Source organism: Staurois parvus, unplaced genomic scaffold (assembly GCF_062004578.1).
Source record: "Staurois parvus isolate SC_StPar_1 unplaced genomic scaffold, SC_StPar_1.0 ptg000893l, whole genome shotgun sequence".
NCBI lineage: Eukaryota > Metazoa > Chordata > Amphibia > Anura > Ranidae > Staurois > Staurois parvus.
The window spans coordinates 814,012-886,100 of NW_028318689.1; the positions used below are offsets into that span (position 1 = coordinate 814,012).

At 43.5% G+C, this 72,089-nt stretch overlaps 1 protein-coding gene across 1 annotated transcript; it reads left to right on the forward strand.

The window, feature by feature from the left end:
• The first annotated feature begins 27,115 nt into the window (after window positions 1-27,115).
• LOC149442383 (vomeronasal type-2 receptor 26-like) lies at window positions 27,116-53,907 on the forward strand. Its single transcript, XM_089656174.1, has 3 exons — window positions 27,116-27,322; window positions 49,502-49,625; window positions 52,952-53,907. The coding sequence occupies exons 1-3, from the start codon at window positions 27,116-27,118 to the stop codon at window positions 53,857-53,859; spliced, it is 1,239 nt and encodes a 412-aa protein (XP_089512300.1). The 3' UTR covers window positions 53,860-53,907.
• Window positions 53,908-72,089: the final 18,182 nt, after the last annotated feature.

Below are 72,089 nucleotides of genomic sequence, written 5' to 3' on the forward strand. Positions count from 1 at the left end.
GTTATTATCCCCCCAGTAATAATTGTATCCCCTCTATAATAAAATGTTATTATCCCCCCAGTAATAATTGTATCCCCTCTATAATAAAATGTTATTATCCCCCCAGTAATAATTGTATCCCCTCTATAATAAAATGTTATTATCCCCCCAGAAATAGTTGTATCCCCTCTATTATAAAATGATATTATCCCCCCAGTAATAATTGTATCCCCTCTATAATAAAATGTTATTATCCCCCCAGTAATAATTGTATCCCCTCTATTATAAAATGTTATTATCCCCCCAGTAATAATTGTATCCCCTCTATAATAAAATGTTATTATCCCCCCAGTAATAATTGTATCCCCTCTATAATAAAATGTTATTATCCCCCCAGTAATAATTGTATCCCCTCTATAATAAAATGTTATTATCCCCCCAGTAATAGTTGTATCCCCTCTATTATAAAATGTTATTATCCCCCCAGTAATAATTGTATCCCCCTATAATAAAATGTTATTATCCCCCCAGTAATAATTGTATCCCCCTATAATAAAATGTTATTATCCCCCCAGTAATAATTGTATCCCCTCTATAATAAAATGTTATTATCCCCCCAGTAATAATTGTATCCCCTCTATAATAAAATGTTATTATCCCCCAGTAATAATTGTATCCCCCTATAATAAAATCTTATTATCCCCCCAGTAATAATTGTATCCCCTCTATAATAAAATGATATTATCCCCCCAGTAATAATTGTATCCCCTCTATAATAAAATGTTATTATCCCCCCAGTAATAATTGTATCCCCCCTATAATAACATCTTATTATCCCCCCAGTAATAATTGTATCCCTCTATAATAAAATGTTATTATCCCCCCAGTAATAATTGTATCCCCCTATAATAAAATGTTATTATCCCCCCAGTAATAATTGTATCCCCTCTATAATAAAATCTTATTATCCCCCCAGTAATAATTGTATCCCCTCTATAATAAAATGTTATTATCCCCCCAGTAATAATTGTATCCCCCTATAATAAAATGTTATTATCCCCCCAGTAATAATTGTATCCCCCTATAATAAAATGTTATTATCCCCCCAGTAATAATTGTATCCCCTCTATAATAAAATGTTATTATCCCCCCAGTAATAATTGTATCCTCCTATAATAAAATGTTATTATCCCCCCAGTAATAGTTGTATCCCCCTATAATAAAATGTTATTATCCCCCCAGTAATAATTGTATCCTCCTATAATAAAATGTTATTATCCCCCCAGTAATAATTGTATCCCCCCTATAATAAAATGTTATTATCCCCCCAGTAATAATTGTATCCCCTCTATTATAAAATGTTATTATCCCCTCAGTAATAATTGTATCCCCTCTATTATAAAATGTTATTATCCCCCCAGTAATAATTGTATCCCCTCTATAATAAAATGTTATTATCCCCCCAGTAATAATTGTATCCCCCCTATAATAACATCTTATTATCCCCCCAGTAATAATTGTATCCCCTCTATAATAAAATCTTATTATCCCCCCAGTAATAATTGTATCCCCCTATAATAAAATGTTATTATCCCCCCAGTAATAATTGTATCCCCCCTATGATAACATCTTATTATCCCCCCAGTAATAATTGTATCCCCTCTATAATAAAATCTTATTATCCCCCCAGTAATAATTGTATCCTCTCTATTATAAAATGTTATTACCCCCCCAGTAATAATTGTATCCCCTCTATAATAAAATGTTATTAACCCCCCAGTAATAATTGTATCCTCCTATAATAAAATGTTATTAACCCCCCAGTAATAATTGTATCCTGCTATAATAAAATGTTATTATCCCCCCAGTAATAATTGTATCCCCCTATAATAAAATGTTCTTATCCCCCCAGTAATAATTGTATCCCCTCTATAATAAAATGTTATTATCCCCCCAGTAATAATTGTATCCCCTCTATAATAAAATGTTATTATCCCCCCAGTAATAATTGTATCCCCTCTATAATAAAATGTTATTATCCCCCCAATAATAATTGTACCCCCTCTATAATAAAATCTTATTATCCCCCCAGTAATAATTGTATCCCCTCTATAATAAAATCTTATTATCCCCCCCAGTAATAATTGTATCCTCTCTATTATAAAATGTTATTACCCCCCCCAGTAATAATTGTATCCCCTCTATAATAAAATGTTATTATCCCCCCAGTAATAATTGTATCCTCCTATAATAAAATGTTATTAACCCCCCAGTAATAATTTTATCCTGCTATAATAAAATGTTATTATCCCCCCAGTAATAATTGTATCCCCTCTATTATAAAATGTTATTATCCCCCCAGTAATAATTGTATCCCCTCTATAATAAAATGTTATTATCCCCCCAGTAATAATTGTATCCCCTCTATAATAAAATGTTATTATCCCCCCAATAATAATTGTACCCCCTCTATAATAAAATCTTATTATCCCCCCAGTAAGAATTGTATCCCCTCTATAATAAAATCTTATTATCCCCCCAGTAATAATTGTATCCCCTCTATAATAAAATGTTATTATCCCCCCAGTAATAATTGTATCCTCCTATAATAAAATGTTATTAACCCCCCAGTAATAATTTTATCCTGCTATAATAAAATCTTATTATCCCCCCAGTAATAATTGTATCCCCTCTATAATAAAATCTTATTATCCCCCCAGTAATAATTGTATCCCCTCTATAATAAAATGTTATTATCCCCCCAGTAATAATTGTATCCCCCTATAATAAAATCTTATTATCCCCCCAGTAATAATTGTATCCCCTCTATAATAAAATCTTATTATCCCCCCAGTAATAATTGTATCCCCTCTATAATAAAATGTTATTATCCCCCCAGTAATAATTGTATCCCCTCTATAATAAAATGTTATTATCCCCCCAGTAATAATTGTATCCCCTCTATAATAAAATGTTATTATCCCCCCAGTAATAATTGTATCCCCCCTATAATAAAATGTTATTATCCCCCCAGTAATAATTGTATCCCCTCTATAATAAAATGTTATTATCCCCCCAGTAATAAATGTATCCCCTCTATAATAAAATGTTATTATCCCCCCAGTAATAATTGTATCCCCTCTATAATAAAATCTTATTATCCCCCCAGTAATAATTGTATCCCCTCTATAATAAAATCTTATTATCCCCCCAGTAATAATTGTATCCTCCTATAATAAAATGTTATTATCCCCCCAGTAATAATTGTATCCCCCTATAATAAAATCTTATTATCCCCCCAGTAATAGTTGTATCCCCTCTATAATAAAATGTTATTATCCCCCCAGTAATAATTGTATCCCCTCTATAATAAAATGATATTATCCCCCCAGTAATAATTGTATCCCCTCTATTATAAAATGTTATTATCCCCCCAGTAATAATTGTATCCCCCCTATAATAACATCTTATTATCCCCCCAGTAATAATTGTATCCCTCTATAATAAAATGTTATTATCCCCCCAGTAATAATTGTATCCCCTCTATAAAAAAATCTTATTATCCCCCCAGTAATAATTGTATCCCCTCTATTATAAAATGTTATTATCCCCCCAGTAATAATTGCATCCCCCTATAATAAAATGTTATTATCCCCCCCAGTAATAATTGTATCCCCTCTATAATAAAATGTTATTATCCCCCCAGTAATAATTGTATCCCCTCTATAATAAAATGTTATTATCCCCCCAATAATAATTGTATCCTCTCTATAATAAAATGTTATTATCCCCCCAGTAATATTTGTATCCCCCCTATAATAAAATGTTATTATCCCCCCAGTAATAATTGTATCCCCTCTATAATAAAATCTTAATATCCCCCCAGTAATAATTGTATCCCCTCTATAATAAAATGTTATTATCCCCCCAGTAATAATTGTATCCCCTCTATAATAAAATGTTATTATCCCCCCAGTAATAATTGTATCCCCTCTATAATAAAATGTTATTATCCCCCCAGTAATAATTGTATCCTCCTATAATAAAATGTTATTATCCCCCCAGTAATAATTGTATCCCCTCTATTATAAAATCTTATTATCCCCCCAGTAATAATTGTATCCCCTCTATTATAAAATGTTATTATCCCCCCCAGTAATAATTGTATCCCCTCTATAATAAAATGTTATTATCCCCCCAGTAATAATTGTATCCCCTCTATAATAAAATGTTATTATCCCCCCAGTAATAATTGTATCCCTTTATAATAAAATGTTATTATCCCCCCAGTAATAATTGTATCCCCCTATAATAAAATGTTATTATCCCCCCAGTAATAATTGTATCCCTCTATTATAAAATGTTATTATCCCCCCAGTAATAATTGTATCCCCTCTATAATAAAATCTTATTATCCCCCCAGTAATAATTGTATCCCCTCTATAATAAAATGTTATTATCCCCCCAGTAATAATTGTATCCCCCTATAATAACATCTTATTATCCCCTCAGTAATAATTGTATCCTGCTATAATAAAATGGTATTATCCCCCCAGTAATAATTGTATCCCCTCTATAATAAAATCTTATTATCCCCCCAGTAATAATTGTATCCCCTCTATAATAAAATGTTATTATCCCCCCAGTAATAATTGTATCCTCCTATAATAAAATGTTATTATCCCCCCAGTAATAATTGTATCCTCCTATAATAAAATGTTATTATCCCCCCAGTAATAATTGTATCCCCTCTATAATAAAATGATATTATCCCCCCAGTAATAATTGTATCCCCTCTATTATAAAATGTTATCCCCCCAGTAATAATTGTATCCCCTCTATAATAAAATGTTATTATCCCCCCCAGTAATAATTGTATCCCCTCTATAATAAAATCTTATTATCCCCCCAGTAATAATTGTATCCCCTCTATAATAAAATGTTATTATCCCCCCAGTAATAATTGTATCCCCTCTATAATAAAATCTTATTATCCCCCCAGTAATAATTGTATCCTCCTATAATAAAATGTTATTATCCCCCCAGTAATAATTGTATCCCCTCTATAATAAAATGTTATTATCCCCCCAGTAATAGTTGTATCCCCCTATAATAAAATGTTATTATCCCCCCAGTAATAATTGTATCCTCCTATAATAAAATGTTATTATCCCCCCAGTAATAATTGTATCCCCCCTATAATAAAATGTTATTATCCCCCCAGTAATAATTGTATCCCCTCTATTATAAAATGTTATTATCCCCTCAGTAATAATTGTATCCCCTCTATTATAAAATGTTATTATCCCCCCAGTAATAATTGTATCCCCTCTATAATAAAATGTTATTATCCCCCCAGTAATAATTGTATCCCCCCTATAATAACATCTTATTATCCCCCCAGTAATAATTGTATCCCCCTATAATAAAATGTTATTATCCCCCCAGTAATAATTGTATCCCCTCTATAATAAAATCTTATTATCCCCCCAGTAATAATTGTATCCCTCTATAATAAAATGTTATTAACCCCCCAGTAATAATTGTATCCTCTCTATTATAAAATGTTATTACCCCCCCAGTTATAATTGTATCCCCTCTATAATAAAATGTTATTAACCCCCCAGTAATAATTGTATCCTCCTATAATAAAATGTTATTAACCCCCCAGTAATAATTGTATCCTGCTATAATAAAATGTTATTATCCCCCCAGTAATAATTGTATCCCCTCTATAATAAAATGTTATTAACCCCCCAGTAATAATTGTATCCTCCTATAATAAAATGTTATTAACCCCCCAGTAATAATTGTATCCTGCTATAATAAAATGTTATTATCCCCCCAGTAATAATTGTATCCCCTCTATAATAAAATGTTATTATCCCCCCAGTAATAATTGTATCCCCTCTATAATAAAATGTTATTATCCCCCCAGTAATAATTGTATCCTCCTATAATAAAATGTTATTAACCCCCCAGTAATAATTTTATCCTGCTATAATAAAATGGTATTATCCCCCCAGTAATAATTGTATCCCCTCTATTATAAAATGTTATTATCCCCCCAGTAATAATTGTATCCCCTCTATAATAAAATGTTATTATCCCCCCAGTAATAATTGTATCCCCTCTATAATAAAATCTTATTATCCCCCCAGTAATAATTGTATCCCCTCTATAATAAAATCTTATTATCCCCCCAGTAATAATTGTATCCTCTCTATTATAAAATGTTATTACCCCCCCCAGTAATAATTGTATCCCCTCTATAATAAAATGTTATTATCCCCCCAGTAATAATTGTATCCTCCTATAATAAAATGTTATTAACCCCCCAGTAATAATTTTATCCTGCTATAATAAAATGTTATTATCCCCCCAGTAATAATTGTATCCCCCTATAATAAAATCTTATTATCCCCCCAGTAATAATTGTATCCCCTCTATTATAAAATGTTATTATCCCCCCAGTAATAATTGTATCCCCTCTATAATAAAATGTTATTATCCCCCCAGTAATAATTGTATCCCCTCTATAATAAAATGTTATTATCCCCCCAATAATAATTGTACCCCCTCTATAATAAAATCTTATTATCCCCCCAGTAAGAATTGTATCCCCTCTATAATAAAATGTTATTATCCCCCCAGTAATAATTGTATCCTCCTATAATAAAATGTTATTAACCCCCCAGTAATAATTGTATCCTCTCTATTATAAAATGTTATTACCCCCCCCAGTAATAATTGTATCCCCTCTATAATAAAATGTTATTATCCCCCCAGTAATAATTGTATCCTCCTATAATAAAATGTTATTAACCCCCCAGTAATAATTTTATCCTGCTATAATAAAATGTTATTATCCCCCCCAGTAATAATTGTATCCCCTCTATTATAAAATGTTATTATCCCCCCAGTAATAATTGTATCCCCTCTATAATAAAATCTTATTATCCCCCCAGTAATAATTGTATCCCCTCTATAATAAAATGTTATTTTCCCCCCAATAATAATTGTATCCCCTCTATAATAAAATCTTATTATCCCCCCAGTAATAATAGTATCCCCTCTATAATAAAATGTTATTATCCCCCCAGTAATAATTGTATCCCCCTATAATAAAATGTTATTATCCCCCCAGTAATAATTGTATCCCCTCTATAATAAAATGTTATTATCCCCCCAAATAATAATTGTATCCCCCTATAATAAAATGTTATTATCCCCCCAAATAATAATTGTATCCCCTCTATAATAAAATGTTATTATCCCCCCAGTAATAATTGTATCCCCCTATAATAAAATCTTATTATCCCCCCAGTAATAATTGTATCCCTCTATAATAAAATCTTATTATCCCCCCAGTAATAATTGTATCCCTCTATAATAAAATGTTATTATCCCCCCAGTAATAATTGTATCCCCTCTATAATAAAATGTTATTACCCCCCCAGTAATAATTGTATCCCCCTATAATAAAATGTTATTATCCCCCCAGTAATAATTGTATCCCCCTATAATAAAATGTTATTATCCCCCCAGTAATAATTGTATCCCCTCTATAATAAAATGTTATTATCGCCCCAGTAATAATTGTATCCCCCCTATAATAAAATGTTATTATCCCCCCAGTAATAATTGTATCCCCCCTATAATAAAATCTTATTATCCCCCCAGTAATAATTGTATCCCCTCTATAATAAAATGTTATTATCCCCCCAGTAATAAATGTATCCCCTCTATAATAAAATGTTATTATCCCCCCAGTAATAATTGTATCCCCTCTATAATAAAATGTTATTATCCCCCCAGTAATAATTGTATGCCCTCTATAATAAAATGTTATTATCGCCCCAGTAATAATTGTATCCCCCCTATAATAAAATGTTATTATCCCCCCAGTAATAATTGTATCCCCCCTATAATAAAATCTTATTATCCCCCCAGTAATAATTGTATCCCCTCTATAATAAAATGTTATTATCCCCCCAGTAATAAATGTATCCCCTCTATAATAAAATGTTATTATCCCCCCAGTAATAATTGTATCCCCTCTATAATAAAATGTTATTATCCCCCCAGTAATAATTGTATCCTCCTATAATAAAATGTTATTATCCCCCCAGTAATAATTGTATCCCCCTATAATAAAATCTTATTATCCCCCCAGTAATAATTGTATCCTCCTATAATAAAATGTTATTATCCCCCCAGTAATAATTGTATCCCCCTATAATAAAATCTTATTATCCCCCCAGTAATAATTGTATCCCCTCTATAATAAAATGATATTATCCCCCCAGTAATAATTGTATCCCCTCTATTATAAAATGTTATTATCCCCCCAGTAATAATTGTATCCCCCCTATAATAACATCTTATTATCCCCCCAGTAATAATTGTATCCCCTCTATAATAAAATGTTATTATCCCCCCAGTAATAATTGTATCCCCTCTATAAAAAATATTATTATCCCCCCAGTAATAATTGTATCCTCTCTATTATAAAATGTTATTACCCCCCCAGTAATAATTGTATCCCCTCTATAATAAAATGTTATTAACCCCCCCAGTAATAATTGTATCCTCCTATAATAAAATGTTATTAACCCCCCAGTAATAATTGTATCCTGCTATAATAAAATGGTATTATCCCCCCAGTAATAATTGTATCCCTCTATAATAAAATGTTATTATCCCCCCAGTAATAATTGTATCCCCTCTATAAAAAATATTATTATCCCCCCAGTAATAATTGTATCCTCTCTATTATAAAATGTTATTACCCCCCCAGTAATAATTGTATCCCCTCTATAATAAAATGTTATTAACCCCCCCAGTAATAATTGTATCCTCCTATAATAAAATGTTATTAACCCCCCAGTAATAATTGTATCCTGCTATAATAAAATGGTATTATCCCCCCAGTAATAATTGTATCCCCTCTATAATAAAATGTTATTATCCCCCCAGTAATAGTTGTATCCCCCTATAATAAAATGTTCTTATCCCCCCAGTAATAATTGTATCCCCCTATAATAAAATGTTATTATCCCCCCAGTAATAATTGTATCCCCTCTATAATAAAATCTTATTATCCCCCCAGTAATAATTGTATCCCCTCTATAATAATATGTTATTATCCCCCCAGTAATAATTGTATCCTCCTATAATAAAATGTTATTATCCCCCCAGTAATAATTGTATCCCCCTATAATAAAATCTTATTATCCCCCCAGTAATAGTTGTATCCCCTCTATTATAAAATGTTATTATCCCCCCAGTAATAATTGTATCCCCTCTATAATAAAATGATATTATCCCCCCAGTAATAATTGTATCCCCTCTATAATAAAATCTTATTATCCCCCCAGTAATAATTGTATCCCCTCTATAATAAAATCTTATTATCCCCCCAGTAATAATTGTATCCCCTCTATAATAAAATGTTATTATCCCCCCAGTAATAATTGTATCCCCTCTATAATAAAATGTTATTATCCCCCCAGTAATAATTGTATCCCCCTATAATAAAATGTTATTATCCCCCCAGTAATAATTGTATCCCCTCTATAATAAAATCTTATTATCCCCCCAGTAATAATTGTATCCCCTGTATAATAAAATCTTATTATCCCCCCAGTAATAATTGTATCCCCTCTATAATAAAATGTTATTATCCCCCCAGTAATAATTGTATCCCCTCTATAATAAAATGTTATTATCCCCCCAGAAATAGTTGTATCCCCCTATAATAAAATGTTATTATCCCCCCAGTAATAGTTGTATCCCCTCTATTATAAAATGATATTATCCCCCCAGTAATAATTGTATCCCCTCTATAATAAAATGATATTATCCCCCCAGTAATAATTGTATCCCCCTATAATAAAATGTTATTATCCCCCCAGTAATAATTGTATCCCCTCTATAATAAAATCTTATTATCCCCCCAGTAATAATTGTATCCCCTCTATAATAAAATCTTATTACCCCCCCAGTAATAATTGTATCCTCTCTATTATAAAATGTTATTACCCCCCCAGTAATAATTGTATCCCCTCTATAATAAAATGTTATTAACCCCCCAGTAATAATTGTATCCTGCTATAATAAAATGTTATTATCCCCCCCCCCAGTAATAATTGTATCCCCCTATAATAAAATGTTCTTATCCCCCCAGTAATAATTGCATCCCCCTATAATAAAATGTTATTATCCCCCCCAGTAATAATTGTATCCCCTCTATAATAAAATGTTATTATCCCCCCAGTAATAATTGTATCCCCTCTATAATAAAATGTTATTATCCCCCCAATAATAATTGTACCCCCTCTATAATAAAATCTTATTATCCCCCCAGTAATAATTGTATCCCCTCTATAATAAAATGTTATTATCCCCCCAGTAATAATTGTATCCCCTCTATAATAAAATCTTATTATCCCCCCCCAGTAATAATTGTATCCTCCTATAATAAAATGTTCTTATACCCCCAGTAATAATTGTATCCCTCTATAATAAAATCTTATTATCCCCCCAGTAATAATTGTATCCCCTCTATAATAAAATGTTATTATCCCCCCAGTAATAATTGTATCCCCTCTATAATAAAATGTTATTATCCCCCCAGTAATATTTGTATCCCCCCTATAATAAAATGTTATTATCCCCCCAGTAATAATTGTATCCCCTCTATAATAAAATCTTAATATCCCCCCAGTAATAATTGTATCCCCTCTATTATAAAATGTTATTATCCCCCCAGTAATAATTGTATCCCCTCTATAATAAAATGTAATTATCCCCCCAGTAATAATTGTATCCCCCCGTATAATAAAATGTTATTATCCCCCCAGTAATAATTGTATCCCCTCTATAATAAAATGTTATTATCCCCCCAGTAATAATTGTATCCCCTCTATAATAAAATGTTATTATCCCCCCAGTAATAATTGTATCCTCCTATAATAAAATGTTATTATCCCCCCAGTAATAATTGTATCCCCCTATAATAAAATCTTATTATCCCCCCAGTAATAATTGTATCCCCTCTATTATAAAATCTTATTATCCCCCCAGTAATAATTGTATCCCCTCTATTATAAAATGTTATTATCCCCCCGGTAATAATTGTATCCCCTCTATAATAAAATGTTATTATCCCCCCAGTAATAATTGTATCCCCCCTATAATAACATGTTATTATCCCCCCAGTAATAATTGTATCCCTCTATAGTAAAATGTTATTATCCCCCCAGTAATAATTGTATCCCCCTATAATAAAATGTTATTATCCCCCCAGTAATAATTGTATCCCCTCTATAATAAAATCTTATTATCCCCCCAGTAATAATTGTATCCTTTCTATTATAAAATGTTATTACCCCCCCAGTAATAATTGTATCCCCTCTATAATAAAATGTTATTATCCCCCCAGTAATAATTGTATCCTCCTATAATAAAATGTTATTAACCCCCCAGTAATAATTGTATCCCCCCTATAATAAAATGTTATTACCCCCCCAGTAATAATTGTATCCCCTCTATAATAAAATGTTATTATCCCCCAATAATAATTGTACCCCCTCTATAATAAAATCTTATTATCCCCCCAGTAATAATTGTATCCCCTCTATAATAAAATGTTATTATCCCCCCAGTAATAATTGTATCCCCTCTATAATAAAATGTTATTATCCCCCCAGTAATAGTTGTATCCCCCTATAATAAAATGTTCTTATCCCCCCAGTAATAATTGTATCCCCCTATAATAAAATGTTATTATCCCCCCAGTAATAATTGTATCCCCTCTATAATAAAATGTTATTATCCCCCCAGTAATAATTGTATCCCCTCTATAATAAAATGTTATTATCCCCCCAGTAATAATTGTATCCCCTCTATAATAAAATGTTCTTATCCCCCCAGTAATAATTGTATCCCCCTATAATAAAATGTTATTATCCCCCCAGTAATAATTGTATCCCCCTATAATAAAATCTTATTATCCCCCCAGTAATAATTGTATCCCCTCTATAATAAAATGATATTATCCCCCCAGTAATAATTGTATCCCCTCTATTATAAAATGTTATCCCCCCAGTAATAATTGTATCCCCTCTATAATAAAATGTTATTATCCCCCCAGTAATAGTTGTATCCCCTCTATAATAAAATGTTATTATCCCCCCAGTAATAATTGTATCCCCCCTATAATAACATCTTATTATCCCCCCAGTAATAATTGTATCCCCCTATAATAAAATGTTATTATCCCCCCAGTAATAATTGTATCCCCTCTATAATAAAATCTTATTATCCCCCCAGTAATAATTGTATCCTCTCTATTATAAAATGTTATTATCCCCCCAGTAATAATTGTATCCTCCTATAATAAAATGTTATTAACCCCCCAGTAATAATTGTATCCTCCTATAATAAAATGTTATTAACCCCCCAGTAATAATTGTATCCTGCTATAATAAAATGTTCTTATCCCCCCAGTAATAATTGTATCCCCTCTATAATAAAATGTTATTAACCCCCCAGTAATAATTGTATCCTCCTATAATAAAATGTTATTAACCCCCCAGTAATAATTGTATCCTGCTATAATAAAATGTTCTTATCCCCCCAGTAATAATTGTATCCCCTCTATAATAAAATGTTATTATCCCCCCAGTAATAATTGTATCCCCTCTATAATAAAATGTTATTATCCCCCCAGTAATAATTGTATCCTCCTATAATAAAATCTTATTATCCCCCCAGTAATAATTGTATCCCCTCTATAATAAAATCTTATTATCCCCCCCAGTAATAATTGTATCCCCCTATAATAAAATGTTATTATCCCCCCAGTAATAATTGTATCCCCTCTATAATAAAATATTATTATCCCCCCCAGTAATAATTGTATCCCCTCTATAATAAAATGTTATTATCCCCCCAGTAATAGTTGTATCCCCTGTATTATAAATCTTATTATCCCCCCAGTAATAATTGTATCCCCTCTATAATAAAATGTTATTATCCCCCCAGTAATAATTGTATCCCCTCTATAATAAAATGTTATTATCCCCCAGTAATAGTTGTATCCCCCTATAATAAAATGTTATTATCCCCCCAGTAATAATTGTATCCCCCTATAATGAAATCTTATTATCCCCCCAGTAATAGTTGTATCCCCCTATAATAAAATGTTAGTATCCCCCCAGTAATAATTGTATCCCCTCTATAATAAAATGTTATTATCCCCCCAGTAATAATTGTATCCCCTCTATAATAAAATGTTATTATCCCCCAGTAATAGTTGTATCCCCTCTATAATAAAATGTTATTATCCCCCCAGTAATAATTGTATCCCCTCTATAATAAAATGTTATTATCCCCCCAGTAATAATTGTATCCCCCTATAATAAAATGTTATTATCCCCCCAGTAATAATTGTATCCCCTCTATAATAAAATGTTATTATCCCCCCAGTAATAATTGTATCCCCTCTATAATAAAATGTTATTATCCCCCCAGTAATAATTGTATCCCCCCTATAATAAAATGTTATTATCCCCCCAGTAATAATTGTATCCCCTCTATAATAAAATGTTATTATCCCCCCAGTAATAATTGTATCCCCCTATAATAAAATGTTATTATCCCCCCAGTAATAATTGTATCCCCTCTATAATAAAATGTTATTATCCCCCCAGTAATAATTGTATCCCCCTATAATAAAATGTTATTATCCCCCCAGTAATAATTGTATCCCCTCTATAATAAAATGTTATTATCCCCCCAGTAATAATTGTATCCCCTCTATAATAAAATGTTATTATCCCCCCAGTAATAATTGTATCCCCCCTATAATAAAATGTTATTATCCCCCCAGTAATAATTGTATCCCCTCTATAATAAAATGTTATTATCCCCCCAGTAATAATTGTATCCCCTCTATAATAAAATGTTATTATCCCCCCAGTAATAATTGTATCCCCCCTATAATAACATCTTATTATCCCCCCAGTAATAATTGTATCCCTCTATAATAAAATGTTATTATCCCCCCAGTAATAATTGTATCCCCCTATAATAAAATGTTATTATCCCCCCAGTAATAATTGTATCCCCTCTATAATAAAATGTTATTATCCCCCCAGTAATAATTGTATCCTCCTATAAAAAAATGTTATTATCCCCCCAGTAATAATTGTATCCTCCTATAAAAAAATGTTATTATCCCCCCAGTAATAATTGTATCCCCCTATAATAAAATCTTATTATCCCCCCAGTAATAGTTGTATCCCCTCTATAATAAAATGTTATTATCCCCCCAGTAATAATTGTATCCCCTCTATAATAAAATGTTATTATCCCCCCAGTAATAATTGTATCCCCTCTATTATAAAATGTTATTATCCCCCCAGTAATAATTGTATCCCCTCTATAATAAAATGTTATTATCCCCCCAGTAATAATTGTATCCCCCTATAATAAAATGTTATTATCCCCCCAGTAATAATTGTATCCCCTCTATAATAAAATCTTATTATCCCCCCCAGTAATAATTGTATCCTCTCTATTATAAAATGTTATTACCCCCCCCAGTAATAATTGTATCCCCTCTATAATAAAATGTTATTATCCCCCCAGTAATAATTGTATCCTCCTATAATAAAATGTTATTAACCCCCCAGTAATAATTTTATCCTGCTATAATAAAATGGTATTATCCCCCCAGTAATAATTGTATCCCCTCTATTATAAAATGTTATTATCCCCCCAGTAATAATTGTATCCCCTCTATAATAAAATGTTATTATCCCCCCAATAATAATTGTATCCCCCCTATAATAAAATGTTCTTATCCCCCCAGTAATAATTGTATCCCCCTATAATAAAATGTTATTATCCCCCCAGTAATAATTGTATCCCCTCTATAATAAAATCTTATTATCCCCCCAGTAATAATTGTATCCTCCTATAATAAAATGTTATTATCCCCCCAGTAATAATTGTATCCCCTATAATAAAATCTTATTATCCCCCCCAGTAATAATTGTATCCCCTCTATAATAAAATCTTATTATCCCCCCAGTAATAATTGTATCCCCTCTATTATAAAATGTTATTATCCCCCCAGTAATAATTGTATCCCCCCTATAATAAAATGTTATTATCCCCCCAGTAATAATTGTATCCCCCCTATAATAAAATGTTATTATCCCCCCAGTAATAATTGTATCCCCTCTATAATAAAATCTTATTATCCCCCCAGTAATAATTGTATCCCTCTATAATAAAATGTTATTATCCCCCCAGTAATAATTGTATCCCCTCTATAATACAATCTTATTATCCCCCCAGTAATAATTGTATCCCCCTATAATAAAATGTTATTATCCCCCCAGTAATAATTGTATCCTCCTATAATAAAATGTTATTATCCCCCCAGTAATAATTGTATCCCCCTATAATAAAATGTTATTATCCCCCCAGTAATAATTGTACCCCCTCTATTATAAAATGTTATTATCCCCCCAGTAATAATTGTATCCCCTCTATTATAAAATGTTATTATCCCCCCAGTAATAATTGTATCCCCTCTATAATAAAATGTTATTAACCCCCCAGTAATAATTGTATCCTCCTATAATAAAATGTTATTAACCCCCCAGTAATAATTGTATCCTGCTATAATAAAATGTTATTATCCCCCCAGTAATAATTGTATCCCCCTATAATAAAATGTTCTTATCCCCCCAGTAATAATTGTATCCCCTCTATAATAAAATTTTATTATCCCCCCAGTATTAATTGTATCCCCTCTATAATAAAATGTTATTATCACCCCCCCAGTAATAATTGTATCCCCTCTATAATAAAATGTTATTATCCCCCCAATAATAATTGTACCCCCTCTATAATAAAATCTTATTATCCCCCCAGTAATAATTGTATCCCCTCTATAATAAAATGTTATTATCCCCCCAGTAATAATTGTATCCCCTCTATAATAAAATGTTATTATCCCCCCAGTAATAATTGTATCCCCCTATAATAAAATGTTATTATCCCCCCAGTAATAATTGTATCCTCTCTATAATAAAATCTTAATATCCCCCCAGTAATAATTGTATCCCCTCTATAATAAAATGTTATTACCCCCCCAGTAATAATTGTATCCCCTCTATAATAAAATCTTATTATCCCCCCCAGTAATAATTGTATCCCCCTATAATAAAATGTTATTATCCCCCCAGTAATAATTGTATCCCCTCTATAATAAAATGTTATTATCCCCCCAGTAATAATTGTATCCTCCTATAATAAAATGTTATTAACCCCCCAGTAATAATTGTATCCTGCTATAATAAAATGGTATTATCCCCCCAGTAATAATTGTATCCCCCTATAATAAAATGTTATTATCCCCCCAGTAATAATTGTATCCCCTCTATAATAAAATGTTATTATCCCCCCAGTAATAATTGTATCCCCCTATAATAAAATGTTATTATCCCCCCAGTAATAATTGTATCCCCTCTATAATAAAATGTTATTATCCCCCCAGTAATAATTGTATCCCCTCTATTATAAAATGTTATTATCCCCCCAGTAATAATTGTATCCCCTCTATTATAAAATGTTATTATCCCCCCAGTAATAATTGTATCCCCTCTATAATAAAATGTTATTATCCCCCCAATAATAATTGTACCCCCTCTATAATAAAATCTTATTATCCCCCCAGTAATAATTGTATCCCCTCTATAATAAAATGTTATTATCCCCCCAGTAATAATTGTATCCCCTCTATAATAAAATGTTATTATCCCCCCAGTAATAGTTGTATCCCCCTATAATAAAATGTTCTTATCCCCCCAGTAATAATTGTATCCCCTCTATAATAAAATGTTATTATCCCCCCAGTAATAATTGTATCCCCTCTATAATAAAATCTTATTATCCCCCCAGTAATAATTGTATCCCCCTATAATAAAATGTTATTATCCCCCCAGTAATAATTGTATCCCCTCTATAATAAAATGTTATTATCCCCCCAGTAATAATTGTATCCTGCTATAATAAAATGTTATTACCCCCCCAGTAATAATTGTATCCCCCTATAATAAAATCTTATTATCCCCCCAGTAATAATTGTATCCCCTCTATAATAAAATGTTATTATCCCCCCAGTAATAATTGTATCCCCTCTATAATAAAATCTTATTATTCCCCCCAGTAATAATTGTATCCCCCTATAATAAAATGTTATTATCCCCCCAGTAATAATTGTATCCCCTCTATAATAAAATGTTATTATCCCCCCAGTAATAATTGTATCCCCCTATAATAAAATGTTATTATCCCCCCCAGTAATAATTGTATCCCCTCTATAATAAAATGTTATTTTCCCCCCAGTAATAATTGTATCCCCTCTATAATACAATCTTATTATCCCCCCAGTAATAATTGTATCCCCTCTATAATAAAATCTTATTATCCCCCCCAGTAATAATTGTATCCCCCTATAATAAAATGTTATTATCCCCCCAGTAATAATTGTATCCCCTCTATAATAAAATGTTATTATCCCCCCAGTAATAATTGTATCCTCCTATAATAAAATGTTATTAACCCCCCAGTAATAATTGTATCCTGCTATAATAAAATGGTATTATCCCCCCAGTAATAATTGTATCCCCCTATAATAAAATGTTATTATCCCCCCAGTAATAATTGTATCCCCTCTATAATAAAATGTTATTATCCCCCCAGTAATAATTGTATCCCCCTATAATAAAATGTTATTATCCCCCCAGTAATAATTGTATCCCCTCTATAATAAAATGTTATTATCCCCCCAGTAATAATTGTATCCCCTCTATTATAAAATGTTATTATCCCCCCAGTAATAATTGTATCCCCTCTATTATAAAATGTTATTATCCCCCCAGTAATAATTGTATCCCCTCTATAATAAAATGTTATTATCCCCCCAATAATAATTGTACCCCCTCTATAATAAAATCTTATTATCCCCCCAGTAATAATTGTATCCCCTCTATAATAAAATGTTATTATCCCCCCAGTAATAATTGTATCCCCTCTATAATAAAATGTTATTATCCCCCCAGTAATAGTTGTATCCCCCTATAATAAAATGTTCTTATCCCCCCAGTAATAATTGTATCCCCTCTATAATAAAATGTTATTATCCCCCCAGTAATAATTGTATCCCCTCTATAATAAAATCTTATTATCCCCCCAGTAATAATTGTATCCCCCTATAATAAAATGTTATTATCCCCCCAGTAATAATTGTATCCCCTCTATAATAAAATGTTATTATCCCCCCAGTAATAATTGTATCCTGCTATAATAAAATGTTATTACCCCCCCAGTAATAATTGTATCCCCCTATAATAAAATCTTATTATCCCCCCAGTAATAATTGTATCCCCTCTATAATAAAATCTTATTATCCCCCCAGTAATAATTGTATCCCCTCTATAATAAAATCTTATTATTCCCCCCAGTAATAATTGTATCCCCCTATAATAAAATGTTATTATCCCCCCAGTAATAATTGTATCCCCTCTATAATAAAATGTTATTATCCCCCCAGTAATAATTGTATCCCCCTATAATAAAATGTTATTATCCCCCCCAGTAATAATTGTATCCCCTCTATAATAAAATGTTATTTTCCCCCCAGTAATAATTGTATCCCCTCTATAATACAATCTTATTATCCCCCCAGTAATAATTGTATCCTCCTATAATAAAATCTTATTATCCCCCCAGTAATAATTGTATCCTCTTATAATAAAATCTTATCCCCCCCCCAGTAATAAATGTATCCCCTAACATCATGTGATTAGAAGGGACTCATTGCCCTCAGAGCTCTAGTTACTCTAGAAGTATAAAGGGGAACCCCGGTCCTTGTCTTTGGTGGGTCATTCATTGTCTTGTGAGGAGGACTGTCCTCCATGATATGATGGGTAATAGAGATCATCCTCTTGGCTCTGACTCTGGTACCTGCAGTGTAAAATGATCTGTGTCATGTAGCTGTGACAATGTGATGGGGACGCCGGCACAGCGCTCAGTGTAGGTTTGGTGTGAGGATGTTCAGAGATCACATTCACTATAATTAAGTCTTCAGGGAAGAAATGTGATGACATTGTATAGAGAGATCAGGAAGGGGGAGTTCAGCCTGTGTGTGCCCTACATTGGTGTAAGCACTTCAGGCACCAGCACACACGCATTACACTATTACGACCTTGGTTTACTGTTCCTTGGACATCCCATACACCGAGTTCAATACCCCTAATAAAACATAAAACCAAGCTCAAGGACTGTTTACAGACTCTATGGAAAATGCGTGTTGCCTGGCTGTGCAGGACTATAGGAGGACCCAAATCTTCAGCAACTCCTATGGAGGTAGTGCTACACCAACATCCATCCAGAGTGCAGAATTTACACAGGATCTCTCAGCTTTGAAAAGCAGGGGGTGGAGAGCTGAAGTTACATCAGCGAGGAGAGCTCTGAGAGCTGATTGGAGGGAAATGACAACCCCTCCCCCGCCCCTTCACACAGCACAGGGGAACAGAGCTGAGGCTGTCAATCAGCTGGAGCTCCCTCCCCTGTCACCATTTTTCTCTTGGTGTCAGGAAAAATCATCAGAAGTGACTCATGCTGATAACAGAGGAAGGAGGCAGCAGACAGAAATGGCACTCAGTGTGCTGGATTGAGACAAGTAAACATAATAGAGGGATGTGCTTTGTTCATATTTCATGTCTGAGGTTTACAATCACTTTAAGCCAAGCTAGAGGTAAAATTTAAAAGATCAATTACACCACCTCCAAAATGTGATGCCAGAATACTATGCTGCTGGCAATGTCTGTGACAATCATACTGTTCCGCACCACCACCTACAGCCTAATGGCATCATCCAAGCATGCAATTAAAAGGATCAGTGTTTTTCTTATGCTGCCCTCAAAGTGGGCTTAACAAAGGGGGACCCTCTCTTTGCTGTACAGGATTTTTTTTACATTGGCATCTTTTTTTGCATGCCCCCCCGGGCAGTGACCAGCTCCCAAGTCCTTTTTTTTTTGACAATCCTTTTTATTCTTTAAAATTTCCAGAGTTGATAATAAATATCTGCCCCCGTTGACTTTAATGAGGTTTAGATTTACGTTCCAAATGTCATGACAAGGGTAGAATATACACCTTCCAACCTAACCAAGCCTACTAGGCCACACCCTCCACCATCCCATACCTTCCACCGTCCCATACCCTGCACCGTCCCATACCCTCCACCGTCCCACACCCTCCACCGTCCCACACCCTCCACCGTCCCACACCCTCCACCGTCCCATACCCTCCACCGTCCCATTCCCTCCACCGTCCCACACCCTCCACCGTCCCACACCCTCCACCGTCCCACACCCTCCACCGTCCCACACCCTCCACCGTCCCACACCCTCCACCGTCTTATACCCTCCACCATCCCATACCCTTCATCGTCCCACACCCTGCACTGGCCCAGATATACAAAATACACAAACCAAGTTTTTGGAGTGAAAATGACCATAGCAGCCTTTTATTAACCTTTAAGCCTTTTATTATTTAAATAATAAATTATTTCAACATAAATAACATAACATTCCAAAAATTAGAAGCAGAGGAAAAACATGGTGGTCATTTGAGGGCCATAAACCCAACTTACCTTTTGCAGAAAACATTCATTCAACTTAGGCCCCCAGTTGCAACCCACAGGCTTGGAAACAATCCTACTTATCTCCAGTTGCAACCCACCGGCTTGGAAACAATCCTACTTATCCCCAGTTGCAACCCACAGGCTTGGAAACAATCCTACTTATCCCCAGTTGCAACCCACCGGCTTGGAAACAATCCTACTTATCCCCAGCTGCAACCCACTCGCTCGGGAATAATCCTACTTATCCCCAGCTGCAACCCACTGGCTCGGGGACAATCCTACTTATCCCCAGCCACAACCAACTGCCTCGGGGACAATCCTACTTATCCCCAGCTGCAACCCACCATCTCGGGGACAATCCTACTTATCCCCAGCTGCAACCCACCATCTCGGGGACAATCCTACTTATCCCCAGCCACAACCCACCAACCTGGAGACAATCCTACTTATCCCCAGCCACAACCCACCGGCTCAGAGACAATCCTACTTGTCAAGAGAACCAGAGAGCACACGGAGACGGATTGCACGGAACTCGAAGTGTGGGCGTTTATTGGGGAGGTTTTTGGGACACAGACAACAGTTCCTTTAGTCCACAGATCCACACCAGACACAGCAACACAGTAAAGTTCTCTGGAAGGCAACATGGAACAACGGGGGTATGGTAATCCACAGGGTTCAGTAAGGCAAGGGCAGGGTGGTTTTGTGGGAATTCGGGTTCCTGGGGAGAATTGGGCTCAGTCTTTTGGGCAGCATGGGGTTAGCCCACTTACTGGATGCGGGGAGCCGAACACAGAGGGCTACAGTCCACACAGGCAGCACAGGGTCAATTCACACAGGCAGCTCCAGGCAGGGAAGGGTTAAATCTGTTTGGCTCACGGGCAACAAAGAGTTAAATCCAGGCAGAGAAGGTGTCCAGCCCACAGGCTCACAGGAAACAAGAGGTTAAATCAAGGCAGGGAAGGTGTCCAGCCCGCAGAGAGTTCACCACACACAGGAGAGGGACCCAGCAGCAGACGGGCAGTCATGTCAGCCAGGAGAGGAGAAGGGGGCCGGGGGATGGTCATCCGAGAGAAACTGGCACTGCAGCACAGTCTTCTCTCAAACACGTAGCCAAGAGAACACAAGGGGGTTGCCCTGCTCTCTCTTAAGAACAGAGCTGGGTGCCTTGCTGCTGCAGTGGTAACCCGAGACCTCCGAGTTACCATGGCAATGCGCCCCATCCCCCAGGTCTCCGGACCCGCCCAGGGAACAAGGCCTTTGTCCCTGTCCGGCATGGAGCCCGGGAAAATGTGCACAAGGGGGACGGGAGGGGGGTGGGGGCCTGTCTGTGGATTCCCTCAGCAGGGGGCCAGACTTCAGGCGACACGGGGTGAGCATGAACGGGACAGAAGAGTGAGGGGCTGCTGAGGGTTGGGGGGTGGCAGGCAGCAAGCCTAGATGATGGGGGAGGAAGGGCCAGCTCCATAACACTACTTATCCCCAGCCACAACCCACTGGCTCGGGGATAACTCTACTTATCCGCAGTGACCACCATTTGAAATATTCCAAGTCAACCCCTTGGTAACCGGAATGTACCGAGGTCCCCATACCACTGATGGGTCCCAAATCTGTCTCCATACAGAATTCTTTCCTCCTCCAAAGACTAACCGCCACCAAGGCCAATGTGACAATCCAAACCAAAGCACGAAGGGGAGGGAGGGTGGGAAGCTTCTTCTTCCAACTTCCCCCCATTGGACTTCCTGAAATGGGAAACTTCTTTTCCTACCTGTGAACCCTCCCCAACATCCCAATCCAATCAGGTAAGCCATACTCCTAAAACTTCCTACCCTATATTTTGTCCCTCTAGAACATTGTATTTTTTCTGCGTGGAAACATTGGGAATTGCGGCAAAATACTTTAAAAACATGTTCTCAATTGTGATGAAGAAAAAAATTAGAGCAAAAAAATGCACTGAAATGCACCAAAAGCACGCATGCAGAAATGCATCCAGAATACTGAAATTGTGGAGTGAACTGGTCCTTAAAGCGGAGTGTTCCACCTGAAAAAAAAAAAGTCAGCAACTACAAAAACTGTAGCTGCTGACTTTTAACCCTTTGGCCCTTTAAGGATTTCAGAAGCCAGGAGGCAGGGCATGGTTTTAGGGGTATGTGACCTCCATGATTTGCCATCACGGCGGTCACGTGGTTGGAAAGGTCCTGATCAAAAGAGATCGGGACCTTTCCGTGAGTACCAGACATGTGGGCTGGGAGCGCGCAGGGCACGCACTCTCAGCACATATGTTTTTCTTAATTGCACACAAATGTAGGCCCAGACGTTCTCTGGAGAAGCCTACACTCCCTGGAGAAACCTAAACTCCCTGGAGAAGCCTAAACTCCCTGGAGAAGCCTAAACTCTCTGGAGAAGCCTAAACCCTGGAGAAGCCTAAACTCCCTGGAGAAGCCTAAACTCCCTGGAGAAGCCTAAACTCCCTGGAGAAGCCTAAACTCTCTGGAGAAGCCTAAACTCCCTGGAGAAGCCTAAACTCCCTGGAGAAGCCTAAACTCCCTGGAGAAGCCTAAACTCCCTGGAGAAACCTAAACTCCCTGGAGAAACCTAAACTCCCTGGAGAAACCTAAACTCCCTGGAGAAGCCTAAACTCCCTGGAGAAGCCTAAACTCCCTGCAGAAACCTAGGCTGGGGCTGCTGTGTACAGGGATTGACTGCACTCATCCGGAAAAAATGTTTGCTGGGTATGGACATGAAGAGTATGAGCAGATGAGCGGATAGTCAGTGATGATGAGTGAGCCAGGCTCAGACCTTCTCGAACCCCCATCTCTGTTCACTGTAGTGGCTTTTTTGATCTGACTGCCAGGGAGTGATCTGGGCTGTGCATGGTCACCATTTTGATCTGTGACCAAGGCCGATCATCATCCTGCTCCTTCAGACTTCCCCTCCAATCAGGCAGGGATGGAGGGAGGGTGAGATCAGTGGGGCTCCCAGGAATCCCCCTCCACTTGCCCTCCACTTGCCTGGCTGGCCGGATTGACTCACCCCAATCCGTATTCCCAAAGAGAAAAGTCTGATCCTCAGCCACTGCAACAGCCCCTGGGTAATGGTGAGCTCCCTGGTAGGGGAAGGGGAGAGCTGCCTGCTCCTTCTCCCCGCCTAGCAACTGTGTGCCAGATGGAGCCACAGGAGCCGCCGCCTCCTCCTTCCAGTAAACTCTGCACCACCCGCCAGGGGGGATCCCAACCGACCGATCCTCTGGCAGGGACACTGATTTATCATCTTCTCGCTTCCACTGAGAGTAGGCAAACCAACGGTCATGGCTGCGCTCTGGGTGGACCTGGCATTCACTAAATCCACTCTCCCTGGACCCTGCGTCCACTATATCCGCTCTCCCCGGACCCTGCATTTACTATATCCTCTCTCCCTGGACCCCGCATTCACTATATCCGCTCTCCCCGGACCCCGCATTCACAATATCCGCTCTCCCCGGACCCCGCATTCACTATAGCCGCTCTCCCCGGACCCTGCATTCACTATATCCGCTCTGCCCGGACCCGGCATTCATTATGTCCAGTCTCCACGGACCCCGCATTCACTATATCCGCTTTCCCCGGACCCTGAATTCACTATATCCACTCTCCCTGGACCCCGCATTCACTATATCAGGTCTCCCTGGACCCCGCATTCACTATATCCGCTCTCCTCGGACCCCGCATTTACTATATCCGCTCTCACCAGACCCCGCATTCACTATATCCGCTCTCCCCGGACCCCGCATTCACTATATCCGCTCTCCCCGGACCCCACATTCACTATACCCGCTCTCCCCGGACCCCGCATTCACTATATCCGCTCTCCCCGGACCCCGCATTCACTATATCCGCTCTCACCAGACCCCGCATTCACTGTATCTGCTCTCCCCGGACCCGCATTCACTATATCCGCTCTCCACGGACCCCGCATTCACTATATCCGCTCTGCCCGGACCCCGCATTCACTATATCCGCCCTCCCCGGATCCTGCATTCACTATATCCGCTCTCCCCGGACCCCGCATTCACTATATCCAAACTCCCTGGACCCTGCATTCACTATATCCGCTCTCACCAGACCCCGCATTCACTATATCTGCTCTCCCTGGACCCCGCATTCACTATATCTGCTCTCCCCGGACCCCGTATTCACTATATCCGCTCTCCCCGGACCCCGCATTCACTATATCCGCTCTCCCCGGACCCCGCATTCACTATATCCGCTCTCCCCGGACCCCGCATTCACTATATCCGCTCTCCCTGGACCCCGCATTCACTATATCCGCTCTCCCTGGACCCTACATTCACTATATCCGCTCTCCCCGGACCCCGCATTCACTATATCCGCTCTCCCCGGACCCCACATTCACTATATCCGCTCTCCCCGGACCCCGCGTCCACTATATCCGCTCTCCCCGGACCCCGCATTCACTATATCCGCTCTCCCCGGACCCCGCATTCACTATATCCGCTCTCCCCGGACCCCGCATTCACTATATCCGCTCTCCCCGGACCCCGCATTAACTATATCCGTTCTCCCCGGACCCCGCATTCACTATATCCGCTCTCCCCGGACCCCGCATTAACTATATCGGCTCTCCCCGGACCCCGCATTCACTATATCCGCTCTCCCCGGACCCCGCATTTACTATATCCGCTCTCCCCGGACCCCGCATTCACTATATCCGCTCTCCCCGGACCCCGCATTCACTATGTCCGCTCTCCCCGGACCCCGCATTCACTATATCCGCTCTCCCCGGACCCCGCATTCACTATATCCGCTCTCCCCGGACCCCGCATTAACTATATCGGCTCTCCCCGGACCCCACATTCACTATATCCGCTCTCCCCGGACCCCGCATTCACTATATCCGCTCTCCCCGGACCCTGCATTCGCTATATCCGCTCTCCCCGGACCCCGCATTCACTGTATCCGCTCTCCCCGGACCCCGCATTCACTATATCCGCTCTCCCCGGACCCTGCATTTACTATATCCGCTCTCCCCGGACCCTGCATTCACTATATCTGCTCTCCCCGGACCCTGCATTCACTATATCCGCTCTCCCCGGACCCTGCATTCACTATATCCGCTCTCCCACAGTACAGAAAACATAGAAATTCAATTATTTTAGTAAATATAAACGGCTAAATGCCTTTTCTCATCAGCAGTACATAGCAGTCTTGTGACTTCTATCAGTTTCCAGATGAGCACAAGTTAAACTTGTAGGAAGAGTTTTCATTCTCTCCTGATTGTCCTTTGAGGCTGCATAACCCCCTAACCCTCTGCCTGGACAGTGCTAATTGGCCCAGTGCTGATCACATGCATCATTCCAAAGAAAAAAAAAAATCTCTCTAGCAATACACACCAAACCGATCATGTGCAGAGTGACTCCTAGAGCTCTGTACTATCATCAGATGGATTGGGGACAGTAGAAGAAGGGGATGATCAGAGAAGACAAGTATAAACAGCCTTGATATACAATTCAGAGGATTAGGTTCCACAGTGAGCAGGGGCGGACTGACCATTCGAACACTCGGGCACTGCCCGAGGGCCCAGGGTCAGTAGGGGGCCCCATGAGATGCCCCTGGTACCTTTTGTTGGCTTTTTCATAGGCTTTTTTGGGTGTTGGTGAAGACACAGGAGCCCCATGATCCCCTATTGCCCGGGGGCCCCATGAGTTGTCAGTCCGCCACCCTGACAGTGAGTATAACAAGCATGCTTTACTGCATCTACAGACTGATTGTACTGTTGTGGGTTCAGGAACACTTTACCATAAGTAGAGAAAAGTCAGGTCTGAAGCTCGGCTGTGTTATATGGCAGAGATGTGTACATTTCAGGACTGGATGGACAGCAATACAAATACTTTGGCAGGTCAAAGGACTTCTATAGGAATGTTTCAACTGTGCATTTGTTTGCCTGGAATTCAGCTTCATATAAAGGAATGTGACAATGTTTCCAATTAAATGTGAACAGTACGTTTAGCGACAGAAGCAGATGGTTTGCAGAAGGTATTTAGAATTTTGAATCCTATTACCAGGGGCGGACTGACAACTCTTGGGGCCCCCGGGCAATAGGGGATCATGGGGCCCCTGTGTCCTTGCCCAAACTCAAAAAAGCCTATGAAAAAGGTACCAGGGGCATCTCATGGGGCCCCCTACTGACCCCGGGCCCTCGGGCAGTGCCCGGGTTTCGAAATGGTCAGTCCGCCCCTGCCTATTACAAATATCAGGCGGACAATTCTTCATGTGTCTGAGGTCCCTGCGAAGGATTAAACGTTCTCTTTCCTCAATCCTTGGCAGACTTGGTGTACTGGAGTATGCAGACTTGTTGGCATTTTTGTTTGCGATTGAGGAGATTAACAAGGATCCCCTTCTCCTTCCCAACATGACTCTGGGATATCACTTGTTTGACACTTGTGGACATCCTATGAAAGCGATAGATTCCGTGATAAAGATCCTCTCCGGCTATAGAGAATACTCTCCAAACTACTGTGCTATAAGGAGCCCTGAAGTCGCTGGTTTTGTGGGCGATACCCTTTTCCTACCAACCTTCATCTTGGCTGACCTCTTGAACGTTTACCAATACCCACAGGTAGATGGTCTCTTCTGAATACTTTATGAACTTAGTTCTCCTAGGAAGCTACGCAAGATTTATGACCACTGACACATTAACATTGATTATCTGGTTACAATGGCATCTGAAAACCAGTGGGAAATGAAAGCAGCAAGTGAACATGTTGTTCCTGAAGTTGATCGCAGTTTGTTGTGTATGGGCTGTGTGACGGGAGTCAATTTGGGTGGGGGGCCCATGGAACACAGCTCACTTTGGAGGGATAGGGAGACCCCTGTCTCAGCTCCCCATATCCCTCTTATATGTAAGCCACCCTGTGCCTGTTAGGGGTACAGAGTGATCTGTCCTGCTGTTGTGTAGATATGTATAGGTGGGGTGGGGGGGTTGTTCATTGTTTAATTCCATGTGGTTGTATCCCTTTTTTCTATTGCGTGTCTTGCTTGGGAGCAAAATATTATGGGATGTATGTGTTTGTGTATTGGCTTGGTGGGGGGTGTCTGCTGATGTGTTTCTTGTTGCTAGATGTGGTTTGCCCCGTCCTGTGTCCTTATGCAGGGAGGGGGGGAATTGTTCCCTTGAACGTATATATCTTGTATCTGTGTTAAAATAAAGTAGTCTATTTCCTGGTTTATTTCAAGACTGGTCTTGTCTAGTTTCGTATGGTCAGCGGTGGTGTCCGTGGCCGGTGTTCGGACAGGGAAGAGGTATTAAAACGGAAATACCCCAGTGCAGACTGGGTCCGGTTCCGTTACAGGCTGGGTAGCCACAGACCGGTCAGGTTGTCCATGCTGTCCGCAGCCAAAGCCCCAGTACGTGCATGAGCATCAGAACTGTACCACGGAGCAACGGAAGAAGGTGGCCTGGCCTGATGAATCATGTTTCCTTTTCCATCATGTGATTGGCTGGTTGTTTGTGTGTCACTTACCTGGGGAAGAGATGGCACCAGGATGCAGTACGGGAAGAAGGTAAGTTGGTGGCGGCAGTGTGATGCTTTGGGCAATGTTCTGCTGGGAAACATTGGCTCCTGCCATTCATGTGGATATCACTTGACGTGTCCCACCTACCTAAATATTGCTGGTGGCCAAGAGCACCCCTTCACAGAAACGGTATTCCCTGATGGCAATTGCCTCTTTCTGCAGGATAATGCACCCTGTCAAACAACAAAAAAGAAAAATTCCTCTTCGGCACCCCAGTATTTTCTGCAGTCCTATCTCTATAATTGTGAGAGCCTCCATAGTAAAAGCACATGTAAAATAATAGATAGACCGAGGTCAGGTTAGCCTGGAGAAAGCCCACCCCTCCTTAAAGGCACGGGGGTGCACTGGATACCTGGCATACAGCACAATGGCAGCTAAGGTGCCCAGTCACTAGTATGTCAACAGTGCAACAAATGGCAACTTCTCCAATTTTTGTTGTTTGGCATGCGTTGCCCTTCCATGTGCTCCTTGCTGCAAAGGCCAGTTATGGATTGGGGAAGTTGCCATTTATACTCAGGATAATGCACCCTGCCGCACTGCAAACATGGGTCAAGAATGGTTTTAGGAATACAACGAGTTTGTGGTTTTGACTTGGCCTCCAAATTCTGCAGATCTCAATCCAATCAAGCATCTTTGAGATGTGCTGGAAAACAAGTATCATCTAGATATGTGCACGACGGAAAAATTCATCAAGGTACAGACATCTGTTCAGTTGGCTCTGAGGAAGAGGCAATTTCTCGAAACGCATCAGCCTATTGGATGTCTACACTCCCTACAGTCACGTAGCGCGGTTTTGACCAAGCTGTTCTTTTATGACGCGCCTTTGACTTTACTGTACTTTGTGAGTACAACCAAAGGTGTATTTAGGTTTCATGCTGCACTAGGCAACACAAAAATTGCCCCCCCCCCCACAGAGAGACCCTGACACCGACCAACACCCCCCTCCCCCACAAAGAGAGGCTGACATTGACCAACAAAACCACAGCCCCCCCCCCCCCCCACTCGAGATTGCCTTCCACTACCACCACCCCCCACACACTGGCAGCACCCTCCCCCCAGACGCTGCGAGAGAGAAGACACTCACCTTCACAGCTCTGGACATCCCCGGGAACAAGAGTGAGGCTCTGCATACACCATCAAGCAGCCCTCAACCTCTCTCAGATCCCACTTGGTCCCCATGCTGCGTGTGTCCCTTCTTCCATCCCTTCCTTTGGGGGGAGGTGCTGCCCCCCTGAAAAATGCCGCTGCCCCCCTGAACGATGCTGCTGCCCCCCTGAAAAACGCCGCCCTAGGCAAACGCCTTGTTTGCCTTGTGGTAACTACGCCAACTTTTATTTATTAAACATTTTTTATGTTAATGCACTAGGCCTGTGCGTCACTCTCCTGCCAGCTGGCTGCTATACCATTCCCACCATTCCTGGTTACTCATAGCAATGGCCAGATGCCCCCTTATTCCTCAACTCTTCTGTATGGTTAACCCTTTCATGGTGGCACTCTAGCTTCTTCTCTTCATTCCCTTGTGTGCTATAGGCCGTGTTCTTTCGATTCGCCATGTACCTTAATGCACCCTTTTGACAGACTACAAACCAGGAATTTAACAATTAAACTAAACACTTTACCGAAAACGTTGCCCAAGTACAGTTCAGTAGGACACAGTCTTGTACAGAAGTCCATACACAGTCCTAACACTACCTAGCTCAGGCTGCCCAGATCATACCTTCCATGAAAGTGTTCATTCAGCAAAAGGCCATTGACATTAGAGTCCTTTCCACATGTCCATTTACATCCGTTGCTTCATAAAGGGTAATGGATGGTCCGATCGGGTCCTTCTAAAAAACTGACAGGCGGACCCAATCTGTCTGCCCGTGTTAGAGAGGCCTTTCTCTCCTGCAAGAAGAGAAAGACACATTGTATTCCTTCTAGGAAAGCAGAGTTCATTCAGCATAGGTTCATTGCTATTAGAGTCCTTTCCTGGTAAATCCCAAAAGGGTGACCCACTTAGGGTGACCACATGCTCCAGCAGAACTACACGGTGCAGCAGTCCTTCCCCTCCATTCCCGTAAGGGATCTGTAGGACTGAGAGCAGACTCTCTCTTGCTAATCCCCTCCCTTGGTATTTATGGACCCGCAACAATGAGCAGGACCATGAACACCAGGGAGAGAAGAATATCACATTAACCCCTTCCTAGCTTTCCGGGCAGCCTGCAAACACACTACATATCATATGCAGCAGTACAATGTGACACAAAAGCCCAGAATACAAACAGTATTCACAGACCCCCTGTCAGTACATACTTACATGCTCCCACTTCCACTCAGATTGCTCTCCAACTGCAACTTTCTGATGTGGCAGCACCCAAATATTGCAGCATTCCCCTTTCATCTTTAACATTTCTAAAAGAATATGTTTGCAGAACCAGGTCATCAGCTCACTTCCTCCCCCTCATTTATGGGGACCAATGTGTTCCAGTCTAGCAGCTGACACCCAAACTTTCAGTTGGTGGTATTTTATCTAAATGTGAAACTGCAAAGGCTATATCCTGAACTGCTCAGAATGTATTTTAAAGGTACAAAAGGTAAAGAGGAAATATATGCATTGTGATGTAATTGTTGATATATACACCACGTAAGATGCTTTTCAAAGTACTTAGCTTGCAGACACGAGTCTGGCTAGGTCAACCAGCTGGTAAATAAAAAGCTTGTTTTCCTCAATTTCATGTCCGGAGTGTTCCTGGAATCCCCAAAGTTGCCATTAGACTGGGACATGTCACATGTCCCTGGAGGCTGTGGTACCATTCACAGGAGGCAGCATGGCTTGTGCATGAACAATGGAAAGCCAACTGAGAAGCCACAAGGAGTCACAGCCAGTTTCCCACAGGTAACATGTCAGCATCGGGGCCTGAAAACCAATGAAGAGCTGGCTCAGGTGTGGACGGTGCTGGCTTCTTGAACAAAAGAGTGTCTATATATTAAAAGCCAGCAGCTACAGTTTTTGTACATTGGGTGTCCCCCCCCCCCCACATCGAGAGAACCTGACATTGACCAACAACACCCCTGTCCACCCCCCACCTGAGAGAGCCTTCCACTAACACCCCCCCATCCCCGCGATAGAAACACACTCACCTTCACAACTCCAGACATTCCCGGGAACGAGAGTCGGGCTGTCCATACACCATCAAGTAGCCCGCAACCTCTCTCGGATCCCACCTGGTCCCCATGGCACATGTGTCCCTTCTTCTGGGGGGCAGTGCTGCCCCCCTGAAAAATGCTGCCCTAGGCAAATGCCTTATTGCCTTGTGGTAAATACACCCCTGACAGTACCTTAATGCACCCCTTTTGACAGACTTCAGACCAGGCATTTAACAATGAAACAAACTTTACTAGGCTTCACAGAAGTACAGTTCAGTAGGACGCACAGAAGTCCTAACATTACCTAGCTCAGGCTGTCCAGTCATACCTTCTAGGAAAGCAGCATTTATTCAGCACAAGTCAGGTGTCCGTTTACATCCATAGAAGGCAATAGCTGGTCCGATCAGGTCCTCCTAAAAAACTGACAGGCAGACCCAATTGCACAGTGACTGATCACTGTGATAGTCAATCAGAGGCTATCAGAGCACTGAGGAGGCCAGCAACCGGGAGTCCTGGGTCCCGAAGATTAGTACAAGACCTCTGTCTCTTGGTGATAGCCTAGTCTCTGTGCTGGCAGTGTACTGTGCATTGCACTCCCAGTACAAAGACAGATATACATACAGTCAGGTCCATAAATATTGGGACATCAACACAATTCTAACATTTTTGGCTCTATACACCACCACAATGGATTTGAAATGAAACAAACAAGATGTGCTTTAACTGCAGACTGCCAGCTTTAATTTTAGGGTATTTACATCCAAATCAGGTGAACGGTGTAGGAATTACAACAGTTTGCATATGTGCCTCCCACTTGTTAAGGGACCAAAAGTAATGGGACAATTGGCTTCTCAGCTGTTCCATGGCCAGGTGTGTGTTATTCCCTCATTATCCCAATTACAATGAGCAGATAAAAGGTCCAGAGTTCATTTCAAGTGTGCTATTTGCATTTGGAATCTGTTGCTGTCAACTCTCAAGATGAGATCCAAAGAGCTGTCACTATCAGCAAAGCCATCATTAGGCTGAAAAAACAAAACAAACCCATCAGAGAGATAGCAAAAACATTAGGCGTGGCCAAAACAACTGTTTGGAACATTCTTAAAAAGAAGGAACGCATCGGTGAGCTCAGCAACACCAAAAGACCCGGAAGACCACGGAAAACAACTGTGGTAGATGAGCGAAGAATTCTTTCCCTGGTGAAGAAAACACCCTTCACAACAGTTGGCCAGATCAAGAACACTCTCCAGGAGGTAGGTGTATGTGTGTCAAAGTCAACAATCAAGAGAAGACTTCACCAGAGTGAATACAGAGGGTTCACCACAAGATGGAAACCATTGGTGAGCCTCAAAAACAGGAAGGCCAGATTAGAGTTTGCCAAACAACATGTAAAAAAGCCTTCACAGTTCTGGAACAACATCCTATGGACAGATGAGACCGAGATCAACTTGTACCAGAGTGATGGGAAGAGAAGAGTATGGAGAAGGAACTGCTCATGGTCCTCAGCATACCACCTCATCAGTGATCATGGTGGTGGTAGTGTCATGGCGTGGGCATGTATGGCTGCCAATGGAACTGCTTCTCTTGTATTTATTGATGATATGACTGCTGACAGAAGCAGCCGGATGAATTGTGAAGTGGGAATATTATCGGCTCATATTCAGCCAAATGCTTCACAACTCATTGGACGCTTCACAGTGCAGATGGACAATGACCCAAAGCAGACTGCAAAAGCAACCAAAGAGTTTTTTAAGGGAAAGAAGTGGAATGTTCTGCAATGGCCAAGTCAATCACCTGACCTGAATCCAATTGAGCATTTCACTTGCTGAAGACAAAACTGAAGGGAAAATGCCCCAAGAACAAGCAGGAACTGAAGACAGTTTCAGTAGAGGCCTGGCAGAGCATCACCAGGGATGAAACCCAGCGTCTGGTGATGTCTATGCGTTCCACACTTCAGGCTGTAATTGACTGCAAAGGATTTGCAACCAAGTATTAAAAAGTGAAAGTTTGATTTATGATTATTATTCTGTCCCATTACTTTTGGTCCCTTAACAAGTGGGAGGCACATATGTAAACTGTTGTAATTCCTACACCGTTCGCCTGATTTGGATGTAAATACCCTCAAATTAAAGCTGACAGTCTGCAGTTAAAGCACATCTTGTTTGTTTCCTTTCAAATCCATTGTGGTGGTGTATAGAGACAACAACGTTAGAATTGTGTCGATGTCCCAATATTTATGGACCTGACTGTATATGCAGCCTTACAGATAAAGGCCCACTTCTATGAGCCTGAAGAACTGCAGGAAGGGATGAAGAACTGACAGAAAATACAACACATAAGGAAAATGATTACATAAGCCTCTTATGTTGCGTTTCTTCAGATCAATCATCGAGTTACTGATCCTCTCCTGAATGATAGAGAAATGTTCCCAAACCTTTACCACACCATTTACACCAGTTGGGTTTGGTACAGGATGGTCATAAAGATCTTGAAGATTTTTGGATGGAGTTGGGTAGGAGTCATCATATCAAGTGACATCTCCGGAGAAATGACATTTCAGAAGCTAAAAAAAGAAATGGACATCCATGGGATCTGTATAGAATTTGTCATTAAGTTTACTGATAACGTCAATATCAACGAACAGAGAATGATGATTATTAACAAGTCAACCACTAAAGTCATTGTAGTGTGCGACCATTTTCCAATCGAATACATCTTGTTTTGCAAAGAATGTGAGACTCTCCAAAAAAATATCACCTTAATTTTCAGTGAGTCACTGAATTTCATTTCATTTACAAACCTCAAACTAAAGGAAACATTTAACTGCAGCTTAGTACCGATATATCCTCGTCGCTACATTCATGGATTAGATGATTACATGGAAAATGCACATCCATCCAAACGGCCGACCGATCCATTGCTGGAAGACATTTGGCTCCTTAAGTTCAATCATCCTTCTTCTAACCCCCAAAAAAATCATTTCTTCAAAACACATTACTTTATCCCTAATAGGAACCGCACCGGGACAGAAGCGATCGCACATTATTATAAAAATGTGTTTAATTCCAAGCTGTATTTCACCTACACTGCGGTATATGTGCTGGCTCACGCTCTGGACAACATGAAACTAAGTAAGGATACATTTGGAAAGTACGGATTGAGGCACAAAGTAAGTTTTCGAGTAGACTAGTTTGTTTTAGATGTTTTGTCTGTAACACACTGCCCTCTGGGTTGCCCCTCTGTGCCGCGAGCACAGAACCCAGTTTGCCCAGGATCAGGGGCTCTGTGACGGGGGTGTAGGCAGGACAGAACACACATGGAGGATGATAAACACACAAAGCTTTATTGACACATGGGAGACACTCAATTAGGGTAGGAAGGTAACGTCTGGGGTCTCAAACAAGGGAAGTAGAGGGGGCGGATCCCAAAACAATTGTAATCCGGCCCTCAATAGGGCAAACTTGGAGTCTCTGGTAAATTGTAATCCAGGCAGGGTAATGGAGGGGCTCACGGACAGTCCAGGCAGGGGCAGCATGGGTATAGACACTCACAGTTCTGGCAGGGGTCCCTTCTGGCTCCCAGCGGCCAGCAGAAGGCAACGACAACCCTCAGTACAAGGCAGGTAATCCACACAGCAGGAAGTTCACAGCAGCAATGGGTAATCCTGGCCCCAGGGTGTTAGACAGAGTATTGTGGGGCCCACAACAGATAGTTCTGATAGGATAACGGGCCTCTGATGTAAAGGCAGGACTCTGATGTGAAGGGGAGCCCTGATGCGATGGAGGAACCTCTGATGTGAAGGGGAGCTTCTGATATGAATATCATATGATATATGAATTTCAAGAGGGCAGTTGTGTGCATCATCTCCAGATTTCCCATTGATAAGTAATATTTATATCTTTTACATTTTAGACTGGGGTTCCTAGATATTTTGTATTGTTTTAATGGGCGCCACGACTGAAAAAAAAGTTGAGTAACAGCTGCAATGCATCCTGGTTAGAAGAAGAGTTCAAGACTGAAATAAAGGATACTACATTGGGACATTCAACAAGTGGGACCATAGCTTATTAACCACTTGCCTACCGGCATGGGTGTATTTACCACAAAACAAACAAGGCATTTGCCTAGGGTGGCATTTTTCAGGGAAGGCAGCACTGCCCCTTGGAAGAAGGGACAGAAGTAGGGACACACGTGGCATGGGGACCTAGTGGGTTCCGAAAGATTCTATGGGTTTCATGACGGTGTATGCACAGCCCGATTCTCATTCCTAGGGATGTCCAGAGCTGTGGAGGTGAGTGTCTTTCTCTCTCGTCATGGGGGATGGTGGCTGGTGTATGGGGGGCAGTGCTAGTAGAAGGCTTGGGTGGAGGTCAGGGGTGTTCTTGGTCAATGTCAGGCTTTTTCTGTGGGAAGGGGGGGCACCAATTTTTGTGTTGCCTAGAGCAGCACAAAACCTAAATACACCACTGCCTACCGGGCACTTTCCCCCCCCCTTCATGCCCAGGCCAGTTTTCAGCTTTCAGCACTGTTGCACTTTGAATGACAATTGCGCAGTCATGCAACACTGTACCCATATGAAATTTGTATCATTTGTTTCACACAAATAGAGCTTTCTTTAGATGGTATTTAATCACCACTGGGGTTTTTGGTTTTTTACGCTATAAACAAAAAAAAAGAGCAAAAAATGTGAAAAAAAGTTTTTCTTTGTTTCTATTATAACATTTTGCACTGATGAGGCAGCACTGGTGGGCATTGATGAGGAGGCACTGATGATGCTGCATTGATATGCAGCAATAATGGGCACTGATGGGCAACACTGCTAGGCTGCACTGATGGGCACTGATGGGCGCAAGTGTTGGGCAGCACTGATGGGACACTTTGTGCCGGACTGGAATTCTTCTTCTTCATCCTCTTCTCTTCCTCTTCTTCTTCATCCTCTTCTTCTTCATCTTCTTCTTCCCCTTCATCTTCTTCTATTTTCTTCTTCTTTTTCTTCCTCTTGCAGGTCACTGCTCATGCGCAGATTTTTTATCGGTAAAAAGATCGGCCGATTTGCCCATCATTGCCGTGAAAATCGGCCGATCGGCAAAATTGGCCGATTTTTTTTCAAACTTTACCAATAAAAAAAACTGCCAAAATACCGAAAAACGGCCGACCTATTAACCCACTCACGATCCAAAAATCAGCCGATTTACGACCCATCTATGGCCTGCATTAGACAGCCTTTTATTCATGGCAAAGAAGAGGAACTTATTGAATTACAAAAAAAAAAAAAGTTATCTAGTAGTGTATACACAGTGCTTTTTTCTCAGAGAATAGGTACAGGTACCCTCCCCTTCCAAGTCACCCCTTGTCTCCACCCCCTACCCACCCCCAAGCACCGTTCCTGAGTGCTACCCCCTAATCACCTCCCAGTTCTGCCCCATTTTGAGAATACAGAACCAAGTATCATTTTGTGGTGCTATGTAATTTATATGGAATTTGCTAATGATAACAAGAAAAGCAGTAAAATAGATCCCCTGCAGGCAGCAACAACAGACCCCCCCAGCAATTATACACTTACCCACATGGAAGGAAAATATATTTTAAAAATATTCTTCCCAAATATATTGCCATATAATTGAAATACTACAATATCGTCCATATCCGATATATTTCAAAATATGTATATATTAAACCCCCATATCTCTCCTCTAGCCTCCAAAGCATCAGATCCAACTGAGATCTGTTGAGTCCGATGCTTTTACAATCCGGTAACTGCATAAGACCGGAAGCGGAAGTGACGGAATCCTCGTTGCGTCCGGTTTCTGACGTCTCACAGCGAGACGAATGACATCTCACGGTGTCTCAGGAACCAGATACTGCTGGTTGCATCCTTGTCAGGCTCCCCGATCGCTTGGGAGAGCCCAGTAAAGGCGGCGGCGGCAGGAGGGAGGAGCGCTCTGATTACTTTTACAGTGTACAGAATCATTGGCTCTAAAAAAAAGATTTCTCGGTCATCGCTGCAGCAATGGCTGACACATCACCCTTTTAACCCCTCCCCCTCCAGAGGATTCCCCCCACCCTTGCTGACCAGGCCATTTTTTGCTTTAAGGTGCTGCGTTACTTTAACTGACAATTGAGCGGTCATGCAATGCTGCACCCAAATGAAATGCATGTCCTTTTTTCCCCACGAATTGAGCTTTCTTTCGGTGGTATTTGATAGCCTGTGCGTTTTTTTACTTTTTGCGCTGTAAGCAAAAAGAGACCAACAATTTTGAGACAGAAACTATATTTTGACTTTTTTGCTATTAAACATGTCCAAAAATTTAAAAAATCAAATTTCATCATGAATTTAGGCCAAAATGTATTCCACTCTGTGTTTTTGCTAAAAAAAATCCCAATTGATTGGTTTACATGAAAGTGATAGCATCTACAAATGGCGGGATATATACTGGGATTTTTTTTTTCTACTAGTAATGGCGGCGATCAGTGACTTATAGAGGGACTGCAGGACATTCTGACACTGGGGGGGAATTGACATCCCAATGAAACCAACACAGTGATCAGTGCTAAAAAAAAGCACTGGCACTGTACTAATGGCACTGGAGAGGAAGGGGTTAATGTGAGGGGCGATCAAAGGGTTAACTGTGTGCTGGGAGTGTTTTACTAGGGGGCGGGGTCTGTGTGCTTCACTGTAATCACACTGATCAGGATGGCTGTGCTGGGCAGTGTGCCCAAGCTGACAGGGAGGAAGATTGTTTGTAAACAAAACATTCTTCCTCCCCATCAGAGATGATGGATAATCACCGGGCGCCGGCGGGTAATCCCCGTCCAGGACCCGGTGATTTACATCTGTGGCCACGTGTGCCCCATGCCCAGAAATTCAGAATGACGTATATATACACGTGATTCTGTGCACAGGTACCACCCTGTAGCAGTATATCTGCTATAGGGCGGTCCTTAACCACTTCTCGTCCGGCACATGTACATAAATGGCCAGACAGGAGCAGTGCAGGAGCGGGTGGCAGTTCATAAACGTCCCCCACATTTACAGCGTGTGCGAGCTCCCTGGGAGCGCGCAGCACCACAATCCGGTGTCCAGAGGACACAGCAGAACACCGATCGCTGTACGGGACCTCTGTGCGAGGTCTCAATCATGTGATCACTAATTTTCCAATCAGTGCTCACATGAATAGTAGTAAGCAGGATTGCACTTCTGACATCATTGCTTACTACGTGTGAAATCTGTGAATGATCACAGAGGTCACATGGTACAGGGCCATTCACAACAGCCTTGTACCATGTGACAAGCTGTGACCAATCACAGCTCTCACAGTATTTCTCAATGGCTGCAGAAATGGAGCCAGAGAGAAGGAGAAATGATTCCTCTTACAGCCTTTATGGGTGTAAAAGCAATCCGTGTAAAAAAAAAAAATCTTCATCACCCCCCACAAGTAGTACAGTGTCACCATGGTGACCCTACTGCTAGGATGACAGTATGTTAAAATAAAAAAAAAAAAAAAAAAAGAATAATAATAATAATAATCTAAAAAAACAAAAAACAAAATGTAAAAAACATTTTGGAAAAATTATAATTTTTGCTTACAAACTAATTTGGATTATTTTATTTTTACTAAAAAGATAGATGAATACATTTTAGCCAAGATATATGAAGAAAGATTATTTAATTGCAAAATTTTATAAGAAAAACACTTTTTTTCAAAATTTTTGGACGTTTTCATTTATATAGCAAAAAAACAAAATAAAAATCCCAGCGGTGAATAAATACCACCAAAATAAACTTTTTTCTGTCTAAGAAAAAAATGCTAAAAAATTCATATGGGTACAGTGTTGCATGATCGTGCAATTGTCATTCAAAGTGTGATAGCACTGAAAGCTGAAAATTGGCCTGGACAGGAAGGGGGTGAAAGTGTCCGGACAGGAAGGGGGTGAAAGTGTCCGGACTGGAAGGGGGTGAAAGTGTCCGGACTGGAAGGGGGTGAAAGTGTCCAGACTGGAAGGGGGGGAAAGTGTCCGGACTGGAAGGGGGGGAAAGTGTCCGGACTGGAAGGGGGTGAAAGTGTCCGGACTGGAAGGGGGGGGAAGTGTCCGGACTGGAAGGGGGTGAAAGTGTCCGGACTGGAAGGGGGTGAAAGTGTCCGGACTGGAAGGGGGTGAAAGTGTCCGGACTGGAAGGGGGGGGAAGTGTCCGGACTGGAAGGGGGGTGAAAGTGTCCCGGACTGGAAGGGGGGGAAAGTGTCTGGACTGGAGGGGGGTGAAAGTGTCCAGACTGGAAGGGGGAGGAGTGTCCGGACTGGAAGGGGGTGAAACTGTCCGGACTGGAAGGGGGGTGAAAGTGTCCGGACAGGAAGGGGGTGAAAGTGTCCGGACTGGAAGGGGGTGAAACTGTCCGGACTGGAAGGGGGGGAAAGCGTCCGGACTGGAAGGGGGTGAAAGTGTCCGGACTGGAAGGGGGTGAAAGTGTCTGGACTGGAAGGGGGGAAGTGTCCGGACTGGAAGGGGGGAAAATGCCCTGACTGGAAGGGGGTGAAAGTGTCAGGACTGGAAGGGGGGAAAGTGTCCGGACTGGAAGGGGGGAAAGTGTCCGGACTGGAAGGGGGTGAAAGTGTCCGGACTGGAAGGGGGGGTAGTTTCCTGACTGGAAGGGGGGAAAATGTCCGGACTGGAAGGGGGTGAAAGTGTCCGGACTGGAAGGGGGTGAAAGTGTCCGGACTGGAAGGGGGTGAAAGTGTCCGGACTGGAAGGGGGTGAAAGTGTCCGGACTGGAAGGGGGGGGGAAGTGTCCGGACTGGAAGGGGGGTGAAAGTGTCCGGACTGGAAGGGGGGGAAAGTGTCTGGACTGGAGGGGGGTGAAAGTGTCCAGACTGGAAGGGGGGGGGGAGTGTCCGGACTGGAAGGGGGTGAAACTGTCCGGACTGGAAGGGGGGGAAAGCGTCCGGACTGGAAGGGGGTGAAAGTGTCCGGACAGGAAGGGGGTGAAAGTGTCCAGACTGGAAGGGGGTGAAAGTGTCCGGACTGGAAGGGGGGTGAAAGTGTCCGGACTGGAAGGGGGGGAAAGTGTCCGGACTGGAAGGGGGGGGGAGTGTCCGGACTGGAAGGGGGTGAAACTGTCCCGACTGGAAGGGGGGGAAAGCGTCCGGACTGGAAGGGGGTGAAAGCGTCCGGACTGGAAGGGGGTGAAAGTGTCCGGACTGGAAGGGGGGGAATGTCCGGACTGGAAGGGGGGGAAAGTGTCCGGACTGGAAGGGGGGGGAGTGTCCGGACTGGAAGGGGGGGAGTGTTTGGACTGGAAGGGGGTGAAACTGCCCGGACTGGAAGGGGGGTGAAAGCGTCCGGACTGGAAGGGGGGGAAAGCGTCCGGACTGGAAGAGGGTGAAAGTGTCTGGACTGGAAGGGGGGGAAGTGTCCGGACTGGAAGGGGGGAAAATGCCCTGACTGGAAGGGGGTGAAAGTGTCAGGACTGGAACGGGGTGAAAGTGTCAGGACTGGAAGGGGGGAAAGTGTCCGGATTGGAAGGGGGGAAAGTGTCCGGACTGGAAGGGGGTGAAAGTGTCCGGACTGGAAGGGGGGGTAGTTTCCTGACTGGAAGGGGGGGAAAATGTCCGGACTGGAAGGGGGGAAAGTGTCCGGACTGGAAGGTGGGGAAAGTGTCCGGACCGGAAGGGGGGGGGGAAGCGTCCGGACTGAAAGGGGGGAAAGTGTCCGGACTGGAAGGGGGGGAAAGTGTCTGGACTGGAAGGGAGGGAAAGTGTCCAGACTGGAAGGGGGGGAAAGTGTCCGGACCGGAAGGGGGGGAAAGTGGTTACGTGGTTAATCCAGCATTGTACCGGTACGTCGCTGGATTGGAAGTGGTTCACAAACGTGGTGAGCGTTCTGACAGACGGTTTAGTGGGGGTCACTTGCCAATAAATTCATGAAATAATCATTTACTGCTTGGGAAATCTGCCGCTCAGCGATTGGACAACATGAGATGATGACATTGGAAGCAATATGTTGTAACAAATGAATTTTTCCTTTCAAAGTTGCACAGATACATCCGGACAGTTCACTATATGAGCCCAACCAGAGAGCCGATCTTCTTTGATGAGAGTAAAAGATTAACCTCTATACTTGGAATGGCGTCTGTAGTCTATGGTGAAGACAAGGACACGTATAGTACTTCGATAAAAGGTTTAGTATATAGTAGCAAGTTACCGCAAATATCAAAGCCAGAAGATTTCGGATCACAGCCCCCGTGGAAACAAGGCAGAGTAAGTGTGGTTCATGGTTTCTCTTTGATTCATTATGGATCTACATCCAGTGGTGTATTTAGCTTTTGTGCTGCCTTAGGCAACACATAAATCGGTGCCCCCCACCTCCCACAGAGAGAGACACTGAACAACAACACCCCTACCCCCCACACAAGAGAGCCTTCCACCACCACTGCCCCCCATACACCAACCACCATCCCCCATGGCGAGAGAGAGAAATATACTCACCTTCACAGCTCCAGACATCCCTGGGATTGAGAGTCGGGCTGTGCATACACCGTCATGAAACCCACAACCTCTCTTGGATCCCACCAGGTCCTCATGCCGCTTGTGTCCCTACTTCCAGCTCTGCACCCCTGAGAAATGCCACCCAAGGCAAATGCCTTGTTTGCCTTGTTGTAAATACACCTCTGTCTACATCCCGATATGCCTGATATTCTAACCATAGAAAATAACAGGTCATGCAAAGCACATGTGTAGCACTACCCCCTTAGCAGTCACTGATGATTTTGGTCACCCTACAGTCCTGTACGGACAGGCAACATGCATTTTTCCATTCAGACTTGTACCAGGAGACAGAAACCAGTCCTTGAGCTTTGGTTTGAAGTTTTATTAGAAGTTTAGAACTTGAATGGGGTAAGGGGTGTATGGGATGCCCAAGGGAACTGGAACTGAGGACAAACTTCCTGAAACTATATTACAAGTCTTATGCACAAAAATCCTCTTCTGGAGACCTAGCCAGCATCTCCCAATGTACCTCTCCAACCACAGATGCTCCTCAATCCGGCTCTATGGAGGAATCCCTGGACAGGTGATCCAGTAGTAACTAATAGAAGGGCAATAGTCCCAACTGTAGAGTGAGTTAGGATTCATACCTAAATGCTCTGTCCCCTCTCTGGCCCAGGGGGGGTAGGTGTACTCACTGAGTCCTTCTCCTGTGCTGCTGTTGGGTTGGTGCTTTCTACCAGGCCTTTAAGCTGAGCCATTCCTTGCCTGCTGCCCAGTGGTCCTTTCTCTGGGGGCCAGTAAAGTGCACATGTTTCCACCTCTCCGGAATCACTCCTGGAGGTGAGACCCTTCCAGCCCGGGCTCCCTCCCCGGCTCTTGCACCTCAACTTCTCTCTTCCACCTCCTCCTACTCCTGCTGCTGAGCAGGCTCCTTTACCCTTAAAGGTTGTCTTTTCCTCTTGCCAAGCCTCCTGTTGGGGATTGGTCAGGGTCCCTCAAGAGTACAAGCCAGCCACTCCTCAGATCCACCCACTGCCTCTAGACCTTCCTTCAAAGCTCTAGAGCAGGGAGAAATTCCAGAGGGGCTGGTCTACAGAGCCTCTTAGCCCTGTCCCAAATTTAACCTCCCAACTATCACACTCAGGCAGCTACTTAGCCCTCCTCTCTGACAATCAGGATTCTAGCTCCCCTAGCTAACTAGGAGGGTGCTACACATGCAGTGGTGAACAGGGGACATATTTTAATCACTTGAGCCCTCAGGCCTTTTTCTCCTCAATTACTCTTGTGTTCCAGAGCTTTTTTTTTCCATTTTGGGGATGTCTCAGTTCCACACATTGCACTAGGCCAGGGGTGGGCAAACTGTGGCCCTCCAGCTGTTGTGGAACTACATTTCCCATGAGGCATTGCAACATTACAAAACTGACAGTTACAGCTAGGCATGATGGAACTTGTAGTTCTGCAACAGCTGGAGAGCCGCAGTTTGCCCACCCCTGTACTAGGCTCTCTAGTCTTATCTAACATGGTAGGAAGTTTAGATACATATAATATGTTCTGTTTCAAATGACACTTTATGAATTAAAATATCTCGTTAGACCCCGTTCGTTTGGACAGTAAAGTCACCTGCAGACTTGGCACCATCCACAGGCAGCTTAACTCTTCAAGGAGACACAGACATTGACTGCAATGCATTTTTACTTCAGCTAACTGCAGTGCCTTGTTAGAATACAATGGGCATAATTCAGTAAATCTTATCACATGAGTTTAGTCAGTCACATGACCACATATCTCATGCAATACTGAAAATGTCAATTCACTATTGCTAGTATGTGGTATTTACCAAAAATAGCAAATACACTCAGTAAATACCACATAAAACGATCTTAAAGTCAATTTACAAATGGAAATAAATAATTAAATGCATGCGGCAATTAAGTAGTGGTCCAGGCATGCAGTATGTACTGGCATTGGTCAGTCAAGGGTTGTTAAGGAATGGGTGGCCACGGAGTCCCTAACAGTCATCAGCTGTCAGCGGGGTTCCATATGGGGTGAACAGAATTATGGTATGGGGTATGGTGGTGACCAGGATACTGGTATGGCGTATGGTGTGATCAGGATGCTAGTAAGGGGTATGAGGTGATCAGAAAACTGGTATGAAGTATGTTGGTGATCAGGACGCTGGTATGGGGTATGAGGTGATCAGAAAACTGGTATGAAGTATGGTGGTGATCAGGACGCTGATATGGGGTATGAGGTGATCAGAAAACTGGTATGAAGTATGTTGGTGATCAGGATGCTGGTATGGGGTATGGCGGTGATCAGGATACTGGTATGGGGTATATGGCTGTGATTAGAGCGTTAATATGGGGTATGGCATATGGCGGTGATCAGGACGCTGGTATGGCATATGGCGGTGATTAGAGTGTTAGTATGGGGTATGGCATATGGCGGTGATCAGGATGCTGGTATGGGGTATGGCGGTGATCAGGATGCTGATATGGGGTATGGCGGTGATCAGGACGCTGGTATGGGGTATGGTGGTGATCATGGCGCTGGTATGAGGTATGGCGGTGATCAGGATGCTGGTATGGTGTATGGAGGTGATCAGGATGCTGGTATGGGGTATGGCGGTGATCAGGATGCTGGTATGGGGTATGGCGGTGATCAGGACGCTGGTATGGGGTATGACGGTGATCAGGATGCTGGTTTGGGGTATGGTGGTGATCAGGATGCTGGTATGGGGTATGGCGGTGATCAGGATGCTGGTATGGGGTATGGCGGTGATCAGGACGCTGGTATGGGGTATGACGGTGATCAGGATGCTGGTTTGGGGTATGGTGGTGATCAGGATGCTGGTATGGGGTATGGCGGTGATCAGGGTGTTGGTATGGGGTATGGCGGTGATCAGGACGCTGGTATGGGGAATGGCGGTGATCAGGACGCTGGTTTGGGGTATGGCGGTGATCAGGATGCTGGTATGGGGTATGGCGGTGATCAGGACGCTGGTATGGGGTATGGCAGTGATCAGGATGCTGGTACGGGGTATGGCGGTGATCAGGATGCTGGTATGGGGTATGGCAGTGATCAGGATGCTGGTACGGGGTATGGCGGTGATCAGGATGCTGGTATGGGGTATGGCGGTGATCAGGATGCTGGTATGGGGTATGGCGGTGATCAGGACGCTGGTATGGGGTATGGCAGTGATCAGGATGCTGGTACGGGGTATGGCGGTGATCAGGATGCTGGTATGGGGTATGGCACTGATCAAGACGCTGGTATGGTATAGGCAGTGATTAGGGCGTTAGTATGGGGTATGGCATATGGCGGTGATCAGGATGCTGGTATGGCATATGGCAGTGATTAGGGTGTTGGTATGGCAAATGGTGGTGATCAGGACGCTGGTATGGCAAATGGTGGTGATCAGGACGCTGGTATGGCAAATGGTGGTGATCAGGACGCTGGTATGGCAAATGGTGGTGATCAGGACGCTGGTATGGCAAATGGTGGTGATCAGGATGCTGGTATGGTATATGGCAGTGATTAGGGTGTTGGTATAGGATATGGCATATAAAGGTGATCAGGATGCTGGTATGACATATGGCAGTGATTAGGGTGTTGGTATGGGGGTGATCAGGATGCTGGTATGACATATGGCAGTGATTAGGGTGTTGGTATGGGGGTGATCTGGCTGCCTTCAGTCCTTACACTTGACTGGCTCTTTCCCTGCTCCACTGGCTGTCCTCTCTCAGGAGATATTGAGTCTGAGAGATCTCCTTCACTCTATCTTCCACCCAACACTGACTGATCCTGCTGATCAAGCCCAATCATATTTAAGGGCTGTCCTGGCCCCGTGCCAAACCTCCTGCTTGGGGATTGGCCAAGGTCCCCCACGTATGCAGGTAAGCTCCTCCTCACCCCCACCAACTGACTTCTGGAAACTTCTCTCGCTCCTAATCCAGGGGAGGTATCAGAGAACTGACCTGCAGAGCCCTCAGCCCTGACCTAAAATAATCTGACTGACTCACACCCAGGCTCATAACAAGCCTCTATCTAAATACTAACTCCTCCCAGCTGAACCTGAAGGACGTTACACAAGCATCAAACATCACCCCAAGATTTTTCAATTGAGACTGAAGCTCAAGTACAGTGCCATTGAAAAATAGGCTACCAAGACTGGCCTTACATAATTGATGGGGGGGAGGGGTTGCCAATAAGAGGTCATGTACACTGCAGCTGCTAGAGTGATGTATATTAAAAAAATTAAAAAACTTTTCAGTGCATTCTGCGCATTTGGGAGGGTCTCCTGAGGTTATATTTTAACCACCTCCCATCCGGCCGTTATATATAAAAGGCCAGACGGTGGCAGTGCAGGGGCGGGTGGGTGTTCATAAATGGCTTTCCCAGCCCCCTGCTTGTGCACGCTCCCTGGGAGCACGCAGCACCTCCGGACACAGTGAAACACTGATCGTCAGACGGGACCTCTGTGCAAGGTCCCAATCATGTGATCACTGATTAGCCAATCAGTGATCACATGCAGAATAGTAAGCAAGATGTCACTTCTGACATCATTGCTTACTATGTGTGAAATCTGTGAATGATCACAGAGGTCACATGGTACAGGGCTATTCACAACAGCCTTGTACCATGTGACAAGCTGTGGCCAATCACATCTCACACAGTAGTTCTCAATGGCTGCAAGAATGCAGCAAGAGAGAAGGAGAAATTATTGTTTTTACAGCCTTTATGGGTGTAAAAGCAATCAGTGTAAAAGAAAAATAAATCTTCATTACCCCCCACAAAAAAATCCCAGTGGTGAATAAATACTACCAACATAAAGCTTTATCTATCTCAAAAAAGTGCTAAAAAATTCATCTGGGTACAGTGTTGCATGACCGCGTAATTGTCATTCAAAGTGTGACAGCGCTGAAAATTGCCCTGTACAGGAAGGGGGTGAAAGTGTCCGGACTGGAAGGGGGTGAAAGTGTCCAGACTGGAAGGGGGGGAAAGTGTCCGGACTGGAAGGGGGGGAAAGTCTCCGGACTGGAAGGGGGTCTAAGTGTCCGGGCTGGAAGGGGGGAAAGTGTCCGGACTGGAAGGGGGGGAAGTGTCCAGACTGGAAGGGGGTAAAAGTGTCCGGACAGGAAGGGGGGAAAGTGTCCGGACTGGAAGGGGGGGAAAGTGTCCAGACTGGAAGGGGGTGAAAGTGTCTGGACTGGAAGGGGGGAAAGTGGGGAAAGTGTCCGGACTGGAAGGGGGTGAAAATGTCCGGACTGGAAGGGGGTGAAAGTGTCCGGACTGGAAGGGGGGGAAGTGTCCAGACTGGAAGGGGGTAAAAGTGTCCGGACAGGAAGGGGGGAAAGTGTCCGGACTGGAAGGGGGGGAAAGTGTCCAGACTGGAAGGGGGTGAAAGTGTCTGGACTGGAAGGGGGGAAAGTGGGGAAAGTGTCCGGACTGGAAGGGGGTGAAAATGTCCGGACTGGAAGGGGGTGAAAGTGTCCGGACTGGAAGGGGGGAAAGTGTCCGGACTGGAAGGGGGGAAAGTGTCCGGACTGGAAGGGGGTGAAAGTGTCTGGACAGGAAGTGGGGGAAAGTGTCCGGACTGGAAGGGGGTGAAAGTGTCTGGACAGGAAGTGGGGGAAAGTGTTCGGACTGGAAGGGGGGTGACAGTGTCCGGACTGGAAGGGGGACAGAAAAGAATATTCGTGACCAAGAATTGACTTTTATTTCCAGGTCACGGCTCACGCTCCTTTCTTTTTCAATTACATTTCCCGCACGATTCTCCCGTCATTGATTAGAAATTTGTTCGTATTTCACAAAATTTCCAACATGTCCTTTCACTCTAATTCGATGGTTGTTCGAATATCGGCCATTGCTGTGGCCCACTAAGGCTAGGTTCACATCTGTGAGGGTGGTGCCGCTGCAGATCCACACACAGCCGCACCACCCACACAGAGGAATGCGGACCCGCGGGCAGGTGCCATTGATTTTAATGGCACGCCGCCTGCACTGGAAATCACAAGCATACTGGGAACTGAGGTTCTTGTGCGGGCTGCATTTTCAGAAGTGCAGGGACTTCTTCCCTGGGTATCCCGGGGCACGGGAGTACATTCAAATGAATAAGCTATCGTGCCCACGCAAAACGCGGACCGCAGGAACGCAGAGATGTGAACCTAGCCTTATGGTGTGAAATTCAAAGGAAAATTCTTAGAAAAGATTTTCAAAAGAAAATTATTTCAAAATTCGACCCATGTATGGCCTGCTTTAGGGGTTGCAGTCACACACCCAGAGTTTGGTCAATGTGGTGAAATTGTACTTTTCTAAAACTGCTCAATCACACGCAAGGAAAAAAACAGCATTTTTGCTTGCATGTGATTGGATGAGGGAAGGCCACAGATCACCTCATTTATTAAGTTCTGGGGATAATCCCCTTGCAGAGTGAACAGTCTATATTATTATTATTATTATACAGGATTTATGGCGCCAACAGTTTGCTCAGCGCTTTACATTATAATGGGAGACAATACAGCAACAATACAGATCAATACAAGAGGGGTTGGAAGGCCTGATCCTGGGAGCTTACACTCTAAGAGGGAGGGGCTAGTGGTACAAAAGGTAGTAACTGTGGGGGATGGACTGGTAGGAGGAAGAGAAGATTCCATTATTATCTGAGGGCAGGATAGGCTTCCCTGAAGATATCGGTTTTCAGAGATCGCCTAAAAGTGAGCAGAGTTGGAGATAGCCGGATAGATTGGGGTAGAGAGTTCCAGAGGATGGGGAGGCTTTGGAGAAGTCCAGTAGATGAGAATGGGAGGAGGAGACAAGAGAGCTAGAGAGCAGGAGGTCGTGGGAGGAGCGGAGAGGACGGTTTGGGTGATATTTGAAGAATTGTTTTGAATTTTATTGGGTGGGCAATGGGAAGCCAGTGGAGGGATTGGCAGAGAGGGGTGGAGGACACTGAATGGAGGCCACTGGAGAGATTGGCAGAGAGGGGTGGAGGACACTGAGTGGAGGTCAGTAGAGAGATTGGCAGAGAGGGGTGGAGGACACTGAGTGGAGGCCAGTGGAAGGATTGGCAGAGAGAGGTGGAGGACACTGAATGGAGGCCACTGGAAAGATTGGCAGAGAGGGGTGGAGGACACTGAATGGAGGTCAGTGGAAGGATTGGCAGAGAGGGGTGGAGGACACTGAGTGGAGGTCAGTGGAGGGATTGGCAGAGAGGGGTGGAGGACACTGAGTGGAGGCCAGTGGAGGGATTGGCAGAGGGATGGAGGACACTGAGTGGAGGGATTGGCAGAGAGGGATTGGCAGAGAGGGGTGGAAGACACTGAGTGGAGGGATTGGCAGAGAGGGGTGGCAGATACAGAGCGGTTAGTAAGGTGGATGAGTCTGGCAGCAGCGTTCATGGTAGACTGAATGCCTATCTATATAGTCTAGTTGCCTTTAGTAAATCGGTCTTGTAGCGTTGGTGTATTGAAGCTGCTGTAGGGAGAGGATACGGAAAGCTGACAAACTGCATAGGGAGAGAAAAGGAGTCCATTAGAAAACTGTACTTTACTTTTCTGAACTGTGGAAGAACTTTAGGCATAATCAGATCCCATCTAAAATATATTCCCTTCAGTTTCCCCAAGCTCGGTGTAATGAGCCGTGTCCTCCGGGATCCAGGAAAATTCAACCTGAAGGATTGTATGTCTGCTGCTATCGCTGTGTGCCGTGCGCTGCTGGGGAGATCTCCAATATTACAGGTAACAAATTCCAACACATATGTGTTCAACCGCTAAAATATTATTTGCGTGTTAGCCTATTACTGTCATTCTAACACGGTTTTTAGTATTTTTTAAACCTTCCATTAAAGTGTAGATATAGGAAGAGGTACCCCGACCGCCGCACACCTCGCCCAGCCCTAGTGGTCAGCAGGTAAAAGCAGCCTAAGCTCGATGCATCCAAGTCATGCCCCTACGTGTTTTGATCTGCCCAAGTGCTTAATCACAGAGGTGGGGGTGGGGCAAAACATGTAGGGGGCATGGCTTGGATGAATTGAGGCTGCTTTTACCTGCTGACCACTTGGGCTGGGTGAGGTGTGCAGCAGTTGGGGTGTCTCTTCCTATTTCTTCAGCATGCGTGTCTGGATGAACCTTTCCCCAGGCTGCACCCTCACTAGTCAGTGGCATCCAAATCATGAGATCAGGGGCGGACTGACAACTCATGGGGCCCCCGGGCAATAGGGGATCATGGGGTCCCTGTGTCCTTGCCCAAACTCAAAAAAGCCTATGAAAAAGGTAGCAGGGGCATCTCTACTGACCCTGGGAACTTGGGCAGTGCCCGAGTTTCCAAATGGTCAGTCCGCCCCTCCATGAGATCTTGTTAGTCTGAGCGGGGGCCACTAAGCATTTATTGTGGGCTTCCATTAAAATAGTTGTAAACCTCAGACATGAAATATGACCAAAGCACATCCCTCTATAGTGTGTATTTGTCTCAATTAAGAACACTAAGTGTCATTTCTGTCTGCTGCCTCCTGTGAAGGTGGGGCTGTCCTTTCCCTCCAATCAGCTCTCAGAGCTCTCCTAACTGAGCACTGCAGTGTGTAATTTCAGGTCCCCCTGCTTTTTGAAAGCTCAGACAAGCTGTATACATGCCGTACTTTAAATGGATGTAAAGAAGAGAAGATAAACAGTACAACTTATGTAGGAGGATTTGTTTCATCTCTCTGTATCAGCTAAGGTCAGACACTTCATTGGGTATACATAAGGGTTTACAACCACTTTAAAAAATAGTGACCCTGACAATGGTCCCTGTTCAGGAACTTCCTGTTGCAGGGTGACAACTGTCTCAGTTGTGCTCCTGCTTTGCCACTCTGCCACATGCAATGTGAAGACTACAAGAGGAGACACCAACCATAGCTCTCATCTTAAAGCCGGTTCAGAACAACATTGTGTAGGAGCAGTAGCAGGATGACCTTGTCCCGCCACTGGTCCAATGTAACCAAATTAACCTCAAACAATAAATTCATGACCTCAAATAGACTCGAGACCATAAGAAGCGGCTTCTAAATGGAACACACCCAAGGCCGGGATAAGTGGTGGGCAAAAGTGGCCCTAGGTGCAGTGGGGATTTGGGGAATTGTGCTAGAAGGGGTGATTTGGAGGGGGATTTTTATTAAGAGGGTGGATTTCTGTAAGGAAGGGGGATATTGGGGGGGATTTGTGCTACTAGAGATGTTTGGATGGATTAATACAATCGTTGTGTTCCTACATTGGGACGGGAACATCTCATCCCACTCACGAAACAAAATCGAGTTGTGCTGAGCGCTTCTCAGCCATTCATGGAAATCATTGTATTCTATGAACACAAAGCTTGCTATGATTTGCTGAGGTGGAGACTGTGACTTCATTTGCTCACCTCTTTGCCTCAACCAGTCAGTGGAAGCTTTGCATTCATTCATAGAAAAGCAAAGCTTTCCATAAATGGTGGGCAGCACTATGCCCGACTCTATTTTGTTTCAGGAGTGGGATGGGATGTTCCCATCTCAATGTCAGTTAGTTTGGGCCAGCTTGGCCCATACCTGTAAGTGGGGTGCAGCATGGTGCGATGGCAATAACACACAGTCAAGGTGCGATGAAAGAACTTAAGTGAAGTAATACAAAGACAGTTCACAAATAGCCCGGTGGGAAGGCCAGCTGTGACGTTCCTGATTGGAGACTGAAATGACGAGATCGGCCTCACTTGTGTCACTAGCCCTGACCCCACTGGATTTGGAACAGAGGGAGTCTAGGACCAGGATGTTGTTTGCAGCTCTTGCAGTTGGTGACTTTGGAAGACTGATGAACCTCCGATTCAGGCACAGTAGTGATATGCACAGCTGGTATGGTAGGTCACCAGGTGTGCACCAGAGCAAGGCAGGAAGCTGGGATAGGAGACAGGAGCAATGTCATAGGAATAGACGGGGTCATCAACGGGCGGACAGCGAGGTACCAAATCAGAAGCAAGCCAAAATCAGGAGCAGAGCCGAAGTCAGGAACAAGTATCAAGCAGGAGAGTAATCAGAGTCAGGTCAGGAACAAGCCGGGTCAGCAACAAAGAAATCACACACGAATGAGCAGGAAACAGGGAACAGCTGAAGACCAGTCAGCACTTAGCACAGGCAGAGGCACCTTTTAAATAGTCCATCTGGCACCAATCTTTACCATGTGTGTGCACGTGTGTGTGCGCGATCGTGCATTTCTGTGTGCATGCGCACTTCTATTCGCCAATCATCTCACCGGGATTCCCTTACACCAGCTGGGAACATAGATTCAACCAACCTCATACATTCAACCGAACTGACAGCACCTGTTGAGAGGGGCAGGATGTGGCCTGGCTGTCTTGTGCCCAAGTGGGAAGATGTCCAGAGAAGTTGTGAGCCCTAAGCTTTCCCCTCTCATCTGGAACCTTTCCCTGACACTAGTTCTGTGCCTAACAGGCAGGGTACCTGTCCCTCCTCTACCCACTCAAAACATGCAGACCAAACCCAGGAGCCAGGGCCTTAAAAAAAGGCTCTGCCTGACCCAAGATAGCTGCTAGAGTTACATGGAGTGGCAGCATCAAATGGGATAGCTTCCCCAGTGACCCAGGAAACAAAAACGGAACCATGTTCCTCTTGACTTCCTCTCCAAGTGCAGTGCCATTGAGGAAGAACACCACCTGCAGTTGAGAAAGTAGACTGCATCTGCCTATTACAAATAAAGTGGCAGTTAGGTTTTGATAAAATTCTAGTGAAAGAAAGGGGAACAGGTTATGGATGCCTAAAAATCATTATGCCTTGTGATTCAGCTGACCAGGTTACTCCATTAAATGTCATTCCTTGCTTCTGGTGGTGAACCTGGAAAGTTCTCAGCCAAAGGTTTGAGATTCACAAGCTTCTTGAATCCCAAGGATTCACTGCAGACCCCCGAACCCATTCCCTAACAAAATACATTAGCAAACTAAGTGTCATCTAGTTAGGCTTTAGATCTGACATGTATCATGTTATTGTTTATTTCAGGTCATTTCATAATTGTGAGTTGTTGTAATATATGCCATTTTCTTCCTACAGACAGTGACCTCTGCCACAAATGTCCTCATGACCAGTGGCCAGATGAAAGAAAAGCAAGCTGTATCCTCAAAACATATGACTATCTGTCCTCTGAGACTGACATCGTGACTCAGGCATTTGATGGTATTGCCATTTTATGTTCTGCTGTAACTTTCTGCATACTGACTTTGTTTATTTCGTTCCGGGACACTCCTGTTGTGAAAGCCAATAACCGAAATGTGAGCTTCATCCTCCTGACCTCCATCTTGCTGAGCTTCCTCTGCATCTTCTTGTTCCTCGGATGTCCTGTGGATATAACCTGCATGCTGAGACAAGTGACATTTGGGATCTCCTTCTCCATTGCTGTCTCTTGTGTTCTGGCCAAGACCATCACCGTCTGCATTGCCTTCAAAGCCACCAAACCCGGCAGTGTATGGGGGAAATGGGTTGGAGATAAGACTTCTAATTCTGTTGTCATAATTTGTTCTTCTGTCCAAGTTCTGATCTGTGTTATTTGGCTGTCAGTGTCTCCTCCCTACCAAGAGTATGACATGGACTCCTATTCTGAGAAGATCATCATTCAGTGTAATGAGGGGTCGGTTATCGGCTTCTACTCTATGTTGGGTTATATGGGGCTTCTAGCCTCTGTGAGTTTTGTTCTGGCTTTCATGGTGAGGACATTACCGGACAGTTTTAACGAGGCCAAGTACATTACCTTCAGCATGCTGGTGTTCTGCAGTGTCTGGATTGCCATGATCCCGACCTATCTGAGCACCAGAGGGAAATACATGGTGGCTGTGGAGGTATTCGCCATACTGGCCTCCAGTGCCGGATTATTAGGATGTATATTTTTTCCAAAATGTTACATAATGATCATAAAACCTGAAAGAAACTGCAAAAAACGTATTTTTGACAAAGTCAAACCATAGGGTCAATTTTTTTAGCAATCGTGTAAATAAAAGTTAGGTTGACTAGTATTGGCTAGTTTGTGTGTGAAGGATATCTGGACTTTTAAATGTATCTGATCTGACGTAAGGTGTAAGGTAACAACAATGCTGCACCTTCAGATGATTCTTGTGAGCACCCATGGTAGTGTCCAATAACTCCCCATGTCCATTATACCTTGAATTATAAATACAGGCTGTATGTAAGTACCTGAATTCTTTTCAAGTCAAATTAACCCTTTCCAGTCCGGACACTTTCCCCCCCTTCCAGTCCGGACACTTTCCCCCCTTCCAGTCCGGACACTTTCCCCCCCTTCCAGTCCAGACGCTTTCCCCCCCTTCCAGTCCGGACACTTCCCCCCCCCTTCCAGTCTGGACACTTTCCCCCCCCCCTTCCAGTCCGGACACTTTCCCCCCCTTCCAGTCTGGACACTTCCCCCCCCTTCCAGTCCGGACACTTTCACCCCCTTCCAGTCTGGACACTTTCCCCCCCTTCCAGTCCGGACACTTTCCCCCCCTTCCAGTCCGGACACTTTCACCCCCTTCCAGTCCGGACACTTTCCCCCCCTTCCAGTCCGGACACTTTCCCCCCCTTCCAGTCCGGACACTTTTCACCCCCTTCCAGTCCGGACACTTTCCCCCCCTTCCAGTCCGGACACTTTCACCCCCTTCCAGTCCGGACACTTTCACCCCCTTCCAGTCCGGACACTTTCACCCCCCTTCCAGTCCGGACACTTTCCCCCCCTTCCAGTCCGGACACTTTCACCCCCTTCCAGTCCGGACACTTTCCCCCCCTTCCTGTCCGGACACTTTCACCCCCCTTCCAGTCCGGACACTTTCACCCCCTTCCAGTCCGGACACTTTCCCCCCCTTCCTGTCCGGACACTTTCACCCCCTTCCAGTCCGGACACTTTCCCCCCCTTCCAGTCCGGACACTTTCCCCCCCTTCCAGTCCGGACACTTTCCACCCCCTTCCAGTCCGGACACTTTCTCCCCCTTCCAGTCCGGACACTTTTCCCCCTTCCAGTCCGGACACTTTTCCCCCTTCCAGTCCGGACACTTTCACCCCCTTCGAGTCCGGACACTTTCCCCCCCTTCCAGTCCGGACACTTTCCCCCCCCCTTCCAGTCCGGACACTTTCACCCTCTTCCAGTCCGGACACTTTCACCCCCTTCCAGTCCGGACACTTTCCCCCCTTCCAGTCCGGACTCTTTCCCCCCTTCCAGTCCGGACACTTTCACCCCCTTCCAGTCCGGACACTTTCACCCTCTTCCAGTCTGGACACTTTCACCCCCTTCCAGTCCGGACACTTTCACCCCCTTCCAGTCCGGACACTTTCACCCTCTTCCAGTCTGGACACTTTCACCCCCTTCCAGTCCGGACACTTTCACCCCCTTCCAGTCCGGACACTTTCCCCCCCCTTCCAGTTCGGACACTTTCTCCCCCCTTCCAGTCCAGGCCAATTTTCAGCTTTCAGCGCTATCACACTTTGAATGACAATTGCGCGGTCATGCAACACTGTACCCATATGAATTTTTAGCATTTTTTTGAGACAGATAAAGCTTTATTTTGGTGGTATTTATTCACCGCTGGGATTTTTATTTTTTTTGTTATGTAAATGAAAATGTCCAAAAATGTTGAAAAAAAGTGTTTTTCTTATAAAATGTTGCAAATAAATAATATTTCATCATACATTTTGGCCAAATTTATTCCGTTATCTTTTTAGTAAAAAAAATTAAATAACCCAAATTAGTTTATTACCAAAAATTATAATTTTTAAACATGTTTTTTACATTATTTTATTTTTTTTATATTATTATTTATGTTTTGTTTTTTACATACTGTCACCCTAGCATGGTGACGCTGTACTACTTGTGGGGGGTGATAAAGATTTTTTTTTTACACTGATTGTTTTTACACCATAAAGGCTGTAAAAGCAATCATTTCTCCTCTCTGGCTGCATTCTTGCAGCCATTGAGAACTACTGTGTGAGCTGTGATTGGTCACAGCTTGTCACATGGTACAAGGCTTTTGTGAATGTCCCTGTACCATGTGATCTCTGTGATCATTCACAGATTTCAGACGTAGTAAGCAATGATGTCAGAAGTGACATCTTGCTTATCACTCTGCGTGTGATCACTGATTGGCCAATCAGTGATCACATGATCGGGACCTCGCACAGAGGTCCCATATGACGATCGGTGTTCCACTGTGTCCGGAGGACACAGCAGGCACTGTATCACGGTGCTGAGTGCAGGGGCGAGGCGGACTAACCATTCAAGCACTCAGGCAATGCCCAAGGGCCCAGGGGTCAGTAGGGGGCCCCATGAGATGCCCCTGGTACTTTTTATAGGCTTTTTTGGGTGTGGTTTGAGTGTGGATGAGGACACGGGCCCCATGATCCCCTATTGCCCGGGGGCCCCATTAGTTGTCAGTCCACCCCTGGCTGAGTGCTCTCAGGGAGCATGCAAAAGCAGAGGGTGGGGAGGCCATTTATAAACGGCCACCCGACCCTGCACTGCCACCGCCTGGCCGTTTATATACAACGGCCGGATGGGAGGTGGTTAAAGCCCCATCCCTCCCCCTAATGCCATTGAATGTCAAAACCTAAGTGGGCATCCCAGGCTCTGGCTTGTGACATTTGAATGATAAAGGATGGGCTCAGCACTGGGATGTGAAAAGCCTAATTTTCACTTCTCTTTTTGCCTACAGACACGTTTTTAGGTTTGAGGTAGACATGTGCATTTCATTTTGATACATTTTTTGGACCAAAATTTCATTTTCTGAGATTCAGATGTATACAATAATGTCAACAAATCCAAAAAAAAAAAAAAAGAATCAAAATTCATGAATGCATTTGTTTCCTTCATTTCTGATGTCACATGATGCTATCAGGCCCATGGGGAAATGAATTGTGTTTTTAAAATTGTTCGATCATTTGAATTCGCATAATGAATGGATCCGAATTTTGTTCCATTTGTTCATTCGGATACACATGAAGTCAGTCAATGCTGTGCAATCGGCTCATGCCATTTATGTGGGTGAGTTAGACTAGCATCTTAAAATATCAAATCTTTCTGTTTTGAATCCGTCCAATTCAATAATAGCAACTTGCTGGGAACATTGCAAAATCTTTCAAATCCACCCAAAATGTAAGAAACGTGTTGCAAATAAAAGAACAAAAAAAATGGCAGACTCAATGGACCTCTCGGTCTTTTTCTGCCCTCACATATCTATGTTTCTCTGTAACAAATTCCGAAAACAAATTGGGTCAGCATAATAAATATGAAAAAACGAAATTCTTCAAAGAACAGATGCATCCGAAATGAAACACAAATTTCCGGGACGCACATGTCAAGTTTGAAGGTCTCCATAGGTTCCTGGATATATTATTGAAGACTAATGTAGCTGGTCTTTAGGACTGTTGTTAAATGTTGAAGGTTCAGCCAGTTATTTGCTGTTTGGTGACCAATGCAATGGAAGTGGTACACTGCAATGTCAGCACCAGGGGCGGACTGACAACTCATGGGGCCCCTGGGCAATAGGGGATAATGGGGCCCCTGTGTCCTTGCCCAAACTCAAAATAGCCTATGAAAAAGGTACCAGGGGCATCTCATGGGGCCCCCTACTGACCTCGGTTCCTTGGGCAGTGCCCGAGTTTCCAAATGGTCAGTCCGCCCCTGGTCAGCACACAGTGTTTGCAGGCTTCCATTCCGCTCTGGACGATCCTATAAATATGCCACATGAGGTAGACCCACCCAACTGCCCGCATCACCAATACCTATCCTGCCGCCATTTCTGGCTCAGTGTAATGGAAGACAGTCAAAGCCGCATTTTGCACCAGTTGTATTTCAGACATCAACTGGAAGCAGGTAATTGCTTTACAGCCAACCTCTGAGACCTCTGAGTCTTACGTAGGGTGGCCACCTCACCCCTTTAAAACCAAACATATATTATTTTATATTTATATTATTTTTTGAGGATAATTGAATGCAGATAAGGCACTAAGTGAGTTTAATTACCACCCTAATCAGCCACAGAACCCGGGTAATTAATTTGGTTTCAAAGGGATGAGGTGGCAACCCTAGTCTACATGATCTTCATTTTCATGTTACGATACATCAGTCCCTTGTTATAGTCTGTATGAGGGAATGTGGCAGAGTCATGAGATGAGGCCATTCTATGTTCTGTTTGTTAATGCTTTCAGCAACAATATACTGTATATATATATATATATATATATATATACACAGTGTATCTTCCAGAAGTGAGCCCCCCCCTCCCCCTCACGTTTCTGTAAATATTTGATTCTCTCTTTCCATGTGACAACACTGAAGAAATGACACTTTGCTACAATGTGACGTAGTCAGTGTACAGATTGTATAACATGGAAATTTGCTGTCCCCTCAAAATAACTCAACACGCCGCCATTAATGTCTAAACCGCCGGCAACAAAAGTGACTCCACCCCTAAGTGACAAGGTCCAAATTGGGCCCAATGAGCCATTTTACCTCCCCGGTGTCATGTGACTTGTTAGTGTTACAAGGTCTCAGGTGTGAATGGGGAGCGGGGGGGTTACATTTGGTGTTATCGCTCTCACTCTCTCATACTGGTCACTGGAAGTTCAACATGGCACCTCATGGCAAAGAACTCTCTGAGGATCTGAAAAAAGAATTGTTGCTTTATATAAAGATGGCCGAGGCTATAAGAAGATTGCCAAGACCCTGAAACTGAGCTGCAGCACGGTGGCCAAGACCATACAGCGGTGTAACAGGACAGGTTCCACTCAGAACAGGCCTCGCCATGGGCGACCAAAGAAGTTGAGTGCACGTGCTCAGCGTCATATCCATAGGTTGTCTTTGGGGAATAGACGTATGAGTGCTTTCAGCATTGCTGCAGAGGGTGAAGGGGTGGGGTGTCAGCCTGTCAGAGCTCAGACCATAATTGTGCCCCATCATTGGTGTCAGTGGGAGGAATAGTGCCCCATCATTGGTGTCAGTGGGAGGAATAGTGCCCCATCACTGGTGTCAGTGAGAGGGATAGTGCCCCATCATTGGTGTCAGTGGGAGGATTAGTGCCCCATCATTGGTATCAGATGAGAATTAGTGCCCCATCATTGGTGTCAGTGGAAGGAATAGTGCCCCATCATTGGTATCAGTGGGAGGAATAGTGCCCCATCATTGGTATTAGTAGGAGGAATAGTACCCCATCATTGGTGTCAGTGGAAGGAATAGTGCCCCATCATTGGTATCAGTGGGAGGAATAGTGCCCCATCATTGGTATCAGTGGGAGGAATAGTGCCCCATTATTGGTGTCAGTGGGAGGAATAGTGCCCCATCATTGGTGTCAGTGGGAGGATTAGTGCCCCATCATTGGTGTCAGTGGAAGGAATAGTGTCCCATCATTGGTGTCAGTGGGAGGAATAGTGCCCCATCATTGGTATCAGTGGGAGGAATAGTGCCCCATCATTGGTATCAGTGGGAGGAATAGTGCCCCATCATTGGTGTCAATGGAAGGAATAGTGCCCCATCATTGGTGTCAATGGAAGGAATAGTGTCCCATCATTGGTATCAGTGAGAGCAATAGTGCCCCATCATTGGTATCAGTGGGAGGAATAGTGCCCCATTATTGGTGTCAGTGGGAGGAATAGTGCCCCATCATTAGTGTCAGTGGGAGGAATAGTGCCCCTTCATTGGTGTCAGTGGGAGGATTAGTGCCCCATCATTGGTGTCAGTGGAAGGAATAGTGTCCCATCATTGGTATCAGTGGGAGGAATAGTGCCCCATCATTGGTATCAGTGGGAGGAATAGTGCCCCATCATTGGTATCAGTGTGAGGAATAGTGCCCCATCATTGGTGTCAGTGGGAGGAATAGTGCCCCATCATTGGTGTCAGTGGGAGGATTAGTGGCCCATCATTGGTATCAGTGGGAGGATTAGTGCCCCATCATTGGTGTCAGTGGAAGGAATAGTGCCCCATCATTGGTATCAGTGGGAGGAATAGTGCCCCATCATTGGTATCAGTGGGAGGAATAGTGCCCCATCATTGGTATTAGTAGGAGGAATAGTGCCCCATCATTGGTATCAGTGGGAGGAATAGTGCCCCATCATTGGTGTCAGTGGGAGGAATAGTGCCCCATCATTGGTGTCAGTGGGAGGAATAGTGTCCCATCATCAGTGTCAGTGGGAGGAATAGTGCCCCATCATCAGTGTCAGTGGGAGGAATAGTGCCCCATCATTGGTGTCAGTGGAAGGAATAGTGTCCCATCATTGGTGTCAGTGGGAGGAATAGTGTCCCATCATTTTTATCAGTGGGAGGAATAGTGCCCCATCATTGGTATCAGTGAGAGGAATAGTGCCCTCTCATTGGTATCAGTGGGAGGAATAGGGCCCCATCATTGGTATCAGTGGGAGGAATAGTGCCCCATAATTGGTGTCAGTGGAAGGAATAGTGACCCACCATTGGTGTCAGTGGGAAGAATAGCACTCCATCTTTGGTATCAGTGGGAGGTACAGTGCCCTATTATTGGTGTCAGTAGCAGGAACTATGCTTTGCTGTTGCTGACAGTTGAGGAAATAATGCCCCAAGGGCTGGATAAAAGCTAGCAAAGGACTGCATCCAACCCCCCGGGCTATAGTTTGGAGACCACTGATCTACAGTATCTCACCACTTCTGGATGTCACCAGTGGAAGGACATCACGATATTTGGTTGTTTTTAAAAAAATAGTAGAGGATGCTATTAAAAAGATTGTTATTATACAGGATTTATATAGCACCAACATTCTGCACTTTCCAACATGAGGGCAGACAGAACAGTTACAATACAATTCAATACAGGAAGAATCAGAGGGCCTACAATCTTACAAGCCAAGAGGAAAGGGTCAAGTGATACAAAAGGTAATAACTGGGGGATGGGCCGATGAAGAAAGTGAAAGTAAGGCGGAGGCAGGATAGGCTTCTCTGAAGAGAAGAGAAGGGCTTTCAAGGATTGCCTAAAAGTGGACAGAATAGGAGATAGCTGGACATATTACAGTAGGGAGTTCCATAGGATGAGAGAGGCTCGGAAGAAGTCCTGGAGATGAGCATGGGAGAAAGTGACAAGGGAGCTAGCAAGCAGGAAGTCTTTGGAGGAACGAAGAGAATGATTGGGTTGGTATTTTGAGACCAGGTTAGTGGTGTATCTGGGGGCCGAGTTGTGAATGGCTTTGTAAGTTATTGTTAGTATTTTTAATTTAATTCAGTGGGTGAGCAAAAGCCAATAGAGGGATTGGCAGAGAGGGGTGGAGGCCAGTGGAGGGATTGGCAGAGAGGGATGGAGGACAATGAGTGGAGGCCAGTGGAGGGATTGGCAGAGAGGGGTGGTGGACACTGAGTGGAGGTCAGTGGAGGGATTGGCAGAGAGGGGTGAAGGACACTGAGTGGAGGTCAGTGGAGGGATTGGCAGAGAGGGGTGGTGGACACTGAGTGGAGGTCAGTGGAGGGATTGGCAGAGAGGGGTGGAGGACACTGAGTGGAGGCCAGTGGAGGGATTGGCAGAGAGGGGTGGAGGACACTGAGTGGAAGTCAGTGGAGGGATTGGCAGAGAGGGGTGGAGGACACTGAGTGGAGGTCAGTGGAGGGATTGGCAGAGAGGGGTGGAGGACATTGAGTGGAAGTCAGTGGAGGGATTGGCAGAGAGGGGTGGAGGACACTGAGTGGAGGTCAGTGGAGGGATTGGCAGAGAGGGGTGGAGGACACTGAGTGGAGGTCAGTGGAGGGATTGGCAGAGAGGGGTGGAGGACACTGAGTGGAAGTCAGTGGAGGGATTGGCAGAGAGGGGTGGAGGACACTGAGTGGAAGTCAGTGGAGAGATTGGCAGAGAGGGGTGGAGGACACTGAGTGGAGGTCAGTGGAGGGATTGGCAGAGAGGGTTGGAGGACACTGAATGGAGGCCAGTGGAAGGATTGGCAGAGAGGGGTGGAGGACACTGACTGGAGGCCAGTGGAGGGATTGGCAGAGAGGGGTGGAGGACACTGAATGGAGGCCAGTGTAGGGATTGGCAGAGAAGGGTGGAGGACACTGAGTGGAGGCCAGTGGAGGGATTGGCAGAGAGGGGTGGAGGACACTGAGTGGAAGTCAGTGGAGGGATTGGCAGAGAGGGGTGGAGGACACTGAGTGGAAGCCAGTGGAGGGATTGGCAGAGAGGGGTGGAGGACACTGAGTGGAGGCCAGTGGAGGGATTGGCAGAGAGGGGTGGAGGACACTGAGTGGAAGTCAATGGAGGGATTGGCAGAGAGGGGTAGCAGTCACTGGACGGTTGATAAGATGGATGAGTCTGGAAGCAGTATTCATGATGCACTGACGGGGGATATCTTATGTAAAGGTAAGCCAATGAGGAGGGAGTTGCAGTAGTTGAGGTGTGAGATAACATGGGAGTGGACTAGAAGCTTTGTCGTGTCATTGGTTAGGAAGGGATGTATTTTGGAGATGTTGCGGAGGTTGAGGCGGCAAGCTTTGGACAGTGATTGGATGTGGGGCCAAAAGGAGAGTTCAGAGTCCAGGATTACTCCTAGCACCCTGGAATGCCGGGACAGGTTGATAGTTGTGCCATCAATCATAATAGAGAGATCAGGGGAAGGAGAGATGAAAACAAAAGCCTGTATGAGAGAATCAGAGATTATAAAAGGCATTAAAAAGCTGGAAAGTAGAAATAATGCAGGAATGGGGGTGCTTTAATTTTTTTTTACTTTTTTTTTTTTTTTACGATGTAGCTTCAATTTGTTTGGCAGAAATAGAAAGACATACCCTGACCTCCATATACCTCACCCTACCCAAGTGGTTAGCAGGTATAATCATCTTCAATATATCCAAGCCATGCCCCCTACATGTTTCATCCCACCCCAACATGTCTTTGGACGGTTCCATGATTAAGCCCCAGGCGTTGGGCAAAACATGTTGGGGGCAAAGCTTGGATGAATTGAACCGAGGCTGCTTTTACCTGCTAACCACTCAGGCCAGATGAGGGGTGCGGTGGTCGGGGTATCTCTTCCTATTTCTACAGCATGCTTTGGGTCTGGTTAAACCTTTCCCTAGCCTGCACCCTCACTAGTCAGCAGCATCCAATTCATTGGATCTTGTTAGCCTGAATGGGGGCCACTAAGCATTACATTTTTTTTAATCACTTCTATTGCTCTCACAAGGGAGGAACAACATCCCTTGTGATAGCATGGGCCGCGAGAGGTCCTGTTTTTGGACAGACCCCATATCTGAAGGAAAACCAAGGGCTGGGCCCACAGATTCAGAGGGTACACGATGCCACACAGACACAGACAGCGGTTCTTTTACAACAATTACGTTTACTGACCAGTTATAATGATCATGTAGCTGAGCATACGTGAACAGAATGATAACAGCGCATAACCATACAGTAAGAATAATACTGTCTAACACTAACCCCGTACTTGCGGACTTTTCCCCAATGTCCAGAAAGCAGCCTGGCTGCGCCTGAATGTTCCTGAGCAAGATACAACGTTGGGGTGCACCCTAAGAATTGCGCAATACTATTTGTAATCCAAAGGAAAGTGGAGTGTGTCTCTTGTAGCTCTCTAGTATATCCAAAATGTCACTGAACACGTGTGGTGCGATGTGCTGCGGCAAAGCCACACTTACAGTTCCTTGGCAGGCTCTTGGTGCTTTTTCCTGATCCACTGGTCCACTCCGGAACCGGACCATACAGTCACTTTTTCCCGATCTCGTTGCGGTGAATCTTCCCTAGGTGCCGTCGCCAGACTCCACTGTGAGCTGTAAATCCTCTTCCAGGTGTACTACGTCATCCAGGTAGATCAGAATCGACTCAAAGTTCAGTTCTCCCAGGCAGTGTTCCATTAGGCGTTGAAATGTACCCGGAGCATTCGTCAGCCCGAAGGGCATTCTGTTGAATTCATACAGGCCCATGGGTAGGTAAGATAAAAGCCGTCTTCTGTCTATCCTTCTCTGCCACAGGTACTTACCAGTAATCGCTCTCCAAGTCTAGAGTGGAGGAGTACTTGGCCCGCTGTAATGTCGTCAATGACTCTTCAATCCTGGGCAGGGGAAAAACGTCCGTTACTGTGGCAGCATTTAAATTTCAATAATCCACACAGAATCGGAAGGACCCATCCTTCTTCCGCACCAAGACCACTGGGGCAGCCCACGGGCTTTGGCTCTCTTTTACCACTCCACTATCTAACATCTGTGACAGCATCGTTTTCACTTCTTGGTAGAGGGTAGGCGGGATCTGCCGGTACCTTTCTCGAATTGGGGGAGTATCCCCAGTCGGTATTTCATGTTCTATAGCCGTGGTGCACCCAAAGTCCTCTTCACACCGGGAAAAGGTAGATTGAAATTCCCACAGTACTGCTTCAATCTTCTCCATTTGTTCAGCAGTGAACTGGTTCGCATCAATCTCAATTTGCTCCAAGATCCGCTGGCCATTCCACTCCGGCATGGGCTCCTCCACCGAATTCTGGTCCACTGCCAAGGTCCAGATGTTATTTTCAACAGCCCGTAGGGCGAATTGGCTACCTGCGAGTGGTTCTCCTTGCAGCACATATAACTCAGCCACTTTTTCTCCAGCATGAAAGGTAACTTCATGGTCGTGTATGTTGACACACCGGACTAACACATGGCCGTCCATTACTGTCACAATGGTCCTGGCGACAACTGGTTCCGTCCAGCTTTCGACACACCTAGAGGCTCTATCAGCACCCCTATCCCATTCAGTTTCTGCCGCCTGACGACAGACATCCATATCATCTTCTCCTGCCATGGAGGTACGGTACAGGCTCCTCCATATGGGGCATACACTACTCCCACGGGCTTATCTTCTGGGGCACTTTTGCAGATACCGCACGTCCGGATCAACCTCTGGAATGCCTTCTGGGTAGACTTGTGGGAAGTCGTTTTCTTCCAATATCCCGGGCCCTCCTTTGTAAACATGAGCTGGTCCAGTTCCCGCAGGACGTTCATCCCCAATACAACGGGGGCTCCACACCGAGCCGGTTTCTCTACAAGCACCACTCCCTTTCTGCCGACATCTTGCCCACATAGCTTCATTCTCATCCATGCCACTCCGAACACCGGTAAAGCAGTCTGGTTTGCCGCCACCAGTTTGATTACGGTGCCCTTGTCAGGCCTCATCAGGTGGCCGAAGTGTCTTTCAAAGAACTCCACTGGCATCGTGGTTACTTCTGATCCTGTGTCTATAAGACATCCCACCATCTGTTCTTCAATCTGCACTTTTAGGTAAGGGCTTTCGGTCACTAGGTCCCGGGGGTTGTTAGGGGTACCCTGGCAACTGGCCTCCCTCGTGGTGTGCCCCACTACCGCAAGGGGTTCCCGTTTAACGGTGGCTGTTCTGGATGCAGGACCCTTAGGGGGCATTGACGGGAGATATGTCCTCTTTATTGGCAAATCCAACACTGCGGTCCCCTCATTATCAGGTCCCTTGGAGGACCACACAACTGTGCCCCTATGGATGGTTCCAGGCCAGCCCGGTGCATGGTAGAGTCTCTCACTTCAGCCACTTGAGTTGTTCGAAATAGAGGGGGAACCATGGGGGCTGCACTTCTTTGCCAGTACTCAGGCTGCACTGGGGCCATTGGTGTAGCCTGTAACTGTGCCAACTGTCTCTCAATTTATCCCAGGGATGCACTAAGTGCCCCCACTGCCTCTCACAGATCCCCCCCATCAGAGGAAGTACTTTGACTTCCTGCAGCCTGCATTCTCACGGTGTAAGCTCCATACGCTGCTTCTTTGTCTCGGGCCACAGCCTCAGCTTGTATCTTCTGAAACTGCAATGTAGCATCCACCAGGATATGCTCCCTGAGAGCCTGGCAAAGATGATGACTGTGCAATCCAAGGACAAACTGATCCCGGAGGATTTGATCTCCATTTCCAAGCATGTTAGCACCGCTGACTTCTCTCTTCTGTATGTGTGCCCATATCTCTTGAAGGGCATTGGCGAACTGGGGAATAGTCTCGTCTTCCTGCTGGAAGCGCGTGAAGAAGGGGGACCTAAGGCTGACAGTGCCAGTGAATATGGTAGGAAACCCAGGAGGACCCCACTGATGTCACAGAATATTAAAAAAGCCAGATAAGAGTTTGACAATACTTACCTGAGGAAGCCAAAATCCTTCTGGGAGAATGTGCTGTGGACAGATGAAACAAAATGTCAACTTTTTGGTAAAGCCCATCATTCTACTGTTTTCAGAAAAAGCAATGAGGCCTTTAAAGAAAATAATCCAGTCCCTCCAGTCACACATGGTGGGGGGGGTCACTGATGTTTTGGGGTTGCTTTGCTGCTTCAGTGACTGGATTTCTTGGCCGTGTGCATGGCATTATGAAATCTGAAGTCTACCAAAGAATTCTGGGGTGCAATGTAGGGCCCGGAGTCAAAAATTTGAGTCTCAATCAGAGGTCATGGATCTTCCAGCAGGACAATGACCCAAAGCACACATCAAAAAGCCCCCAGAAATGGTTACAGGCAAAACGCTGGAGAAGACTGAACTGGCCAGCAATGAGTCCAGATCTCCATCCCATAGCCCTTCTGTGGAGAGATCTCAGAACAGCAGTTGGGGAAAGGAACCCTTCCAATCTGAGAGACCTGGAGCAGTTGGGGAAAAGAACCCTTCCAATCTGAGAGACCCAGAGCAGTTGGGGAAAGGAACCCTTCCAATCTGAGAGACCCGGAGCAGTTGGTGAAAGGAACCCTTCCAATCTGAGAGACCCGGAGCAGTTGGGGAAAGGAACCCTTCCAATCTGAGAGACCCAGAGCAGTTGGTGAAAGGAACCCTTCCAATCTGAGAGACCCGGAGCAGTTGGGGAAAGGAACCCTTCCAATCTGAGAGACCCGGAGCAGTTGGGGAAAGGAACCCTTCCAATCTGAGAGACCCGGAGCAGTTGGGGAAAGGAACCCTTCCAATCTGAGAGACCCAGAGCAGTTGGTGAAAGGAACCCTTCCAATCTGAGAGACCCGGAGCAGTTGGGGAAAGGAACCCTTCCAATCTGAGAGACCCGGAGCAGTTGGGGAAAGAAGAGCGCTCCAAAATTCTAGCAGAGAGGTGGAGGAAACTCATTGATGATTACAGGAAGCCATTGATTTCAGTTATTTTTTTCCAAGGGGTGTGCTATCAGATATTAAATTGATGGTGCCAATAATTTTGTCCAGTCCATATTTGGGGTTTTGCATGGAATGTGTCAGATTTGGATTTTGGTCCCCCCCGTTTTTTGTGTCATACCAATACAAAAGAAATAAACATGGGAATGCCTACACATTTGTAATTGCAACAATTTTCTTGGCGAAGTGGTGCGTTATCTGACAGACATGCAGGGGTGCCAATATTTTTGGCCAGGACTGTATTTGCTGCTTTGTGATCAATGCAATGGAAATGCTACACTGCAATGTCAGCTCACAGTGTTTCCAGCCTGCCATTCTGGTCTGCCTGATCCTATAACTATCCTGAATGAGGAAGGCCCATCCAACTGCCCGTATCATCACGTCTATGATTTCCGACATAACAGAAGACAGTCAACACTGCATTTTGCTCCAGTTGTATTTTGGGGATCAACTGGTATCAGTTATTTACCGCATAGCCACCCTCTGCATCTCAGATGATCTTGATTTTCATGTCACGGCACAGCAGTCCTTTCACATGAGTATACAAAGAGAAAACATAACAATTCATACATAAAAAATGAAGAGAATGAATGTGAACTAAAGGAATTTAAATACTAATAAAACAGAATCATACACAACCGATTGTGCGTATATATGTGCTTAAGCCTTGAGAATTACATATAGGATGATCGGGTTTACATTGGGTTTAACCTCCTCGGCGATATGATTATTTCCGATTTTTGGTGCTGAAAGCGGTACCATTTTTTTGCATGGAAATATGTATTTTTTTTTATTGTAGGCTGTAATTTTTAGGAATAACTCACTGAAATCTGTCTGAACAAGAGTCTGGTAAACATCCCGGGGATGATAAAATTTGAAACACAAAATCATAAATTATAATTTAATAAATAATCATAAAAAATAATAATATAATAATAATAAATTTAATTCAATAATATAATCAAACCAAAAACACTGAAATGTGAAATAGAGCGCCAAGTTGGCACATCGCTGAGCAAAGTTGCAGAATCGTTTTCAGTGTCTGATGAGGAATTTCCCCCACCAATCATTATCACTCAATTCTGCAAGTGGTTCTGATTTACTATCGCTGTTCTCTAGCCGGTCTAAAACCGCGTCTGACCTAAAGGGACGCTTTTTGGACGCCATGGACGTTTCTCAGTTTCCAGGCAGAAAGAACAGTAAAAATGCAGGCAGGGCGCCGGACAAAGCACTCGGGACACAATGTATGTGAAATGGTTTGATACAGCAATGTTTTACTATGTAATAGTCATTTTAAAAAAAATGAAATTTTTTAAAAATGTCAAATTTGCCGCCGGTTCTGGCGCCCGTACGTCCCGACGTCACAGGGACCGGAACACGGAAGCCGGAGGAGATGGCCGGGGACTCTGCAGGGGACACATCGCGGGAGCGAAGGACAAGGTAAGCTCTGCAGGGACTCCCTATGCAACGCCGCATGGTAAGCCCGAGTGTAGCTGGGTGTTATCGCTTGTGGTACTGAAACTTTACCCCGAGCTACACTCAGGAATACCGCCAGGGAGGTTAATAGGCAAATATAAAGTATATTTTGTTATCTTAAAAATATACGGGTAAAAATTAACTTCCCTGCTTGTGAGAGTAAAATGAAAAAATAAAATAAAATAAGCAGCAAAGCTGTAAAAATAATTGTAAAGTTCAAGTGGTGGCAGTTTTCTTAATGCCCACAAGATGGCTGTGTTGGCTTTATTGTATTTTATTTTGTATTTTATTTATTATTGTATATTTGATTATACAAAGAGGCAGCATGTCAATTCATATAGACAGAGAAGGAAAAAAATAAAGTAAAACAATTTACAAATGAATACATTTAAAAGTTAATAAAGTAAAACTAAATTAAATAAAGAGCAAAGCTATAAAAATAATTGAAAGTTCAAGCGGTGGTAGTTTTCTTAATGACCACAAGATGGCCGTGATAATTTTATTTTATTTATTTTTATTTATATTTATTTTAATTATTTATTTTTATTTATTTATTTTTATTTAAATTATATTATTTTATTTTTATTTTATTGCAATTTCATTATACAAAGAGGCAACATGTCAATTCATACAGACAGAGAAGGAAAAAAAATATTAACTAAACAAATGTAAAACAAATAAATTAGAATTGTGTAAAAGGAATTGTACGCATACACTGTGTTCCAAATTATTCTGCAGATGATATTTTCTCATTTCCCTCAATAATTGATGTAAATATCAGTCGGCAGAATTCTCAGGTGACAACTAGAAGAGGACAATTCACATTTTATTGAACAAACCTCCTAATGATAACAGGATTTGTGTTCCGGATTATTCCGCACAGGAAGTTTCAGAACACTTTCTAGGTTGTAAAGAACTGAAAATTGTCATTTGTTGTGTTTGCAGCAAATTTACTGAAATCAAAAGCTTTCAATCAAACTTTTCCCAACATTGTAACTTTGTAAACATTTGAAGCGGTCACGTTACATTGTAACATAGGAGCCCTTATCTGATAGCAGATCACAAGTCTGGCATCCATTGAACTTGGGAGTTTTTGGACAGTTTCTGCTTGAATTTGTTTGCAAGATGTCAGAATAGCCTCCCAGAGCTGCTGTTTGGATGTAAACTGCCTCCAACCCTCATAGATCTTTTGCTTGAGGATGCTCCAAAGGTTCTCAATAGGATTGAGGTCAGGGGAGGATGGAGGCCACACCATGACTTTCTCTCCTTTTATCCCCATAGCAGCCATTGATGCAGAGGTATTCTTTGCAGCATGAGATGGTGCATTGTCATGCATGAAGATGATTTTATTACGGAAAGCATAGTTCTTCCTTCTGTACCAGGGAAGAAAGTGGTCAGTCAGAAACTCCACATACTTTGCAGAGGTCATCTTTACACCTTCGGGGACCCTAAAGGGGCCGACCAGCTCTGTTCCCATGATTCCAGCCCAAAACATGACTCCACCACTGCCTTGCTGACGTCGCAGCCTTGTTGGAACAGGGTGGCTGTCCACCAACCATCCACTACTCCATCCATCTGGACCATCCAGGGTTGCACGGCACTCATCAGTGAACAGGACTGCTTGAAAATGAGTCTTCATGTATTTTCTGCCCAATGCAGCCGTTTCTGCTTGTGAACATTGGTTAGTGGTGGCCGAATAGAAGGTTTATGCACAGTTGCAAGACTCTGGAGGACTCTACACCTTGATGTCCGTGGGACTCCAGAGGCACCAGCAGCTTCAAATATCTGTTTGCTGCTATGTAATGGGATTTTAGCAGCTGCTTTGTTGATCCGATGCCTGGATCTGGCAGAAATCTTCCTCAATGTGCCTTTATCTGCACCAACCCGTCTGTGCTCTGAATCAGCCACAAATCTCTTCATAGTGCGATGATCACGCTTACGTTTTCCTGAAATATCGAATGTTTTCATCCCTCGTCCAAAGCATCGAACTATTTCACTCTTTTCGGCAGCAGAGAGATCCTTTTTCTTCCCCATATTGCTGGAAAATGGTGCTCTGCTTAATAATGTGGAAAGCCGTCCTTTAGGAGTTTTTCCTTCAATTGGGCTCACCGGCCAATCTAATGATCACAGGTGTCCCAGATTGTTTTTAGTGATCAAAAGAGCCCTGACACACAATGCCATCCATGAGTTACACTGAAAAACAGAATATTTCATCTTTGTGACAAATAGAATTTGCAGAATAATTTGGAATGGGGTGTAAGTGTTCCTAAGCTTGAAAGTTTTTATATAAATGTATGAGGCCTGCACTGGATTTAAAAGGCAAATATAAAATATATTCTGTAAATAAAATAAATATATGTGAGCGCACACAAATAATAGAGCAGCTGTGCACCAGGAAACCATAAAAAACCTCTAAACAGACAATGTAAATAGGGAGTGCAGCACTACAAGGAAATCACAATATGAATATTGAAAGGTATTTACACCATTAAATATACAGATCATTAGGTGACTCGAGGTGCTCCAATGTAACTGTATCCTCCTATGGGTCAGGTGCTGTGATATTAAGTGCGAAAAGAATGCGCACTCACCAGAACACGCAATTAAATGAGCGTTTGTGTATATTTCCTGATGTCATCTGCCAATCTGGAAAGTATCTAGAATCCGGTAGACTCCCTCATATGGTCTTGATCACCAGCTGCTCCTGGCGTGCCAATTTTTCCCTCCTTTAGCTATATACAGCAGGTTTCTGTGCCTGTGATGTCACTCCTCCTGATTGAATTTCATAGTTTTATGAATTCCTGTTCCTTCCTATGTCAATCAAGGTACTATATATAAATATATATAAAATATATTCTGTAACAGTAATTATATCCAGCTAAAAATAAGTTCACTTCTTGTGACAGTAAAACGAAAAAAATAAAGAGCAAAGAGCTATACAAATCATTGTGAAGTTCAAGTGCTGGTAGTTTTCTTAATGGCCACAAGATGGCAGTGAGAATTTTATTTTATTTATTTACTTTTATTTATATTATTTTATTTTTAATTTATTGCAATTTGATTATACAAAGAGGCAACATGTCACTTCATACAGACAGAGAAGGGAAACAAATGAAGTAAACCAATTTAAAAATGAATAAATTTAAAAATGAATAAAGTAAAATGAAAAAAATAAAGAGCAAAGCTATAAAAATCATTGTAAAGTTCAAGTGGTGGTAGTTTTCTTCATGACCACAAGATGGCCGTGAGAATTGAATTTTTTTTAATTTATTTTTTTTTTATTGCAATTTGATTATACAAAGAGACACCATGTCACTTCATACAGACAGAGAAGGGAAAAAATAATTTCATGCAATGCTGCACCCAAATTAAATTTACGGACACCCCCTGCCTGGAAATGCAAATCACATATATACACAATTTTGCACAGTCTCTCCCCGAACTATATCCGCTCTCCCCGGACCCCGCATTCACTATATCCGCTCTCCCCGGACCCTGCATTCACTATATCCGCTCTCACCGGACCCCGCATTCACCATATCCGCTCTCCCCGGACCCCGCATTCACTATATCCGCTCTCCCCGGACCCCGCATTCACTATATCC

Coding starts and splice junctions, on each gene's coding strand:
- LOC149442383 (XM_089656174.1), top strand. CDS start 27,116: ATGACTCTGGGATATCACTTGTTTGACACTTGTGGACATCCTATGAAA. Junction 27,323..49,501: donor ACGTTTACCAATACCCACAG/GTAGATGGTCTC, acceptor TATTCCCTTCAG/TTTCCCCAAGCTCGGTGTAA. Junction 49,626..52,951: donor GGAGATCTCCAATATTACAG/GTAACAAATTCC, acceptor TTCTTCCTACAG/ACAGTGACCTCTGCCACAAA.